The sequence below is a fragment of the Tamandua tetradactyla genome, chromosome 6 (genome assembly GCF_023851605.1).
Source record: "Tamandua tetradactyla isolate mTamTet1 chromosome 6, mTamTet1.pri, whole genome shotgun sequence".
NCBI classification, from domain to species: Eukaryota; Metazoa; Chordata; class Mammalia; order Pilosa; family Myrmecophagidae; genus Tamandua; species Tamandua tetradactyla.
In genome coordinates, this window is record NC_135332.1 from 20,059,045 (window position 1) to 20,131,133 (window position 72,089).

General features: G+C 44.6%; 1 protein-coding gene and 4 pseudogenes across 1 annotated transcript in view; 3 read left to right on the forward strand and 2 right to left on the reverse strand.

Annotated features, from left to right (window-relative positions):
- The first annotated feature begins 16,659 nt into the window (after positions 1-16,659).
- LOC143686580 (importin subunit alpha-3-like) lies at positions 16,660-22,803 on the forward strand (annotated as a pseudogene).
- Positions 22,803-24,888, forward strand: LOC143687240 (nuclear pore complex protein Nup153 pseudogene; annotated as a pseudogene).
- LOC143686581 (nuclear pore complex protein Nup153 pseudogene) lies at positions 24,654-27,347 on the forward strand (annotated as a pseudogene).
- A 16,702-nt stretch (positions 27,348-44,049) lies between these two features.
- On the reverse strand, positions 44,050-44,980 carry LOC143686583 (olfactory receptor 2L8-like; annotated as a pseudogene).
- A 9,775-nt stretch (positions 44,981-54,755) lies between these two features.
- LOC143686584 (cadherin-15-like) overlaps positions 54,756-72,089 on the reverse strand; it is a 21,697-nt gene continuing 4,363 nt past the window's right edge. Inside the window, 26 exon segments of the mRNA XM_077163257.1 lie at positions 54,756-55,003; positions 55,348-55,421; positions 55,519-55,532; positions 56,045-56,291; positions 57,247-57,434; positions 57,730-57,853; positions 58,074-58,298; positions 58,634-58,706; positions 59,300-59,414; positions 59,527-59,625; positions 61,894-62,058; positions 62,221-62,357; positions 62,412-62,576; positions 62,579-62,650; positions 62,732-62,856; positions 62,858-62,969; positions 63,020-63,162; positions 63,511-63,544; positions 63,547-63,625; positions 63,628-63,765; positions 64,452-64,637; positions 65,008-65,136; positions 66,044-66,204; positions 68,561-68,705; positions 69,607-69,762; positions 70,398-70,544. Of these exon segments, the coding sequence (XP_077019372.1) occupies positions 54,756-55,003; positions 55,348-55,421; positions 55,519-55,532; positions 56,045-56,291; positions 57,247-57,434; positions 57,730-57,853; positions 58,074-58,298; positions 58,634-58,706; positions 59,300-59,414; positions 59,527-59,625; positions 61,894-62,058; positions 62,221-62,357; positions 62,412-62,576; positions 62,579-62,650; positions 62,732-62,856; positions 62,858-62,969; positions 63,020-63,162; positions 63,511-63,544; positions 63,547-63,625; positions 63,628-63,765; positions 64,452-64,637; positions 65,008-65,136; positions 66,044-66,204; positions 68,561-68,705; positions 69,607-69,762; positions 70,398-70,544 (3,501 nt within the window).

Sequence of the window (72,089 nt, forward strand, 5' to 3'; positions counted from 1 at the left end):
CATCATAACAGTAGCAGGAACTATGAATTTTTCCAATAGGCAATTTCAGGGTAAACACAATGTATTTGAAAAATAGCCTAGGGTACTGCAATATTAAAACAGTAGGCTACTATCGCTATACTATACCAGCTATTGATAATAAGATTACAGGCTCCCATCTCCCAGTATTCTCTCTTCTGTATCCCGGCACTTAATTTTGCTCCTGGGGAATCTGACTGCTTAAGAGAGGGAAGACCTGGGATGGTGTGAGTAACTCATAAGAACTCTTGTGACGTTATGAGTACCAGACAAACCATATACTCATATCACCTTAGAAAACAAATACTTAAAACAACGTTCTTAAAGTTAGAAAATCATGTCTTCACTTACGTATCTGAATCTAATCACAGTTTTATGCATACGGTTTGTGTATTGTATTGAAATACCAATTCTCTTCTACCAGGGCTTAGGAAAACATTAATCAAATTTCATTAATTCCTAATCCTATGGCTTACATCTGAAATACTGTATCTGGATTTGGGGGCTGCATTTTAAGAGGCACTTTGACAAACTAAAGTGTGTTTAAACGGTGACCAGGATTAATAATAGTAATAAAACATAATTTTAAAAACTTTTCCTTTATTGGGTGTGCTGTGCTAAGCATGTTACATGGATAATTAATTTTAGTCCTGATAATCTTTTACCTTTGAATAAATTGAGGACAGAAAGGTTGAATGCCTGAGGTTACGTAACAAGATGTAAAGCAAGAACCTGAGCTTTTAGCTACTTATTGTACTGCAAAGAATTTGGAAACCATATCACATGAGAAGTCATGGAAGAGCTTGAGTATTTGTTTTGGTGAAGAAAAAACACTGGACCAATGGGAACAAGTCACTGGATGGCAGATTATATTCCAATATGAGAGAGAAATATCTAATTAGTAGAGCAGCTGAACAATGGGGTTGGCTGCTCCCAGATTCCAAAGCTCCCATCCTTAGAATTAAGTATCCAAGCAAAAGTTGGAAGGCTCATTTTTTAGGAACAGATAAAAGATTTCAACTATAAAATATACTGAAAGTATGACATTAGCAAAATGGAACAAATGAACAAATTGCTATTTTCATTTCTACTTACTATTAGAGCAAAAAAATTAAAAGTCTCCAATTTCCTAATGATTTTTTTCTTAGAAGTTGACTCCAGGGTGAATGCCATATTTAGGCCCATCTTCAAAGAATGTGCCAACGGTCTTTTTTCTGATATTTAGTTGTTTTAGAACTATGTAATCCTTAGAGATGACATTCAGGCTCTAACCTCACAATATTATTCTTAGGATTGAATAAGTTAATGTATGAGAAGTGGCTTTGTAATGGTTGTATGCAATATAGATGTAAGGAATCAGCAAACAGAAACCAAATATATTTGAAGTCTCTGCATAGTGATATAGATCTGTCCTTAAATCTACTGAATCGACCTGACATCTGTTTGGAAAATACAGTCAAATAAATATAAGCAAGGTGTATATATATATGCACACACACACACTTTCTTTCATTGACTCAACCAATATGTCCACAATAACTGACTGGCACTTACTACGTGCCAGTAATGCATCATGTCTACAGAAATGGCTAAAAATATGGCCCCTACTCTTTAGGACAGATAGCATAAAAATAAATATTTACAATTCAGTAATTAATGCTAACTGATAAAGGTATAGTGCTAACAAAAGTTTGACCCTCAAAATTGAAATGAAATCAATATTAATGTCTTAGAGATGTAAGGCTGACTTTAACAGAGTCTTTTTCATGGTATACATAATTATCCTTAGTTATACTACTTTATGCTGAAATGGCTGGTATGAAATTCATATACTCTACAAAATCAGCCACACATCAAATCATTCATACATCATGAAACAATTAGCACACTGGTGAAAATCCTGAAACTGAGATCTTGTGCATTCTCATTTTTGCATTGCCTTATTTCCATCCATCTTATGATCCAAGAGCAGGAGAAAAATCTTTGCAAGTAAGGTTTTATAGCACAGAAACTCCATACTGAGCAATGCTCCTGATCACTTGTTTGACTGGGATAGGGTGTCATGTCAATGAGGTGAAAAGAAGCTATGATTCTTAGATTGTAACAGTCAAGCCCAACTCAGTGTACGAGGGAAGTTTGGAGGAAAGCAGAGGAGCAGCAGGAGGAGCATCCAAACTTCACCATGTTGAGCTTCTGTTCACCATCACAGAAGGTGGGAGATATATTTTAAATATTTGTCAAAGCACAATCTACAGTGCGTGGGCTACAACAGATTTATCATGCCAGGAGTTGTTCCAAGACTCAGATGCATAGGAAACAATAATGAGGAAAGGGACACACACGTCAATGTGAAAGCATCATTTGGTCTTCCTATTCCTTTTTAATATGAAAAAGTCTCAGAGTTAGTGTGGTTATCTTTGAAAATGAAGAAACATATGAATAAATTAATTAGTGGCAAAGAAGGAGGAAGGAAAGAAGAGAGCAGAATTCATATTTACTGATTTTTTCTGCTATTAATTTTATTTAATTATAAAGTATTTTCTGTTTGAAAAAAATAACCCAGACACATATTTTAAGTAAAGGTTAGATAATGCAATCTTAGAATCTTTTAAAACCATATTATAAAACTAGATGAACAATTTGGTACATTGAATGAAAATGTCATTTGCATAAACAGGACATATTAAGTTTTACATAGCATCATAACAGCTACAACTACCACAATGAAGTGTGGTTAGTGAAACTCAAGCATTCCTAAGTAGAATGTACACAAAATTTTACTGCTATGCCCTCTTTTTCCTCTAGTTAGATTGGGAGTGTAGTTTTCCAGACAAGCAAGAGTAGTATGGGGGGCATTTCATATAGTTTTAAGAGTTGCTAGCACAATCCAACCCACAGACCTGTCTCTTTAAATAGTTTGCAATGCAATGATTTCAAAGTAATAAGGTACTTCTTGAAGACTAAAAGTGATCTAGATGGAATGGAAATCAAGATAGTTGACAGGTATCCTATAGATTGAATTTGTCATCTGTGGCACATTAGCAAAGAAACTAAAAGGGTAAAATGAAAGAAATACACCATTCCCATTATTTCATGTAAAAACAATGGCTTCCTTAACTACAAATGTTAGCATATCAAGACATTATTTAAAGTATTTTTTCTTTTAATGTCTTTGATTTTGGTGTCAGGGTGATACTGGCCAAATGTGTGGGGAGTGTTTCCTCCTCATTTATTTTCTGGAAGAGACTGCATAAAATTGACATATCTTACATTTTTGGTAGAATTCATCAGTGAAACCATTTCAGCCTGTAGTTTTCTGGAATGTTTTTAACTACATATTCAATTTCTTCAATAAATAGAGGTCTATTCATTATTTCTTAAGTGAACTTTGGTAGTTTCTACCTTAAAATTAATTCGTCTGTTTCATCTAAGTTGTTAAATATATGACCTGTAGTTGGGATTTTCTCAATTACCATTTTGATATCTATGGGATCTGTAGTGATACTCCTCCCTTTCACTGCTGATACTATTCATTTGTATTTTCTCTATTTTAGTCCATCTAACAAGAGGCTTATTAATTTTATTGATCTTAAAGTGTTTTTAATAAACTCAAGATAGTTATGCTGGAAACTAACTTCTTATTCAACATTGGATAAGAGTGACTAATTTTTAAATAAGGATCAATTTTGCTTCTGGAATTTTTTTTATCGCTGTCATCATTTGTATCTGATTAGTTAACATTTTATTCTGTATAACATTTAAACACAGGAGTGGATTTCATGGAAAATTAAGTTGTTTTAGTTGGAATATAAGAAATTTCATTTCAGAATGCCTAAAATTTCATTTCCTATCTACTCTGGCCAGAACTATATGGATCTTCAATGCAACCTATGCCCAGAAACTTGCTCTCAAGTCTAATTGATGAGAAAATATTCTAAAACTTAGTGTTTCTCTAAATTAGAGTACTAGGACCTACACCAGAACTACCTGAATTATAGAACTACTCTTCTAATCTTACAAAGGAAAAGAAAGAAAAACTTGGTAATTTGGGGAGACCCAGATAATCAATATTACTAGTTTTTTTTTACATTACTTTATATTTCATTTTTCACTCACAACACTTGTGAAATCATGTCAGCCCCCACTTTACCAAATTTGTGATTAACATGCAAAGGAAAATCTAACAGGAATTAGAATAACCTCTTCCACACTGTAGTTAAAGACATGCCATTAATACCCAATGCCACTATTCTCCACTAACTAATACAGCATGTAATTTATAATAAAATGTTTTAAGTCTACTATTATATTTAAGTTGCATCAAATTAAGGTTAAGCATAAGTGGCATGCAAAGCCAAACTATAGGAGCAGAAAATTACATGAACAAGCAATGTGATAAAGGTTTTCTGAAATCCATTGATTAATCCATTAATTGCTTTTTTCAAATGCTTATGGGAACATAGTTTAATGACACTTAGAAAATCCTTAACTTAGGGTCAAGCCATTGGTTTATTTAAATATAGGTATAGCCTTGCCTGTATTTTGAGAATTCACATGGACATTCACCACCGATGAAATTGTGCCAATTAAACTGAATAGTTGTATGACTGACCTAACCAGAACCATTAAGGATTTCTAAACGTATTTCATTATGTTCTTAGCACAGTTGACCATATTAATGTTATCAATATCAAACTGCAGGCAAGATTACTTGAGAGCCAGGCAAAAAAATTGAGCATTGTACCTCACTCCCTCTACATTCACCTCATCTATTTTTCTTTTCAAAACAAACTCCTTGCACCAATGATGCTTTCCACTAGCTCTTAAGATCCCCTGTCATGTATTAGAATAAGCACCATTAAAGATGGTAATGGCACCTATGATACATATTCATTACTGATAGCACTATCAAAGCCAAACCTAAATAAAAATTTTCTTCTCAGAAAAAAACTTTCTGAAACATGCTGCTCAGTGGAAAGTATATTTCTTCTAGGCCAACATGGGAAATCTTTCCTTTTGCTTCTTTCCCCTCTCAAAAATGTTTACTTGAGGGAATCTGGAGCTTGAGAACACAACAATAAATAGCCCTACTACTCAATAAATATACTCTGTTAAATCTTATATACAAATATGATGATAAAGGTTTCAAAATGGAATCTTGTCCAATGCTATCTTGGCACTTACAGTTAATCCCATGATGACAAGGCCAGACTCAGTCATAGGAGTCATATTCCATGTTGCCAGGGAGATTTACACTCTTGGGAGTCATATCTCACATAGGAAGGAGGTGGTGAGTTTATTTGCAGAGTTGGCTGAAAGAGAAAGACCATATCTGAGCAACAAAAGAAGTTCTCTGGGGTTGACTATAAGGCGCAGTTATAAATAAGTTTAGCTTTGCCATTGCAGAGATAAGTTCCAGAAGGGCGTGCCTCAAGACTGAGGGCTTGGCGTATTGAATTGGAAGTCCCTAATGCTTGAGAGAATATCAGAAATCTCTCAGGTGGGGGATTTTAATAGTTCCACATTTTTACCCTGTCCCTCAAAAGGTCTTTGCAAATGCTTTTTAATTTTCTGCCCCCAATACTCTGGGATTTGTCGGGGCATTACATTAACCTATACAGAATAACAGAATCTCACTCTCCATTCTAGTTCCACATAATTAGGTTGTTTAAATAAAATGACCAGAGAGGTTAAATTGGATAGTGTGTTATGGAAAATTAAAATTTTGGACCAAATAAATGCTTTCATGGAGACTTTCCAATGCCTTCATATACCTACAAGCAGCAGTTCAGAACCTCTGGTCTCTGCTGATAGAAACCACAAGGAAGAGGATCCTGTAGTCATTTGTTAGTGGAAATTCTGGTCCATCACCTCACCTTCAGTTATAGCCTCCTTCTTCAAGTTTTGAGCTCAGATCATAAAACAGCAATCAACTCCAAGGCTTCTTGCCTTCATTTAAAAAGATAATTTCAATGTCAGTCATTTTGTTTTACACCACATGAGTATAAACTTCACCAAGGTTTGCAGTAAACTGGGAATCCCATATGTTTCTTATCCCCAGCACTCTATACCAGAGAATTGAAAGCCATTCCTTAACTATTCTTGGGCTCTCATTACACCTAAGTGGTGATTTTTTTCTTGGGCTTCATACTGGAGAACATGTTTACAGTCAGGAAAATGTAGCTCTCCCTGTCTATCCCCATCTGACAGCTCAGCATAAAACACTCATCCTGTTTTATGTGCTACCTTGAAGTGAACCCCTCCAGTTGTAGAGGGTGTCTTGTATTGATTCCTAGCTCTAATGCTTTATTGCAGAAGACCCTGGGCTTTGCTGCACTTAGGACTGTTTAGAAGCCTCTCAGTGGTGGGGGAAATCATTTAGTGCCATTCTAATTGCACACATTTTCCTTTCCAGCTGTTTGAACTGCCGTCTCTGGTAAATGACTCAGATATGATCTTTTGGCCACCAACTTTGTCCACTAAGAATGGCCAGCCATGGTAGAAGGCACATCTCCTGCAAGTTTAGGAATTCCCTATAAATTAGGAAGAAAAGCTGCCATTGCAAGAGCAGAATGGTAGCTATGTTTTCTTGTTTAATTAGAATACTGGGGATAAAGCACCATCAAGGTGCCATGATTTAACAAGGTTCAAATTCATCAATGTTTTGAAAGGTACAACATTCTAAACTGTGGAACAAATGAGAGCAAAGGGGACAGAATTCATTGCATAGATTTTGCATGGCTAGTCAGGGGCAGCACCAAGTCCTCACAGACACACAATGACTTAAATTTAGAGAGTAACCTAATCTCCACGTGAGACTGTAGGGGCTATAACAGATCATGTGTGTTGACAGATCATTTCTAAGTGTAAACATTTAAAATACATCACAATATTGTCCTCCTTTGAGAACTGCTTTATAGATTTGTTTGTTTACTGCACAAGGAGGCAAAAATGATATTTTTACATAGATCCAACCTGTCCAAGCCTCTTGGAAACCCTGCTCAGAAAAAAGGGCAACTTGGAGGTTAAGAGCATAGGAACAGGTGATGTCAGGGCAGGATCCAGATCTTCTGTAATTGGGGCCCAGCAATCTTGTCGGGGCCCACTCAGAGTCAAGGTCCATGGGTAGGCTGGACTATGGAAAGAGTCCAGGAGTGATCCAAGATGGCGTCTTAGTAAGGTACATGCGTCTTAGTTCCTCCGACTCCAAATCAACTAATAGGTGAACAGAAACAGTACAAAACAGCTCCCGGGGCTACAGCAGGGAATGGACACACAGCGTAACCAAGTCTGGGCTGGCTAGTCTGACTGCGAAACTCGGCTGCGGTGAGTGAGATCCCCGAGCGGCGGGCGATTTCCCGAGCAGCCACAGCTGCGACGGTCCGAGCTAATCCCTCCCTCCTTCCGGGGCTGGCTGAGAGACTCGGAGAGACAAGCTTCCCAGCCAAGGCGGCCGGCGCCACACTTTTGCGGGCGGCTTCGAGTCCGCGACTACAAGTCTCGGATCAGAGGGCTATCCAAAGTCTGGGCTGGCAAGTCTGATTGCGAGACTTGGCTGCGGCGAGACCCCCGAGCGGCCGCAGCTGCGGCGGTCCGAGGTAATCCCTCCCTCCTTCCTGGGCCGGCTGAGAGTATCGGAGAAGTAAGTTCCCCAAGCCGAGGCAGGCGGCGCCCTTCTTTTGCGGGCGGCTTCGAGTCTCGGCTTTAAGTCCGCGGCTACGAGTCCCGGATCAGAGGGCTATCCAAAGTCTGGGCTGGCTAGACTGACTGCGAGACTCGGCTGCAGTGAGACCCCCGAGCGGCGTGCAATTTCCCGATCAGCGGCAGCTGCGGTGGTCCGAGCTACTCCCTCACCCCTTTCCGGGCCGGCTGAGAGTATTGGAGAAGCAAGTTTCCCAAGCCGAGGCAGGTGGCACCCCTCTTTTGCGGGCGGCTTCGAGTCTCTGCTCCGAATCCGCGGATACGAGTCTCAGATAGGAGGGCTATCCAAGCCGCGGAAGCCCCCCCCCCCCACGGGAGGCTTCCTGGTCCGGTGGGGAATCCCCCAGGCCCGCTGCGGCCCGCAACCAGCCACAGGGTTCCCTCAAGCCGCGGCAGCTGATGCCCCCACCACGCGCGGCCCCTGAACCAACGGAGAGATTTGGATCCGAAATCCCCAGGCCACGGAGATCGGTGACTGGGGGAGACCCATTCCAAACACTTGAGACAAACGTGTGCCACGTGCGCCACGTACTGGGCAAGATAAGAAAAACAGATCCCAGAGATTTCACAGAAAAATCTTACAACCTTGCTGGGTCCAACACCCAGAGAAATCTGAATAAATGCCCAGACGCCAGCAGCAGAAGATAACTGTCCACGCTCAAAAGATTGAGAATATGGCCCAGTCAAAGGAACAAACCAATAGCTCAAATGAGACACAAGAGCTGAGACAACTAATCCTGAATATACGAACAGAAATGGAAAACCTCTTCAAAAATGAAATCGATAAATTGAGGGAGGACATGAAGAGGACATGGGCTGAACATAAAGAAGAAATAGAAAAACTGAAAAAACAAATCGCAGAACTTATGGAAGTGAAGCATAAAGTAGCAAACATAGAAAAAATAATGGATAGTTACAATGATAGATTTAAAGAGACAGAAGATAGAATTTAGTGATTTGGAGGATGGAACATCTGAATTCCAAAAAGAAACAGAAACTATAGGGAAAAGAATGGAGAAATTTGAACAGGGTATCAGGGAACTCAAGGACAATATGAACCGCACAAATATACATGTTGTGGGTGTCCCAGAAGGAGAAGAGAAGGGAAAAGGAGGAGAAAAACTCATGGAAGAAATTATCACTGAAAATTTCCCAACTCTTATGAAAGACCTAAAATTACAGATCCAAGAAGTGCAGCGCACCCCAAAGAGATTAGACCCAAATAGGCGTTCTCCAAGACACTTACTAGTTAGAATGTCAGAGGTCAATGAGAAAGAGAGGATCTTGAAAGCAGCAAGAGAAAAACAATCCATCACATACAAGGGAAACCCAATAAGACTATGTGTAGATTTCTCAGCAGAAACCATGGAAGCTAGAAGACAGTGGGATGATATATTTAAAATACTAAAAGAGAAAAACTGCCAACCAAGACTCCTATATCCAGCAAAATTATCCTTCAAAAATGAGGGAGAAATTAAAACATTCTCAGACAAAAAGTCACTGAAAGAATTCGTGACCAAGAGACCAGCTCTGCAAGAAATACTAAAGGGAGCATTAGAGTCAGATACAAAAAGACAGAAGAGAGAGATATGGAAAAGAGTGTAGAAAGAAGGAAAATCAGATATGATATATATAATACAAAAGGCAAAATGTTAGAGGAAAATATTATCCAAACAGTAATAACACTAAATGTCAATGGACTGAATTCCCCAATCAAAAGACATAGATTGGCAGAATGGATTAAAGAACAGGATCCTTCTATATGCTGTCTACAGGAAACACATCTTAGACCCAAAGATAAACATAGGTTGAAAGTGAAAGGTTGGGAAAAGATATTTCATGCAAATAACAACCAGAAAAGAGCAGGAGTGGCTATACTAATATCCAACAAATTAGACTTCAAATGTAAAGCAGTTAAAAGAGACAAAGAAGGACACTATATACTAATAAAAGGAACAATTAAACAAGAAGACATAACAATCATAAATATTTACGCACCGAACCAGAATGCCCCAAAATACGTGAGGAATACACTGCAAACACTGAAAAGGGAAATAGACTCATATACTATAATAGTTGGAGACTTCAACTCACCACTCTCATCAAGGGACAGAACATCTAGACAGAAGATCAACAAAGAAATAGAGAATCTGAATATTACTATAAATGAACTAGACTTAATAGACATTTATAGGACATTACATCCCACAACAGCAGGATACACCTTTTTCTCAAGTGCTCATGGATCATTCTCAAAAATAGACCATATGCTGGGTCACAAAGCAAGTCTTAACAAATTTAAAAAGATTGAAATCTTACACAACACTTTCTCGGACCATAAAGGAATGATGTTGGAAATCAATAATAGGCAGAGTGCCAGAAAATTCACAAATACGTGGAGGCTCAACAACACACTCCTAAACAACGAGTGGGTCAAAGAAGAAATTGCTAGAGAAATTAGCAAATACCTCGAGGCGAATGAAAATGAAAACACAACATATCAAAACTTATGGGACGCAGCAAAGGCAGTGCTAAGAGGGAAATTTATTGCTCTAAATGCCTATATCAGAAAAGAAGAAAAGGCAAAAATTCAGGAATTAACTATCCATTTGGAAGAACTGGAGAAAGAACAGCAAGCTAACCCCAAAGCAAGCAAAAGGAAAGAAATAACAAAGATTAGAGCACAAATAAATGAAATTGAAAACATGAAAACAATAGAGAAAATCAATAAGGCCAGAAGTTGGTTCTATGAGAAAATCAATAAGATTGATGGGCCCTTAGCAAGATTGACAAAAAGAAGAAGAGAGAGGATGCAAATAAATAAGATCAGAAATGGAAGAGGAGACATAACTACTGACCTCACAGAAATAAAGGAGGTAATAACAGGATACTATGAACAACTTTACGCTAATAAATACAACAATTTAGAGGAAATGGACGGGTTCCTGGAAAGACATGAACAACCAACTTTGACTCAAGAAGAGATAGATGATCTCAACAAACCAATCACAAGTAAAGAAATCGAAGCAGTCATTCAAAAGCTTCCTAAAAAGAAAAGTCCAGGACCAGACGGCTTCACATGTGAATTCTATCAAACATTCCAGAAAGAATTAGTACCAACTCTCCTCAAACTCTTCAAAAAAATCGAAGTGGAGGGAAAACTACCTAACTCATTCTATGAAGCCAACATTACCCTCATACCAAAATCAGGCAAAGATATTACAAGAAAAGAAAACTACAGGCCGATCTCTCGAATGAATATTGATGCAAAAATCCTCAATAAAATTCTAGCAAATCGTATCCAACAACACATTAAAAGAATTATTCATCATGACCAAGTAGGATTCATCCCAGGTATGCAAGGATGGTTCAACATAAGAAAATCAATTAATGTAATACACCATATCAACAAATTAAAGCAGAAAAATCACATGATCATCTCAATTGATGCAGAGAAGGCATTTGACAAGATTCAACATCCTTTCCTGTTGAAAACACTTCAAAGGATAGGAATACAAGGGAACTTCCTTAAAATGATAGAGGGAATATATGAAAAATCCACAGCTAATATCATCCTTAATGGGGAAAAATTGAAAACGTTCCCCCTAAGATCAGGAACAAGACAAGGATGTCCACTATCACCACTATTATTCAACATTGTGTTGGAGGTTCTAGCCAGAGCAATTAGACAAGAAAAAGAAATACAAGGCATCAAAATTGGAAAGGAAGAAGTAAAACTATCACTGTTTGCAGACGATATGATACTATACGTCGAAAACCCGGAAAAATCCACAACAAAACTACTAGAGCTAATAAATGAGTACAGCAAAGTAGCAGGTTACAAGATCAACATTCAGAAATCTGTAGCATTTCTATACACTAGCAATGAACAAGCGGAGGGGGAAATCAAGAAACGAATCCCATTTACAATTGCAACTAAAAGAATAAAATACCTAGGAATAAATTTAACTAAAGAGACAAAAGACCTATACAAAGAAAACTACAAAAAACTGCTAAAAGAAATCACAGAAGACCTAAACAGATGGAAGGGCATACCGTGTTCATGGATTGGAAGACTAAATATAGTTAAGATGTCAATCCTACCTAAATTGATTTACAGATTCAATGCAATACCAATCAAAATCCCAACAACTTATTTTTCAGAAATAGAAAAACCAATAAGCAAATTTATCTGGAAGGGCAGGGTGCCCCGAATTGCTAAAAACATCTTGAGGAAAAAAAACGAAGCTGGAGGTCTTGCGCTGCCAGACTTTAAGGCATATTATGAAGCCACAGTGGTCAAAACAGCATGGTATTGGCATAAAGATAGATATATCGACCAATGGAATCGAATAGAGTGCTCAGATATAGACCCTCTCATCTATGGTCATTTGATCTTTGATAAGGGAGTCAAGCCAACTCACCTGGAACAGAACAGTCTCTTCAATAAATGGTGCCTAGAGAACTGGATATCCATATGCAAAAGAATGAAAGAAGACCCATATCTCACACCCTATACAAAAGTTAACTCAAAATGGATCAAAGATCTAAACATTAGGTCTAAGACCATAGAACAGTTAGAGGAAAATGTAGGGAGATATCTTACGAATCTTACAATTGGAGGCGGTTTTATGGACCTTACACCTAAAGCAAGAGCACTGAAGAAGGAAATAAATAAATGGGAACTCCTCAAAATTAAACACTTTTGTGCATCAAAGAACTTCATCAAGAAAGTAGAAAGACAGCCTTCACAATGGGAATCAATATTTGGAAACGACATATCAGATAAAGGTCTAGTATCCAGAATTTATAATGAGATTGTTCAACTCAACAACAAAAAGATAGCCAACCCAATTACAAAATGGGAAAAAGACTTGAATAGACACCTCTCAGAGGAGGAAATACAAATGGCCAAAAGACACATGAAGAGATGCTCAATGTCCCTGGCCATTAGAGAAATGCAAATCAAAACCACAATGAGATATCATCTCACACCCACCAGAATGGCCATTATCAACAAAACAGAAAATGACAAGTGCTGGAGAGGATGCGGAGAAAGAGGCACACTTATCCACTGTTGGTGGGAATGTCAAATGGTGCAACCACTGTGGAAAGCAGTTTGGCGGTTCCTCAAAAAGCTGAATATAGAATTGCCATACGATCCAGCAATACCATTGCTGGGAATCTACTCAAAGGAATTAAGGGCAAAAACTCAAACAGACATTTGCACACCAATGTTTATAGCAGCGTTATTTACAATTGCAAAGAGATGGAAACAGCCAAAATGTCCATCAACAGAAGAGTGGCTAAACAAACTGTGGTATATACATACGATGGAATATTATGCAGCGTTAAGACAGGATAAACTTATGAAGCATGTAATAACATGGATGGACCTAGAAAACATTATGCTGAGTGAGTCTAGCCAAAAGCTAAAAGACAAATACTGTATGGTCCCAATGATGTGAATCGACACTCGAGAATAAACTTGGAATATGTCATTAGTAACAGAGTTCAGCAGGAGTTAGAAACAGGGTAAGATAATGGGTAATCGGAGCTGATGGAATACAGACGGTGCAATAGGACTAGATACAAAAACTCAAAAATGGACAGTACAATAATACCTAATTGTAAAGTAATCATGTTAAAATACTGAACGAAGCTGCATCCGAGCTATAGGTTTTTGTTTTGTTTTGTTTTGTTTGTTTTGTTCTTATTATTATTACTTTTATTTTTTTCTTTATATTAACATTCTATATCTTTTTCTGTTATACTGCTAGTTCTTCTAAACCGATGCAAATGTACTAAGAAACGATGATCATGCATCTATGTGATGATGTTAAGAATTACTGATTGCATATGTAGAATGGTATGATGTCTAAAAAAAAAAAAATGGTCCGCACAATACTGCCTAATTGTAATGTAATTATCTTGGAACGCTGAATGAAGCTGCATCTGATCTATAGTTTTTTTTTGTTTGTTTTGTTTTTTTTTTTCTCTTATATATTTTTGTACTTTTTATTTTTATTTGTGTTTTCTCTCTGTGTTATCACTTTATTTCTTTTTCTGTTGTAGTGCTATTTCTTTCTCTAAATCGATGCATATGTACTGAGAAATGATGACCATACACCTATGTGATGATATTAAGAATTACTGATTGCATATGTAGAATGGATTGATTTCTATTGTTGTGTTAATTTTTTTAATTAATAAAAAAATTAAAAAAAAAAAAAAAAAAAGAAAGAGTCCAGGAGTAAGCACACAAACCTTCTCCATCAGGGGCTCTATGGGAACAGTCTGGGGACAGAGCAGAGCCTCAAGAGGGAGAAGGTTGTGCTATGGCAGTGGCAACCAGTGGAAAATCTTGTCAGGCAAAGAGATGAGGTTGTCCAGTCCCAGAAAAACTATGAGCTCTAGAGACTCCTCACTCCAACTGCTTCTGCACAAGGCAGTGTTGCTCCACTGCTTCCATGCTGCCCATTCTGATGCCTGAGAGAGTCAGTAGAGACCACATGGGAAGGGCTACATGTGTATCTATTTTTCTTTTCTTTGTCTTCTTCTTAACTCATCCAAAAAATGTCAGGTGCAGGGACACAGTGAACTTTAGGTCCACCCACTTGTTCCCCAACTCATGTGGGCTCACAAGAGTGCCCATTCCAACATGGGCACCCACTAAAGTACTTCCAGCATATACCTCTGTGAACATAAACCATAAAGGTAAATAGTGTTTACCACTTTGAAGTTGGTACTTTTGAGGAAGTAGAAACACTCTGGGGCAGGGGAAACTCCAGAGGGAAAGGTCTTACAAGAGGACCTCCCCTTTTCTATATCTCCTTGGTGCATCATTTGAAGGGACTTGATGCTGGATTTAGGCCCCACTGAGCTCTGGTTGCCCACCTGGGAATAGACTCATGCCAAGGTCATTTCCCCCCACCAAGTTAAATACTTTGTATCCTGATTTTTGCATCTCTCATCCATATCCCTGGGTGACTGACTCTGGGCATTTCATGGTTGGCTGCAAGACACAGTTCAGCCTCCTGAGGCACTCTGGATCCAGCCTGTGTGAAGAGGAGGAGACCCTGCCCCTCCTGTGGGGTCTCTGGCCTTTGCAATGCTGCACTGCATAGATCTTCTGGACATGAAGGAAGCTGGGCAGGACCCTGAGGAGAAAACGGCAGTGCATCTGGATAAGAGCATTTCTGAGAAATAAGTTGTTATAAAAACCTATGGGTATGAAATGGCTCCCTGAGAACAGCTGGTGATGCTTTTAGTCACAGGATATGGAAAATGTGTTATTGTGGAAAAACAGTAGCTCCATTCACCACTCACCATCACTGTGCCATGCACAATCATGTTCATATTGCAGCTGAACAGTATTTTTCCCTTTACGTGCAATATCCATCTCATACATCCTCTGATGCCACTGTGGAGCATGTTATTACAGCCTGAGATCAGTTGCAATTATGCAATTAGTTACACCACATAATGGTCCATAATCCAGCTGGAGATTAATGTCTATGCTACTGAAAGACAGTCTTTCCTGATTAGCTTCCTCTGCTGATGCAGAGAGGTACTTTTCTACTGACATCACAACACCTCTCCTAAGACTAACAAACAAATCAATCTTTCCTTCTCGATGAAATCCAGGATTTTGACACATTATTTGTGTAGAACAGAGTTAAATAAGTACATAACGTAATAAGCTCCGGGGGGAGATTTTTGCGTAATGGTTGTTCTGTTATGCTTTCTTTCATTCCATGGTATTTGAGAACAGGACTAAAGAACTAGTTTTGAAAGATGCTGCAGCAGAAACCGAGAAGCACTATAGGAAACTTAATTTAGCATGAGATTATTTCTTGTTACTTCAACCAAAATAAGACTTTGTGGTGATTTTAGTTAAAACAAGCAGGACCAGGTACCTTGCACAATTGTGAATGAGTTTGGTGTAAGAGTTCAATAAACAGATATTTCCCATAGTCTTTAGCAGTATCCTCCGCTCTGATGGCCACGAGGCATCTGCCAGCTATATTTACTCCCTCTACTGATCTTTTAATTTGAAATCGCTATGCTCTATTTTCTCCTATTACAAAGCCAGGCATTAAAAGAAATAAATTAACTTAGGCAGAGGTGGCATTTTTTGCCATGACTAAGTCCTCTACTGTTTCCATTCCAGAGCATGGGAAAGGCAAGTAGATGAGATAAAGAAATAACATTTGGGAGCAGAGTGGCATTTCTGATTGCTGTGCTGGCAGTGCTGGGTGCAGAGTGACTTGCAATCACACACACAGTGTTGCACTAACTCTGGCAGGAGTATGTTGTTTGACATTCCTGGAGTTCCTCACTGTAAAATGAGGAAGAATAATATATTGTGGGTTGTTATAAGATTCAAATGAGTTATAAATGCAAACCTTTTGTAGTATTGCAATTATTTCCACTATTATTCACTGGTAGAGGAAAACTAAAGCACTTCCCCCAAAATTCTGATGATCATCAACACAGGTTACTAAACTCATAATTTTGACATGAGCATTTTAGCTTCTCTATCCTGAAATTGTGCCTCTATAGTGAGTTAGATTCTGGCAGACGAAATCCAAGAAGAAACAACCAAGTTTTTCTCTACCCAGGGAAATTAACAAGCTTTTGTGTGCCTTGACTTTGAAACAAAGCACCCAAATGTTCTTCTGTCCTGGAAAATATCCAAAGGAATCTGTCCACCAATTTTCAACTAATTATTTGGGTGCTTCTCCCATTACTATTGCTATGACATATTCTTCTTTGTAAATTAGTCAAATATGGTTGTCATACCTTATTAAAATCAATTTATATGTTTTCACCTTAGAGTAACTAGTAGCTGTCTCAAGAATCTAGCATAATCTTTGCCGGAGCAGCAGGCACTGGGGTGAGGGCAGGGAGTGTGCGAGGGGAGAGGAGAAGAAGGCCATGGCTGAGGCAGGTGAGAGAGGAAGAAGTGGCGCTGCAGGCACATCAGCTCAGGCGGTGGCCCAGTTGCTGGGAGTGTTGCTGCAGCTCCGACGTTGGGGCAGATCCCGCGGGGCCCTGGCAGGGGAAGGAGTCACAGGCCCAGCCAGGGAGGACAATGAGAAACTGGCCAACCAATGGCCTAAGAATTTCAAGAACAAAGGCCTTGACTTGGAGACTATGAGATGACAATGAAATGAAATTGTAGCTGAGTTAAGGAAGAATAAAAGAGATGAACACAGAAGGAATGCACCACATGAAGATATCTGTGAAGACTCTGATATATATTATAGATTATAGAGTGCAAAATACCTTTCTGGAAGCTATTCAAAATGCTTTGAGTGATAACCAAGGAATTCAGCTAATTGCAGTTCAAGCTGCTAGGAAACTTTTTATCCAGTGACAGAAATCCACCAGTTGATGACTTAATAAAATCTGGAAATTGCCTATTTGTCCATTGACTTGAAAGAGATGACAGTCCTTCTTTACAGTTTGAAGCCACATGGACTCTGACAAACATTGCATCTGGAACCTTAGAACAATCTCAATCTAATGCTCTGCCACTTCTTCTCAGGCTTCTCCATTCACCCCAAAAAAATGTCTGTGGGCAAACAGTGTGGGCACTGGGAATATTATAGGTGATGGACCCCAGTGTAGAGATCATGTCATAAGTCTTGAAGTTGTGAAACCTTTACTTTCTTTTATAAGTCCATCTATTCCTGTTACATTCTTAAGAAATGTTACTTGTGTTATGGTCAACTTATGTCACCACAAAAACCCACCACCCCCAGTGGAAACTATTCAAGAGATTCTTCCAGCCCCTTTGTGTTTTAATTCATCACACAGATGTAAATATATTGGTAGATGCTATCTGAGCCCTCTCTTACCTTACTGATGCTGACAATGAAGAGATACAGATGGTAATAGACTCTGGAGTAGTTCCTTATTTGGTTCCTCTATTCAGCCACCAGGAAGTAAAAGTTCAGACTGCTGCTGTTAGAGCTGTTGGCAATATTGTTACTGGAACTGATGAGCAAACACAAGTAGTTTTGAACTGTGATGCGCTTTCACACTTTTCTGCACTTCTGACACATCCCCATGAAAAATTAATAAAGAAGTAGTGTGGTCCCTCTCAAACATCACTGCCCAAAATCAGCAACAGGTTCACACAGTAATTGATGCCAACCTCATACCAATGATAGTACACCTTTTGGATAAGGAGGATTTGGGCACTCAGAGAGAAAAAAGTTTACTTGGGCCATAAGTGACAATTAGTGGAAGGAAAGATCAAGTGGCCTACTTCATCCAACAAAATGTTATCCCATCTTTTTGCAATTTGCTGACTGTAAAAGATGCACAGGGTGGTGGCTCAGTGGCAGAATTCTCACCTGCCAAGCCAGAGACCCAGGTTTGTTTCCTGGTGCCTGCCCATGTAAGAAAAAAATAAAAAAGATGCACAATTGTAAAAGTATTACTTGATGGACTAAGTAATACATTAAAAATAGCTGAAAATGAGGCAGAAATGATAGCCCATCTTATAGAGGACCGTGGAGGAATGGAGAAGATTGAATAGCTTCAAAGTCATGAAAATGAAGACATCTACAAATGGGCCTATGAGATCATTGATCAGTTTTTCTCTTTGGATGATGTTCTAGTTTGCTAGCAGCTGGAATGCAACACACCAGAGATGGATTGGCTTTTAATAAAAGGGGATTTATTTTGATAGTTCTTCAGAGGAAAGGCAGCTAACTTTCATGTGAGATTTTTTCTTACATGGGAAAGCTCAGGATAATCTCTGCTGGCCTTCTCTCCAGGCCTCTGGGTTCCAATGACTTTCCCCAGGGGTGATTCCTTTCTGCATCTCCAAGGGCCTCAGCTGAGGTGCAGTGCTGAGATGAGGTATTTTGAGCTGCTTGGGCTGTGCTACATTGAGCTCTCTCATTTAGGCACCAGACAATTAACTCAAATGCCATTCATTGCAGCAGGCACACCTCCTAGCCAACTGCAGATGTAAAGAGCAACAGATGAGGTTCATGTACCATTGGCTCATGACCACAGCAACAGAACTAAGCACCTTCACCTAGCCAAGTTGACAAATGAATCTAACTACCAAGGTTGGTATTGATGAAGATCCTAGCCTTGTTCCAGAGGCAATACAAGGTGGAAAGGTGGAATATTTGGTTTCAATTCATCTGCCAATGTACCAACAGAAGGGTTCGTTTTAGAAACATGTTGTGGAAATTAGCTACAATGCAGCACTGATATATATACACATATATATTAAAAGCTTGGCTCATGTGATCTGCTACTGTATTAAATCTGGGACAAAAATGTGAAGATTTTCTTTAGAATCACAGGAAATGCCCAAATGAAGTCAAGATGGTGAGTGGGTGCAAGTGAGAATGAGTGGCAAAATGTAACAAAAACTTCACATGAACGCTTATTTAGGTTGTTCAAAGTAAAAAGGGCTACAGGTCACAGATCTTCAGTGCCTGAGAAGGAACATTGACTTACTCTGTATCAATTGTGGGAAAGTGCAGTAATGTTATCTTCAAGCCTTGTAAGCATAAAAGAGAATAGGATGCCTGTTCTAGTTTGCTAGTTGCTGGAATGCAATATACCAGAAAGGGAATGGCTTTTAAAAAGGGGAATCTAATAAGTTGCTAGTTTACAGTTCTAAGGCCGAGAAAATGTTCCAATTAAAACAAGTCTATAGAAATGTCCAATCAAAGGCATCCAGGGAAAGATACCTTGGTTCAAGAAGGCCGATGAAGTTCAGGGTTTCTCTCTCAAGTGAGAAGGCTCATGGTGAGCACAGTCAGAGTTTCTCTCTCATCTGGAAAGGCACATGGTGAACATGGTCAGGGTTATTCTCTCAGCTGGAAGGGCACATGGTGAACACGGCATCATCTGCTAGTTTTTTCCCCTGGCTTCCTGTTTCATGAAACTCCCTGGGGGACATTTTCCTTCTTCATCTCCAAAGGCTGCTGGCTGGTGGACTCTGCTTCTCCTGGCTTTGTCATTCTGCTCTGCTCTCTCTGAATCTCCATTCTCCAAAACGTTTCCTCTTTTATAGGACTTCAGAAACTTATCAAGACCCACCCAAATGGGTGGAGACACGCCTCTACCTAGTCCAGCTTAACATCCACTCTGGATTAAATCACATCTCCAGGGAGATGATCTAATTACAGCTTCAAAGATACAACATTGAATAGGGATTAGAAGAAATGGCTGCCTTTACAAAATGGGATTAGGATTAAAACATGGATTTTCTAGGGGACATACATGCTTTCAAACCAGCACAATGCCCATATAAATCAAAGGAAAATGAGCCCAGGCCTTGCTATGAAGCAGTGCGTGAATGGACAGTGTTGAATTATTGTCTGGCACAGTCATGGAGAGCCAGGTTCATCTTTCAAATCTAGGGCTCTCCACTCATGAAGCAGACTCCTAGTGCTGGAGTGACAGTGTACGTGAGTGTGGTTTTGGTGCTGTATATGAACACATGCAAGCTTGACTCACCTTCAGGGGGTTGAAAACAAACCTAGTAAATCATGAAATTGAGATCATAAGTGTTACTGTACATTGGACATGAAAACAAAGACAGGTTTAGCAGCAGACATGGTTGACTCTGTGAACTGTGTTTTCTATCCCCTCTCTTGCCTCACCTCCATTTTTAAATTTTTGTCTTTATTTACTTTACCTAGTATGACTTTTTAGTTGTTTCTCAAGTCAGAAAACTTTTCAGGAAGGTTTCCCTGTGCATTTGCACCAGATGAATATTTGATGCTATGAAAAGCTTTCCATATCATCAAAACTAATTTGTGTAGATTTTTGCAGGAGAAAAAATCATAAGTTTCCCTCAAAATAGACTGTGTTGCAGTACACAAGTACCATAATAGAATAAAGCAGTAAAATGTGCTTAAAAAGCACCCTTCTCATTTTCCGAGATAACATAAAGATCTTTGCATGAGGTAAATCTACAGCATAGTTCAGTTTTAGATTTTGTGGAGTCCTGTAAAGAAGAAGAAACAAAAAGTTTCAGTTGTGATAGAATACCATGCTGTGTTTAAATGTTACTTGTTTTCAAATTTTGTTTTCTATGGAAACTTCTAAAATGGAATTTGGTGCATATGTGCTGCTGGATAAAGACCCATGATGAGTAGATGTATAAATCAAGGAATGGTTTGAACACCTTTAATAATATGCCTATTCTGTTCAATTATTTTAGAGTCTTTTTATCTTATATGTAGGCAGCCATAAACAATCTATTTTGAGACACTTTAGGGAGAAAACATATTATTTTTAAAACTTTCATAAAAGGTATGCAAGTGTTTTTTATAAATTGGAATAATACCTCAATTTTGAGATTATGCACACTAAATTAAATGTGACAAATTAATTTGTACAAAAAGAAGAACTCTTTATAAGGTGGCTCATTGTAGGAAACCCTGTGCCTTCCCCTTTGAGCATAAGTGTTGCATGAACAACAGTTTGCTATACAAAACATACCAGATTAGCCACCATTAGCATCTATGTCTACTTCATATTCAAAAATCAACTGGTAATTATGAAACACTGTAGAAAGGGCAAAAATTATTTTGTTATCATAACTCTTTGTTGAACTAGAGTATTTTGGCAGCATTCCTTGTCATCAGAAACATGGTTAAAGTTTAGAACTAGAAGCAGCAGAAAACTAGCCTTAAAATTTATCCAAGTATTGTGCAGACTAGGCTGTCTTGGGGAAATAAACATTAAAATTTAAAGAAAAAAAAGAATCCAGCATGACTTATTGCTACCCAAATTATAGTGACCTTGTAGGTCAATAAAAGTTGAAACAAAATAGAGTTCCTGGCAAGTCTGCATGGAAAGTATGGGATCACCAAACAGTAATGTCAAGTCATTCACAATATGCAGGGGAGAGACTTCTAGTTTCCTAAATGTAGCTTAGTATTATCAGGAAGTCTCTAATATGTTGTTTGATATGAATATCTCTCATATTGTTAGTTTCCATTTGCAATTATTAATTGTTTTTCTAACTTGAACTTATTAAACAAGTCTGGATTTTGATTACCAGGAAGTAAAAAATGACTCCCAAATAAGAAAATCACTTCCATACCTGTTTTAACATACAATGTCCTACTTTAAGGAAAGAGACATAATTTCTTTTTAAGAGAATGCTCTGTGCTAAAGAATACGCAATCATGTGTGGGACCGAGGTATCTACATGTAAAATTCTACTTATTACACTATTGATTAGAAGTGGGCAGTAAAGAAATTTGAAGGGTTCTGTTTTTATGTAAATAGAAGGGAAACCAAATATTCTTGAAAAAGTTGAAAAGACAATTAACATAGAAAAGATTGGAAAAGTGACTAAAGGTCATATACCCCTAATAAGACATAAGACACGATGACTTGAAAAAAAAAAGTTGTGTTCACAATATGCTGTAGTATATGAAGTAGTCAATAGAATTATGCTTAAAATAGAGTGTGCATACTTTAATTAAAAACAACGGAAAAGGGCGGGCCATGGTGGCTCAGCAGGGAGAGATCACACCTACCATGCCTGACACCCACTTCAATTCCCAGTGCCTGCCAATGCAAAAAATAAAACAAAATAGGCACAACAGCACTAATACGCGGAGGGGGAGCAATGCTGTGCTCAAAGGGGAAGAGAGGGGAGGGGAGAGGAGGGCAGGTGGCACTGGGGGCCCTCAGGTGCAGTAGCGACCACCGGAGCTACGCTAAAAGAATCCACAAGGGCCGTGGGTCCAGCTGGGCCTCAGCAGCGCGTGGGGCCTCCCACGTGTTCTCTGCGGGGCAGCTCCATGGAGACGTGATGTCACAGACACGGGTTCCGCGGGGAGCTAAGGGACAGGAGGCAGCTTCTTGGTCTTTCCGGAGTCAAGAGCTCCCCTCTCCCACTGCGCACTGTTAATCTACTCCTCCTCTCAGCCTTGCGGTGCCCAGGGTGCCTGTACCCCTATCTGGTGGACATCAGGACCAGGCCCTGGCGGGGGACTGCCCCGAGGTCCCACCTCCGCCTCTCCTGGCCCCTTACCTGCACCTTCACCCGCCCCGTCTTGGCCGGAGGAGCAGCGGTAGAGCCTGGCCATGGCCTCCAGAGCCAGAGGACTAGGAAGGGGCGGCGGCAAGATCCGGACACGGCATGGCCGCCAGGGGCCTTCCCGGCCTTACACGCGGGAGCGACAGCAGCATCCAGGCATCCTCAGCAGGCTCACAGACTCCATTAAGAATATTGTGCCAGGATGGCTGCAGAGATACTTCGACAGGAGTGAAGATGTACGCACGTGCTCAGCAGACACAGGGGAGGTACCACATGGGCTGGAAAATAGAGAAGATGAACGTCTCACACAGGCCACTGAGGAGAGCGCTAATATTAGTGATGAAAGGGGCACTCCTGCACCAACAGTTGATAATACAGAAGAACCCTCAACAGGTAGTTCTGCTTTAGATTACACAGATGTGTCAACAAGGCCTTCTCTTCAGGAGAGCCATCTGAACGTCTCCATGTTGGAATCCCCTGCCTTACAGCATCAGCCCTCCACATCATCAGCATTGCCAACTGGCTGTTCTGGATTTTCCCTTGTAAAGGAAATCGAATATTCTACTTCTCAAAATGATAACAGCTCAACAACAGCAGTTTTCTTTCCAAGAGCTTCTGATAAAGATAAAGCTGCTCTGAAGAATGCTTCAGTCCCACCTCTGTGGTCCACAGAGGCTGAGCGTTCTCGTTCACTTCCACAGGTCACTGCCGCCAGTACAAGAAAACAAGCATTCAGGCTGTCAGCCTTTGGAACACGAACACTTTCCTCTTCACTTGGGAATTCTTCGATCCTTAAAACAAATCGGCTTGGATATTCTCCTTTTTATCCTGCAAAAACAACATATGGTGGGGCAGCAGCTCCTGGAAGACAGTCTAAACTACGAGGTACACCGTTTCGGCCAACAGTTATAATGCAGGTGAAAGCTAAACACCTCAGTGCAAGATCTTATGGTGTGACTAGTTTAGCAGCTCGGCGAATACTACAGTCCTTAGAGAAGATGTCAAACCCTCTGCTGGATGCAAAAAGAATTCCTTTTGGTCTTTCTTCTGTGAATTATCGTGATAGAGGTGATAGAGATTCCACAAACTTTCAGGCTAAAAGGGTTAAGATGGACTCTCAGTAACCCCCTGTTCAGAGACTCGTGACCCCAAAGCCGGTTCCCATAGCAACAAATCGAACTGTTCATTTTAAACCATCTCTGACCCCATTTCCTGAATTGAGAAAGATTAATCAAAGAATAGTTAGCAAGTACCATACTCAATGTGAAAAATGTGTGACAACAGGACAAAACAGAGGACAAGAAATTGGAATTCCATATGCAAATTTCAGTCTGCCTGCAGCGAATGGCTTATCTTCTGGATTAGGGAATGGAGGTGGCAAAATAAGACGAGAGAGAACACACTGCACTGCTATTAAACTGCCAGTGGAACAGGAAATGGAAGTACCGATATTACCAATAATCTCTCCACCAATCACCAATTCTGCACAGTCTGTTTGCAGTTTTTATTCCTGTGTGATTACACCTTACTCTCTATCACCCATCGGTCCTTCACCGAATCATTAACAATAAGGTACAAATGATTTCTCCAAGCGGCAGTGACAGTCCTGTGTATATATTTTCACCTCCCATTATAAAATTTACTGAGGCAGATGAACTACCTCCATCATCTACTGAATTTACAGATAATATGCCTGTTGCAAAAGAAGAACTTTCTGACACCAATTGTACTTCAGACCCAATGATAAGGGCTTCAGCTCAAGATAATCACTGCAGTGAATAGTACAAGCTGTGAGAAGAAACCAGATGAAGATCACGAGGATGAATTTACAGATAATATGCCTGTTGCAAAAGAAGAACTTTCTGACACCAATTGTACTTCAGACCCAATGATAAGGGCTTCAGCTCAAGATATCACTGCAGTGAATAGTACAAGCTGTGAGAAGAAACCAGATGAAGATCACGAGGATGAATTTACAGAAAATATGCCTGTTGCAAAAGAAGAACTTTCTGACACCAATTGTACTTCAGACCCAATGATAAGGGCTTCAGCTCAAGATATCACTGCAGTGAATAGTACACTCTGTGAAAAGAAACCAGATGAAGATCACGAGAACCCTTCAGATGTGCAAAATCTCTAAAAGAAGAAAGTATCCTAGATTTTCTGAGAAGCCGTGGCTACATATCACCAAACGTAGATTCTTTTGCTGCTCAGCCTGCTATGACAAAACAGCTATTTTATACAAGACCAGCAATAAGTAGCTTTACTCCTAGTGAAATTGGACTTACAGAAAGTTTAAAAGCACATCAACCGTGGCAGTGTGATATATGTCTACTCCAGAACAAAGTTACAGATGCAAAGTGCAAGGGCTGTCAAGTTGCAAGGTTGCCAGAAGTGCCGTAATTGGCACACCAAATATAAATGGCAAACCAACTGTCTCTGCATCATCGACAGGCTTTGGACACAAATTTATGCCAGCAATGGGAATTTGGGATTGTGATACCTGCTTAGTGAACAAGAAGCCTGAAGCAATAACATGTGAAGTTTGTGAAACACCCGAACCTGGAATTGGTGTTAGGCATGTGCTTACATTGACAGTGACTTCAGAAAGTGCTTTAAAGATGACTACTCCACCTGCTAGCTGCACTATGACCACTAGTACCTTAGAATTTGGAGATGAGTTCAAAAAACCTATAGACTATTGGGAGTGTCCAATAGGCTGTGTTTCTAATAATGGAGAAGAAAATAAATATGTGTCCTATATACCTGCAAAACCAGAGAATTCACTACCTGCTTCAGGTAGCAGCACTCTAGCTGTCTCTCTGTCATTTGGAAGGCATCTCAGATTGGAAAAGTTGAAGAAACATGAGGGAAGCTGGAACTGTGAAGTATGCCTAGTAAAGAGTCTGCCAAATGTGTAGTATGTGAATGTGCAAAGCCAGGCAGAAAATATGAGTTTAAAGGCTTTGGTACATCTTCCTCGTCTTCAAATCCAGCAGCCCCAACCTTCAGATTTGTAACCTCATCATCCTCTTCTGGGCCTTCTCAGACTTTAACCAACACTGGAAACTTTACATTTGGAGATAAAGGAGGCTCCATAATTGGTGTGGCATCAGATTCTGGTCCATGAATTCGATGAGTGGAGACTTTAAAATTTGAAAACCCACAGAAGATTTTAAGTTTGAAGTTTCATCTCATTCTAAATCTGGAGAAATGAGGAAAGAAAATTGACAGAGAGACAGCTAGAGTGCTGCTACTTGAAGCAGGTAGTGAATTCTCTGGTTTCGCCGGCATACAGGACACATATTTTCTTCTCCATTATTAGAAACACAGCCTATTGGACACTCCCAATAGTCTATAGGTCTTTTGAACTCATCTCCAAATTCTAAGGTACCAGTGGTCATAGTGCAGCCAGCAGGCGGAGTAGTCATCTTTAGAGCACTTTCTGAAGTCACTGGCAATGTAAGGACATGCCTAACACCAATTCCAGGTTTGGGTGTTTCACAAACTTCACATTTTGTTGCTTCAGGTTTCTTGTTCACTAAGCAGGTATCACAATCCCAAGTTCCCATTGCTGGCTTAAATTTGTGTCCAAGAATGATGATAACTTTAACTTTGGACTATCTTCTGGCTTAAGCAATCCAACTCCTGTAGCTCCATCAGCCTGTATTAGGTTCTGGAACAACTGCTAATACCTAATTTGGCTCTGAAACAACTTCTAATTGACAGAAGCACTATAAATTGCAACTTCCCTATCAGTAATCCATCAGGTGTTCACATTTGATGCAAATCCTGCCGTACCTGCAGCCCCGGTCCAGCCTTTTCCCTTCTGAAACTTCAGTTTCTGCTCACAAGAAAAAGACTTGTGAGGAAATGAGTCACAATGGATATATACACTATAGTTTATTAACAACAGCTGGTGCCCTGCATTCAGCTACTGGGTTGTACTATGTGCTGGACTTATCTGAAGTCAGATCTGCCTAAGGACACCTTTAATTTTGGGATTTTCCTCCTTGCTCTTGCTATATAGAAGCCACCCAAACCAAACCCAACCCTTATAAAAATAGCTTGAATGATGAATGGTTCTTCAGCAAAAATATTATATAATCCAGCAAATTATTCACTAATTTTACCTGGTCTGGCTGTACCCAGTTATGGTGTCAACACCCAAATGGTTTTGTATAGCACCTCTTTCTTGCACCATTGGTGTGGATTGACATGCATTTATGGAATTCTTTGAAGTTTTAATTATATTTGAGGAGATTTTTTATAGATTAGAGGATATTGAAATGAATGATTTCCATGCTGAGTTTGTGCTGGTGTTTGTGTGAAGTGAATGAGTTGGATGCATTGTGCACTAAACTTTTCTGATAGAGGAAGACTGATTAAAAGTTGGTGCATGCTAAGGACTTGTTAGAGCTATCTAGTTCTCAGCTTACCAATTATATGCTATTTCCACAATTCCATTCTTATGATTATCACCTACCTTACCTTTTTCATTATTTTATTATAAAATGTGTAAATAGTAATTTGTTTCAGTACTTTTTTGGTAGAAAATAAATCTGTGACCTTGAAATTTTAATTTTGTGTTAGAAATATTTTTGTTGTCTGTTTCATCTTGTCTCAGATTTTATTATTTAAATCTCATTATGCAAAGTTGTCTTAATCCATTTGGAAATCTTTGTAAAAATTGGGGATTGTTAAAGTGAATTTATTGGTTTTTCTGATCCTGTTTTGTTTGGACCAAAATCATTACTGCACAAGGTATTAAGTATATATTTTTGTATTTACTGAATGGAAATGGTGACTTTGATTTTTTGAATATTTTTACTGACTTATCTTCATACACATATGTCCATACATGGTATATAGTCAGTTCCTCACAGTATCATCACATATTTGTGTGTTCATCACCATGATCATTTTTAGAATATTTGCATCACTCTGGACAAAGAAAAAGAAAAGAGGAAACATTATGCACACCATACTCCTTAGCCCTTCCTCTCATTGATTGTTAGTATTTTAATCTGCCCAATATATATTACCCCTTATTCCCCTTATTGTTTGTTTACATTTTATCCATTTTTTTGTAACTCATCTCTCCATGTTCTGGATAAAAGAGCATCAGACTACAAAGGTTTTCGAAAAAAAAACACAGTCATATTGTAAAGGCTATATCACAAACAGTTGTCTTCAAGAAGAATGGCTACTGGAACACAGGTCAACAGTTACAGGTACATCCTCCAAGCCACTCCAATACATAATAAGCTAAAATGGGATATTTGTATAATGCATAGGAATAACCTCCAAGATAACCTATTGACTGTGCTAGAAATATCTCTGCCACTGAAACGTTATTGTGTCCCATTTCTCTCTTCTTCCTTATGGTCAAGAAGGCTTTCTCAATTCCATGATGCTGGGTCCCTAAGAATCTCAGGAGTTCTGTCCCACAATGGCAGGGAGATTTACACACATGGGCGTCATGCTCCATAAAGGAACTTGGGACTTTGGATACTTACAAAGTTTAATGTAAAAGCCATGTCTAATACAATATAGGTAACACGTTAATACATGGGATGAATGCCATCAATAAAAAATAATGAAATAAAAAATGTATTGTAAAAACTGCTAACCACCATGTGACTCTTCAGCAATACCGGCTAATGCCTTATCTACTAAATTCATGCCATACTCTATACATTTCGTTGTAATATGAACAATGTTCACAGCCTCTTCACCAGGAATAGATTCCACTGCAAGAAACCACTTTATTTGTTCCTCCATAACAAGCAACTCTTTATTTGTAAAAGTTATATCATCAAAGTACTACAAGTCACATCTTTGGGCTCCACAACTAATTCTCATTCTCTTGTTATTTCCACCATACCTCCAGTTACTTCCTCAACTGAATTCTTGAAATTCTCCAAGTCATGAATGAGGGATGGAACCAACTTTTTCCAAACCATGGTTAATGCTGATATTTTGACAACCTCTCAGGAATTGTGAATGTTCTTAATGGCATCTAAACTGCTGAATACTTTACCAAGATTAGTTGGAAGTATCGCCATCAGTTAATGCCTTACAAAATATATTTCTTTAGTAATAAGACTTAAAGTTGAAATCACTTTTTGATCCACGGGCTGCAGAATGGATGTTGTGGTAGCAGGTAGGTAAATGACTTTAATCTCATTGTACAACTCCATCTGGGCTCTTGGGTAAAAAGGTGCACTGTCAATGAGCAGTAATATTTCAAAAGGATTCTTTTAGTGAGCAGTAGTTTTCAACACTGGGCTAAAATTATTCAGTAAACCATGCTTAATAATGATGTACTGTCATTCAAGGTGTTTTTTTTTTTGTCATCTAAGCTTTTTAAATACCATTTAAAGAATATAAACAGAGTAGATTTAGCATAGTTCTCAAGGGCCCCAGATACTTTCTCAAATATTAGGGACTCCCAAGTTAATAACCCATGCACTTGATCTTGAGACTTCCTTTTGTGAGGCTTGTTTCTGTAGTGGAGAAGTTAAGCCTATATTATACCTAAGAGTTACTTTCAGGAAACCTCTTCTGTTGCTTGGATGTGGCCTCTCTCACTAAGCACAACTCTGCAAGGAAAACACTTACCCGGCCCCCTACATGGGACATGACATCCAGGGGTAAAATTCTCACTGGTACCATTGAGCATGACTCCCAGGGTGAGCCTGGCCCTGGCACAATGGGATTGACAATGCCTTCCTGTTCAAAAAGAAAGGTAACAAAATAAGGTATTGCCTTCCTGACCAAAAGGTACAAGAGAAATGTAACAAAATATAATCCCAGTGCCTAAGAGAGTTCAGGCAGTGTTGAGAGGCTATTCTTGAGGCTAGTCCTATGTGACTTTCAGCAAGATATTGCTAATTACCATGGTTTCCCAAACCCACCCCAAGCCTTTCAGTTGGTCCTAAAGAATACTTAGGGCTCTGAGATTCTAGAAAAGTTCCACGCACTAAGATTACTTTCCAAAACCACCAGGTGGTTCCTAGGCCAGACAAACACTGAATCACACAGGGCCCAACCTCCCCAGGAACATCAACTAGCTCCAGCCCCCTATCCTATATGGTAAACGTCCCTTTCTAACTTTTTCATGTTAGAAAGGGAAGAACACACATATCCTTAATGATTGGGAGAAAGACCAAAGGAGAAGGAAGAGTTAAAGCAGAGAATAGGATTTAACAAATGACTACGACTACTGAATCATTATATTGATATTGCTTTTTCTGTCTCCAGTGTCTTGGGGCTAGAAGGAAAAATCTGAAATTGTAGAACTGTAACCAACACAAAACACTGAAATCTGTTCTAGAACTCATTGTTAAAATGTACTGTGATATTTCTTGCTTTTTTGTGTATGTGTTATATTTCACAATTAAAAACATTAAAGAAATTTACTCAGATTGAAAGGACCCACTAACTGTGCAGCCTAACAAATAATGAACAAGAAAGAAAAAAAGCACATTTACACCAAGACGTAAGATTGTGAAATTTCGGGTGGTGAATTTCAGCAAGATCTAGCTGAGGATTCAGATAGACTTCCTGACCAAAAAGTGAAAGAGAAGTGAAACAAAATACAGTGTAAGTAGCTGAGAGACTTCAAAACATTTTCCAGTCAATATCGCTCTTTATCCCATAGTCTAATTTAACTCAGTCCTAACCAGATCACCTTGATTTATATCTCTAATGGATGTCTAATCTCTTTTTCAGCATTTTTAGTAGTTTCTGTTTGAGGAAATGCTGGCTTTCAAAACTGCAGAACTCTAGCTCTGAGTCTCTTGTTTCACACAGATACCCACAATTCCAGGGAATACCCAGGTTATACAGAAAGAGCTCAGCGTCTCAGAATTTAGAAATAAATTACAACTCGGGAATAGATGTAACTGCAATAAGAGCTTACAATCTAGGAACTTTTACAATCAGCCTTCCCATGATAACCTATGCTCTTGAATTCAATTCTCAAGGCTTGCACATTATAGTTAGTCCCTATTGGTAAGGCATTATAATATCTGTTTTTACATTTCTTGTTATTTCACTCAGCATATTCTCCTCAAACTTCATTCACCTAGTTGCATCCCTCACAAATTCATTGTTCTTGCAGTAACCTTTTATTGCATTGTCTATATACACCGCAGTTAGCCTTTCTATTCATCAGTCACTGTACCTCCTCCATCCATTATGAATCCTAAATACTACCACTATAAACACCAGTATGCAAATCTCCTTTTGCGTCTCTTTTCAGTTTTTCCAAGTACATACCTAATAATGGGGTTGCAGAAGAGAAACCAACATGTTCCACACCGAAGGGAAGGCAGGGAGCAGTGTGAGGCAGGGGGCAAGTAGAGGGCATGAGGTGGAGGTTTGTTGGGGTCACCTCATTCTGAGATATTTTGAATGAGATGAGACAAGAGCAGGCTGTGATCCCGAGTTACATCCCCAGGTGCTGCTGTGGCTCAACCAGCCTGGCTGTGCATTGGGAATAGCTCCATAAGAGTTTAAGAGAAGAGAGAACAAAGAGGCCACCTCAACGTTCACATAAGTGAGGGTGACTTGGGCTTCATGTGGGAGGAAGAGAGCTTCTGTGGGGTCTCTCTGGGGGACCAAGGAGATGCTGGTGGTTGGGGGGTAGACTGTGAGCAAGTGAAGCCTTGGGGAAGACTCCAGTGTCTGAAGACTTTGGCTGCAAAGGCATAGCAGCTTCTGCCTTGGGCTAGTGCTTGGTCCGCTGTGCTTCCATGTTTGGAGGGGACTCAAACAGCCCTGTAGAGGAGCTCTTGGGAAGGGACTGAGGGCACTGATGCCCACAGAGGAGTCAGTCCCCCAAAAGTGTGCTCCTTACTATAGTGAAGGCTTGAGAGGACCCCAACACAGAGGCTAAACCAGGATCCCCTGGCCACACACCCCTGTGCCCACAGCAGATATCATGGGAGATGGGGAGTGGTTTATGTTGTGAGATTTTAGTAGCTGGAACACCTGAAGGCAGGCATTATCACAGCACTTAGGACCTCTCCCAGGGTAGTCACTCCTGGAGGCAGGTGCTATCACAGGGGTCATGGCCTTCCCTGGGGTGGCAGTATCTTGTAGCTGCTCAGACTCAGGGTTGAGGCACATATCTCTATCAGGCATATATATCCTTAAAGCCCATCCTGTGGTTTCCCTACGATCAGGTTAACACCTGTCTTTCTCTGTGAGAAGTCCACTCTGGGTTTCCAGGTCCAGGCACCACATTTGCCCACCCCCACATAAAGCACTATGTAGGAGCATCTGCCACTACACCTCCTCCACCCATCATGGGAAAGCTTCCCTTACCATTCAGGACTCCAATATGGGGCGTGCTGGGGGCAGAGTTACACCCTCCCTGGCCACACATGCCTTCCCTCAGTGGTGCCACTGGGACCTGCAGGAGCACAAATGCGTGCACATCTCCTGCTACACATATCCAAAATAATTTAACAAAGATAATTTCTATAAATCTGACATCATCATTATATGTTAATGGCCTTGCACAGGTACTTGTTAGGACTGGAAATTAATAATCACATTTGATGCATCACTGACATCTCAGCACTTGAGTTTTCCATTTATAAATGATGTTACTGCTTAAAAAATTCAAAGTTACATGGTAAATGCCATTAAATTTCAGCACCTGTCATGAGTTCTGGTAAATAACATCACTCAATGTTGGGTTTCCTCAATTTCTCTGCATAGCTGTGCTGATGGCATATTTAAGCTCTCCATGAGTGCATCATTAGAATCTGATCCCTCAAATTTTGTTCAAAACAAGTAATCTATATTTTCTAGTGCTGGCAGAAGTGGCTTGGTGCCATGAAGCATCATACATTTGGAATGATATAGAAACTAATCTTCAGACCATCTCACAACAGTCTCCGCACCTGCTTTAACTATTGCCTATTATACAACAGTCCACTCTCTCTCTCTGACAAAGCCAGTCTCAAAAATAACTCAAACAGCTTAAATTGCTGAGTTTGCAGAGGGAGTTGGAGAGGCAGAGAGGGCACCTTTCATATCTGTGCCAGAATAACCATTCGATCAGATCAGATTTTGGAATCCTGGTCATTTTTGTATGAGTTCATAATATATCAATATTTATACCTCCTTTCATGACATACGGTGCTCTAGACACTAGGGGTAGCTCCTTTCAGGTGAGCACATATCCCACAGCATGTATGGCTAGGTTGAGATGTGACACGTGAGCTGGCTCTGTGCAGAGGGCCCCAACAGGTCTCCTGAGAAAGGGAAGTCATGACTTCTGGGGTTTCTGGACAACTTACCTCTTGACTCGCTGCCTGGCAATGCTCCAGGCTGTCTGCTGTTGTTGACCTCATTATCTTCTCCCTCCAGGGAGGTTCACCTTCTTCTCCTGCTGGGCTGCCAGGTAGCGTCTGCATTCCCTCTTAAGGGCTGATGGCAGCTGACCCATTTTTATCTCTCAGGATTTTCAGAACCCCATTGCATCACAGCCACCTGCTTGTGGATACCACAGTCCATCTGTGTCTTATTCCTGCTCTCCACAGCATTGACCCCAAGTTCTACCCCATGATCTGACTACATAGCACTGCCAGCAGCCCTCTCATTTTGAGGGTTTCCTGTTAGGGCTCTTCTGGGAACCTCTTGCCTTGGTTTACCTGACAGTCCCATAATCACTCAGTGAACCCAGAACCAGACTGCTCAGCTGCCTGCTTTCCTCATGATTGGACAACACTCAGCACTTCCCCATTTTTAAACTTCCCTCTTAATTTTCCCTTGGCCCCCTCTTATACCACAATTCCTTCTGCAATGCCCACTGTAGGTCAGAATGCTATGTCCGTTGTAGGGTGGGCACTGAGACATGCTCTGTTCTGCCTTCTGTGGCATACCCTGTGTGCCAGTTTGAAAGCATGTATGTACCCTAAAAAAAGCCATGATTTAATCCTAATTCCATTTTGTAAAGGCAGCCACTTCTTCTAATCTCTATTCAGTATTGTATGTGTGAAACTTTAATTCAATCATCTCCTGGAGATGTGACTCAATCAAGAGTGGTTGTTAAACTGGATTAGGTGGAGCTGTGTGTCTCCAACCATTCCAGGTGGGTCTTCATTTCTTTACTGGAATCCTATAAAACAGCAAACACTTTGGAGAAGGAGGATATTATGAGAGAGCAGCACAACACAGCCACTAGAAGCAGAGAGTCCACCAGCCTTCGTCACCTTTGGAGATGAAGAAGGAAAACCTCTCCTGGGGAACTTCATGAAACAGGAGCGAAAGCTAGCAGATGATGTTATGTTCACCATGTGCCTTTCCAGATGAAAAAGAAACCCTGACTGTGCTCACCATGTGCCTTCTAGCTTGAGAGAGAAACCCTGAACTTCACTGGCTTTCTTGAACCAAGGTATCTTCCCCTTAGATTGAACATTTCTATAGACTTGTTTTAATTAGGACATTTTTTTCAGCCTTAGAACTGTAAACTAGCAACTTTTTGAATTCCCATTTTTTAAATCAATTCCGTTTCTGGTATATTGCATTCTGGCAGTTAGCAAATTAGAACCCTTCTGTGAGCAGTGCTACATGCAGCATGTGCCAAGGATGCTCAGAGGACAGGAGCCACCTGCACCTGTCAAGATCTCCAGCAGAGAACCTAGCTGCTGCTCCTGCCTTTTGAACATGTTCTGGCATTGAGAAGCTGTCTGCTTGATATAGGGATAGAAATTCTTTCTCACTTCTGAAATACTCTGTCCTGGCATTTAAGGTGTCCTAATGATTTTACGACCTTTGCAAACTGCTGATGGCAAACTTCTCTTTTGATTACAGATGCAATCAGCTCTATTTGCAATCAACTGTGTATAGATGCACATCCAAAATATTCTCATATACATAATCAGACAAGTGCATGCTTGACCAAATAAATGGACAGCATAATCTAGCCAAGTTGACACAAAAATTTAACCTATGTGAAATTTTTATATGTGTAATCCTATGCTTAACTTTCTGAGGAAGAAATAAACTCTTTTACACATTGTCTTCACCACTTTACACTCCCACCAACTATGTACAAATGTTCCATTTTCTCCACATTCTCACCAGCACTTTTTATTTTCTGTTTTCCTTTTGATAATAGCCACACTAGTGCATGTGAAGTGCTATCTCACTGTTGTATTGGCTTGAATTTCATTAATAGTTAATGATGTTGAACATCTTTTCATGTATTTGTTAGCCATTTATATAACTTTAGAAAAAGGGCTATTTGAGAACATCGACTGATTTTTAATTCAGTTGTTTGTCATTTTTGTTCAGTTGAGATACTTTTAATGTATTTTTGATGTTAAAACCTTATCAAATATTGTTTCCATCTATTTTCTCCCATTCTATGCACTGCCCTTTCACTTTCTTGATAATGTCTTTTGATATACATGAGGATTTCATTTTGATAAAATACGTTTTATCTTTTTTTTTATTTTCTTACTCATGTTTTCTGTATTATAGCCATGGTCATGAAGGCTTAATCCTATGATTTCTGCATCAAGCCTTTTATACTAGAAAATTTTAAATTCTTTTAGTGTTCCACCACATTACAGGGGAAAAACACAGAAAGTGCTCAATGCATGCTATATAACTTAAGTTATCCCAAAGGTTGTAACATTAGCCAATAAGAATGTTGATAGGTGACCTTTATTTAAGAGTTCAAACAAAAACAAAACCATCATGCAAGGGGAAATCATAATTAACAAATGAACATTCCCAAAAAGGGAGAAAATTTTATCTTTGAAGTTTTGAAGTCTGAGATGTCCAGTTCATCCCCTTCATTTTTCAGAGGGATTTGATAAATGCTTGGCTTTCTGGAAATGATTGTCTACAATGCCAAAAATTACCAGCTAAACTAACATTTCACTTCTATAAGGCATAGAATGGATTCAAATTAATAGTTGACTTCTGGGTTTTGAAACATCTACTGTGCAGCCTGCTAGAATTCTAAATAGAAGAATTCTTTAGTGTTCATGAAGATTTCCTTTTTAATGTAATTCTTTGATATATTTGCACACATACACTCCATCATAAATATACAACCAATGGTTTACAATATCTTCACATTGTTGTGCATTCATCACCATGATCAGTTTTAGAGCATTTGTGTTACTCCAGAAAAAGAAGCAAAAATGAAAAGTTCCGTACCCCAATCTCCCCATCTTATTACCCATAATATTGCACTCTACTCAGTTTAAGATTTAAAGATGGTTTAGCATTTTCAGAGATAGATTTTTAGCTCAGTGAAAAAGAATAGACCATCCAGAAGTAAGTCCAAGTCCATCCAAACATGGGCAGCTGACATTTTTTGCTATGCATTTATACAATTATTATCAAATAGCATGTCTACTTGACTACAGTTCAAAATTTCATAGTATTTCTTTCTAGCTATTCTAATACACTATAAACTAAAATGAAATATCCATGTAATGAGTTAGTAGTCATAATCATTTGTTAAATCTTAATTTCTCAGTTACACCACCTCCCTCTCAATTGATAATTCCATTTTTCTTCAGGGATATCTGAGCAGTGACCGTTTTAACTTCTTCATGTTGGAAAGAGTTGACTTTATGGGCTAGAGGAGTGAAATTGGTTGATATTCTCGGAAAGGCTGGTACCTCTGGGATTCAGGGATTTGGGGGACATAGGCACAATTTGGAGGCCTTATTTTCTGAGAAAAATGACTTAGTAAGAAAAACTTTTATAGAGTCTTAGAGCCCAGGGCGCCTTTAGGTTTGGAGAAATGCTGAGTTGGGACTTGATATACTGTGACAATTTGAATATCTGGGTGAAACTTGCATAAAAGTAACCTGCAGAATGTCCCATTGACTCTATTTGAAATCTCTCAGCCTCTTATCTTTACTTTATTCCATTTCTTTTCCTCTTTTGGTCAAGAAGCCATTCTCAATTCCATGATGTCAAGGCCAGACACAGCCATAGGAATCATATTCCATGTTGTCAGGGAGAGTTACATTCCTGGGAGTCGTACCTCACATAGGAGGAAGGTGGTGAGTTTATTTGCAGAGTTGTCTTAGAGGGAAAGTTCAGTTCTGAGTAGCAAAAGAAATTACCTTGGGTTGATTATAAGGCTCAGTTATAAATAGGCTTAGCTTTGCCATTGCAGAGATAAGTTTTAAAAGGGCATATCTTAAGGCTAAGGGCTTGGCTTATTGAATTGGGAGTCCCTAATGCTTGAGAGAATATCAGGAATTCCTCAGGTAGGAAGTTTAATAGTTCCACATTTTTACCCAGTCCATGAAAAGGTTTTTGCAAATACTATTTTTTTCTTATTTTCTGCTCCAAATGCTCTGGTATATATCGGGGTATTACATTAATCTATACAGTATAACAAGCTCTCATTTCCTATTCTAGTTCCTTGTAATTAGGTTGTTTAGATAAAATGACCAGAGAGGTTAAATTGAAAAGTGTGCTACAGAAAATTTAAATGGCCTTCATTCACCTACAGGCAACAGTACAGGAACCTGTGGTCTATCCTGATGGAAACCTCAGAGAAAAGGATACTCTAGACATTCTGTAGTGGAAATTCTGGTCCATCGCCTCATGTTCAGATTCCATTGCAGCGTACTCCTTCAAGTTTTAAGCTCAGCTCTTAAAACAGCAACTGTCTCCAAGGAGTCCTTTCTTCATTTTAAAAGATGATGTCGGGCGGGCCGCGGTGGCTCAGCGGGCAAAGTGCTTGCCTGCCATGCCGGAGGACCTCGGTTCGATTCCCGGCCCCAGCCCATGTAAAAAACAAACAAACAAACAAAATACAATAAAACAAGAAAATGTTTAAAGATGTTTCCCTTTCTTCCTTCCTTCCTTCCTTCTCTCTGTCTTTCCTTCCCTTCCTCCCTCTTTCTTTAAAAAAAAAAAAAAAAGATGATGTCAATGTCAGTCACTTTGTTTCATACCACATGAGTGTAAACTTCACCAACATTTGCAGTAACGTTGGTATCACTTATATTTCTAATCTCTAGCACTCTATACCTGAGAACTGAGAGCCGTTCCTTAAATATTCTCAGGATTTCAGCACACCCAAGTGCTGATTTTTCCTTGGGCTTCACACTGGAACACATGTGTACAGCCAGGAAAATGTACCTCTTCTTGTCTCTCCCCATCTGACATCTCAGTATGAAGCACTCATCCTGTTGTATGTGCTTCCTTGGAGTGAACCTTCCTCCTATGATAGAGGGTGCTCTGCCTTAATTAAACTATAAACTTTGCAGATATAATGCTTTATTGCAGTAGAACCTGAGCATTGCTGTACTTTTCTGGGACTGTTCTGAAGTTTCTCAGTGGTGGGGCAAGTCATTAAGCGGCATCATTCTAATTGCACATATTTTCCTTTCCAGCTGTTTGAACTTTCTTCTCTAGTAAATGGCTCAAATATGATCTCTTTGGCCACTAACTTTGTTCCTTAGGAATGGCCAACCATGGTGGGATATGCATTCTCCTGCTAGATTAGGGATTCTCTGTGAATTAGGAAGATTTGCCATTGTGAGACCACAATGATATCTCTGTTTTCTTGTTTAATTTAGACTATGGGGAATAAAGAATCATCAAAGGTGCCATGATTTAACAAGTTGCCAATACTTCAATGTTTTGAAATGTACAACATTCTAAATTATGGAACAAATAAAAGCAAAGTAGACAGAGTTCATTGTACTGATTTTGCATGGCTAGTCAGGGGCAGAACCTTGTCCTCACAAACACACAATGGCTCAGATTTAGAGAGTGACATAATCTCCACGTAAGACTGGAGGTACTAAAATGTGTGTGTTGATACATTATTTCTAAAGTGTACACATTTAAAACACACCACAGTATTGTCTTCTTTTGGATATTGCTTTATTGATTTGTTTGTTTACTGTATCAGGTGGCAAAAAAGATATATTTTTATGCAGCCTCAACCTGTCCAACCCTCTTGGAAACCCAACATAAGCCATAAAGTTCAATAGTGCTTACCACTTTGAAGCTGGTACCTTTGGGGAAGGAGACACACTCTGGGGCAGGGGAAATTCCAGAGGGAAAGTCATAAGGAACACAGTTCCTCACAAGAGGACCTCCCCTTTCCTGTATCTCTTTGATGCATTATTTGACAGTACCTGATGCTGAATTTAGATCTCTCTGAGCTCTGGATGTCCACCTGGGAACTGACTCATGGCAGAGTCATCTTCCCCCCAAGTTAAATTCTTTATATCCTGATATTTGTGTCTCTCATCTATATACCTGATTGACTGACACTGGGTATTTCAGTGTTGGCTGCAAGATACAGTTCAGCCTCCTGAAGCACTCTGGATGCAGCCAGCATGAAGAGGAGGAGACCTCACCCCTCTTGTGGAGTGTCTGGCCTCTGCAATTCTGCATTGCATAGATCTTTTGGATGTGAAAGACTACAGGCAGGTGCCAGGTACATGATTTGTGGGCAGGATGGATTCCTATGCTGCCTCTGCCTTCCACCATCCTCTAAAACTGAGGAACCCTTGACTTTGTCAGGAGAGCCTGACCTGCTGAAGGTTTTGAAAGTGACTTAGCCTAGACTGTCAGTGAGTGAATTTCTATGCAAAACAGTCTAAATCATTGCATGCATGTGTTTGTGTGCATTGAAAGATAAATACTTGTGGAAGTAACCTTTGTAATGAAGGATTGTTTCCCCCCTTTTGCATTCTTTCATGTTAAAAATAAACTGCTGATTTTGGGGAGCAGCTATTAGTGACAGAATACTGGACCAGTCATCCTAGGTCTGGCTTGGTTTCCTCTCACCTATGTGGCCTGGGAATGTTACTCATCTATAAAGCTTAGGTTTCTTCATTGTAAAGTGGGAATTAACATGCTTGATTTTTTTATGGGGTTTTATTTCATTTTGAGTATTCATTATCAAAATAATATAAATTCCCCCAGAGGCAGGCCACCACCTGCCTTGTCAACCAAGGTAACCCCACTGCTCATAACACTGCCTGACATGTCATAGGCCCTCAAGATCCAGCAGCTGAAAGAACAGTGCGTTATAAAGGTAAATCAAAACACTTAGAATAATAGATAATAAAAATACATCTATACCTAAAAAATAACAAATATAGTATTCAGCTAGCTTTAAATACTTCCTGAAGCTGTGGTGGATACCTGCATGAATACTGCTATATGAAAACTATAAATAAACTCTCTGTGATATTTTGACTGACTTTCCAGTAGAGGGCCTTCTGAGCTGCAAAGTATATGACAGAATTAATCATGAAAGTAGTCTCCATATTTTAAATGAAGAGAGGGTTTACATGATTTAGGTATTAAACAGAAATATATGCTATAGTTAGATGACAGTTGGTAAAGGTTTTTATTCAGATTATTCACCACACTTTAATTTCCTAATAATTACTAGAAATGGTATTTTCCCTTTTGAGTATCAAACCACCCAAGAAGCTTTCTGTTTTTCAGAGCAGTCTGAGATTCTTCACAGCACTTTACTTCAGGAGGGAATGTATTCATATCAGACGCCAGCCTGCTAAAAGATCTCGAGTTTCTCCAGGAAGAATCAGGGACATGACTGGGCCTGTTGCAACATTGCTATTGTTTCAACCTGGCCTGGGCAAAGGTGGTAGGAGACAGCGTTTCACCTCTACACTGGAAAAGGTGCTGCCAGCCATTATTTCAAACCTGTAAGGATAGGGCATAAGTGAAGGAGAATTAAAACTGCAGAACTTCTTCAAGGTTTTGGAGACAATTAGTTGAAGGACTGCATTGCTGGACAGGCCAGGATTGCTCCCCTTTGTGGACTCATTGGAAAAGATTGTGACACCCTACCTGATCACCCTTTCAGGGAAGTTTTGGGGTCAACTTGCACCTCTTTTGTGGGTCTCCAACCCTGCTTCGGCTGGGGTGACAGTCCTCCCAGAATTTACCCTCCAGGTGGAAGCAGTTAGAAACATGAAAGAAGTTTAAAAATTTGCAGAGCAGAGAATCTAGGACAAAGTCCTGCTGGCTTCAAACACCAGGGAGAGGGAGATCCATCTGATGTAAAGAAGAGCAGACAAACCAAATCCTGTCAACTGGGGAACCCCAAATAGTTAACAAGGAAAAGTGTAGAACCAAAAAGACAGAGAAAACCTGCACAGGGCATCTCTAGTTAATCCAGGAGAGATAATCTGGATATTATGCTATGAAATCATGAAGGATAAAAGTGAAATACTAGAAGAAAATGAATCAGAAAATAAAACTAATAGAAAAAGCTCATACTAATTATATTAATAATATTCATTTTTTAGGCATGAGTATATATTTTGGATAAAATTATTCCAAATTTGAAAACTCACCAAAAATAATACTCAGATGAATTAAATTTCAGCTTTTGTAGCACTCATGCTGAACCAAAAAATAAATGTCCTGGGTAGAAGACACACAGTGGGTTGTAAATAAGTTTGGAAGATGGGATAAAGGGAAAGTATGTGAAGGTGCTATATGAGGAGGGATTAGGTAGAAGACCCACAGTGGTCAGAGCCACAGGATGGTATCTGAGATTTAGGAATCAAGCATTAGGGGGAAAAAATCTATTGCATGAAAATATATTGACAAAATAAAAAAAATTAGTAAAAATTATTTGAAGTTGTTTCCTCTGGGAAGTGTATTCTGTAGTGAGGAGTAGTGGGCTGTGGGACCATCATTTTACCTTGTGGGATGTTGATGTTCATGATTATTTGAATAAAAATAAAGTGATTTAAAAATTATGACAAAGTTAAGAATTCAAGTGTACTTAAATTATTCTATTTTGAACTACCATGAAAATTGTAAGAAACCAGTGTAACATCAATTGATACTCCGTTGTTTGTGGTCTCTGACGACCTGGGAAGGAAAACTTGGGATATCAAATAACTTCTTAAATGTAATTTGTATTCTACCTCAGAACAGCATATTATACTGATTTCATGTTATATACATTATATTAGTAGTTTAAATTTATCCAAGGTAGAAAGTAAAATTGATGTAATTGTAATTGCAAGTGAAATTGCCATTGCAATTACTCCATTCATTGGAATTTTACATAGGGTTGTCTATACAATGTTCACATAAGGAGTTAAGATAGTTGCAAGATAAGGAAATAGATGCACAGACCTGTTATGGCTGTCATGTCTCATGACTGTCAATGCAGCATTTTTTTTGATTATCCATGTTCAATTTTTTTTTATGGACTAATACCTTGTCACGTGATATCATTTAAAGAAGAGGTGAATCTGCCAGGGAAGCAGCTTCAGCAACTAAATATCTGTTTTAAGGTTTAAGGAGAAGAGGATTTTTTCTCATGCAAAATAAATCCCATTATGTTAATTTACCCATGTCTTCATCAATTCCCATATCCTCAACTGATGTGTATTTTAGAATGAATTGAGAGTCTGTATTGAATAGAATTCATTTCTCCATGAATTAATATACAGAGTCAATGCAGTCTCACTCAAAACACCAACATGTTTTGGCAGACCATTTGGAAACTGAGTCTAATAATTATACGGAAGCATAATCTGCAAGACTTCCCAAGTTATGCTTTGAGGAGCAAATATTTTACAGGTAGATTAGTTAGTCATTAAGCAAGATCTAGGCACAAGAAGAAGAAAGGACTAAACCATTGATGGCTAAAGGTCCAGGAAGTAATATGGACTAATAAAATGATTACAATAATGTTGGGTAATGTTCTTCATTACTAAAAATATTGGCATAATTGACAGCAGAGAGGCAGAATACAGAACACATAAGTCCAAGAAAATTTCCGTATGAAAATGATGATCTTTGCCTTGAGAAATGTAAGAAATGATAAACTGTTCAACCAAGGAAACTTATGTGAGAATAGTGGGTAATGTATTTTAGAAACAGGCAATTGCATAACTGAAATTGAAATTGTGAAAGTTTGAACAGGTTATCATTTGTTCAGAAACTTGCATTTAATTTTGCATGTAGAGAAAAAAAATGCAGGTATGGTGTGCTGGGATTTGCTCCTGGAGATGTAGATAATGGAGATAATTATGTACTACATTAAGAAAAGTGACATCATGAAAATTAATTTTAATTTTATTACTTCAGAAGCAAATACAGGTCAATCTGCATTTAAAGAGAAAAAAGATCACCATGGAATCATGCTTGGAGTGTACAATCGGTGTAACACAGTCATGACCAGATTCCACCAAGACTCCATCAAAGAAAATTTGAAAGATGAGGGGCACTTGCAATGGAAAAGGGAGGGTGAGAACATTCAGACTTCCCCAAATGTTGCTGCCATTGTGTTCATTATGGAAATGAAGAGATGGGGTTTCTACTCAGCTCTTGGTCACACTGGATCATCAGAGCCCAGGGGCACCAATGCTTGCCAAGTAGATTTACAAATCCCTTCATGACAAATGGTCTATTTCTTCTTCTTTCATTCATAGTCTCTGTCAAATTTGGGTCCTAATATGTCTTTGAAGATTAAAAGAAAATGGAAATGAAATGATTTCTATTTTTTTCCATATCCCATATCCCTTTCTTAAGCATTGTGCCTGAAATTAGCATCTTATATGTTCCTGTATCTCACTCATTAAAACAATGTAAGTAGATAATTAAAGGGCCACCTGAAGTGGCTCCACTTCTTCTATTGCCTAGTTGGCTCCTCCACAGCCCTAAATTTTGAGTCCAAAGTAGATCTGTTAATAAATCAGTTCCCCAACATTCACCCAGATAAATCCTGGTCCCCTTTCAGGACATAAATTTGTCACATTTCCTCTATATTGGTGTAAGTAATTCTAAATCCTTGATGAGCTCTCTGATTAATCACTATATATATGTATCAGCCCACCCAAAATTTAGGAAGAAAGCTATATATAAACTTCTTAAAGGCACATAACAACAGAAATAAATAAAGTATTCTTTCATTTTCAAATACACACTGTCTTCCCTAAAACAGTTATTCTCCATTATACTAATGTAATGATATTGAGAGGTACACTGAACATAATAGAGTTGTTATGCTGAGTGGTAACTCCAAGTTATGCAGTTTCCATTTTCATTTCAACATATTAATAAATATGTTCTTTATATTGATGGGAAAAGTCAGTACAAAGCAAACACAAAGTATGACATAAGAACAGAAAAATTTTTAGTTTCATTTTTAATCATTTATATGTTTTCCCTGTCTTTAAACCTGTAATAGAATTTTTCTTGATTTTAAACATGACAGAATGGTCATGCACCTGCATCTTGGAGACTAATAAATAAATTGTCTAACCATTGACAGAACACATTTGCTGAGTCACTTGTCTCAGGGCCCCAAAAACCTCCTTGTTTCTCAAGCTGTAAATAACAGGGTTGAGCATGGGGGTGAGGATGATGTAGAAGACAAGAACCTTGTCCTCTGTTGGAGAATGGAGGGATCTTGGGTGCAGATAAGTGTAAGTAAAGACTGCATTGTAGAAAGTCACCACAGTGAGGTGGATACTACGTGTTGAATATACCTTCTTCTTCCCTTCCAGTGACTGCAAACAGTGAATAGCCAGGAGAATCTGGCCATAGGAACATGTGATGCCAGTGAAAGGAGGCACAAGGAAGAAGGCAGTGCTCACAAACACTGTGTACTCATAGACCCAAGTATCCATGCAAGCCAGAGTCAGCATGGCTGGTTCATCACAGAAGAAATGATTTATGTCCTTGAACCAACAATAAGGGATGTGAAGTGCATATGCAGTGTGGGCACAGGCATTGACAGAGCCCATTATCCAAGATCCTGTGGTCATCAGCACACACATAGCTTTGCTCATATGAATGGAATAGTGGAGTAGTACACAAGTTGCCACATAACAGTCATAGGCCATAGATGTCATGAGCAGAGCTTCAGCACCAGCTAAAGTCAAGAAGAAACTCTGAAGCCCACACCCAGTGAAGGAGATAGACTTGTTTTCAAACAGATAACCAGAAGCCATCTTCGGGACAATGGTGGAAATGTAATTTAGGTCAACCAGGAAGAGCTGACTAGTTAAGAAATACATGAGAATGCAGACATGGGAATCCAAGAGGATGAGGAGGATCACAGAGGAGTTGCCAATCATAGCCATTAGGAAAATTAGAATAAGAGAGAAGAGGAATAGGCCAATTCATCATTGGTGGAAACAACCTCAATAAGATGAAATCAGTTCTTGTATGATTATAATTCTCCATGGAATATTCATTGGATTATCTTAATGGAAGAGACAATATATACAAGGAAAATAAAGAATAGTGAACTGCTTAGTTAAATTTAAAAAAATAGATTCTATGTTTAGTCCAACCACAGAATTTCTAAGAACATACACAGCTCCCTAACTGAATCATTAAATTTTCCTATTTTGAACAAGAAACCACACCCCTTTACACAAAGATGCAAGTTAAAAGTACAAGTATTTACCTTCAAAATATTTTGTAACCAAGAAGCAATAAAATAAAATATCCATTACCAATTAAGAATGTATAGATGATTTTCTGTCTGTCATTCAAAGATTGAGAAGTTCAAACATTGTACTTAAATACAGTATGTACAAATTGGAAATCAGTTCCAATGAATAAATGACTGATTCATTGTATGACATATTCGGAATTTGAGTAGCCACACAGAACTGCAACTTATTTCTCATGTTGAGAAGCAAGACCTATTTCTTGAAATCACTATGCCAAACATGACAACCTAAAATTCATTTACCAGTATTTGGCTTTGGATCATAAATGTGTGACTATTTGTTGCCTACTCTTATCAAGTGCAAATTCTACTCTTAATTTTTGATTCCTCCATTAATCGTCCTTTTAACTTCCCAACTCAATTGCTTGCTTTTTCATAGGAGAGACTTGTCAATAGATCCTCTGTAAGGCACATGCATTTTAGTCCCCATGATACTGTTCAAGCTTCCCCAACTATGAGGGGTAAAATATTTTAAATAATTTAAGGTCTCATCTCCCACTTACTTCTTTGTGTGTGTGTGTGTGTGTGTGTATTACATACATATAAAGTTTGTAACAGTCAAAGGTAAAAGTGATAGTTTGATTACACATATTTATTATTTATTACTACTTTTTAGTGTGAAAACACAGCTAAAATCATGGAAATGGAAGGAAATATGTTGTTGTTATCTCAAGAGAAGGGAAAGAAGAAGAAATTTTTGATGAGGGATTTCCATACATCTTGCTAATAGCATTTGAGTGGAGGAAGGTTTATTCAATTAATGGAAAAGAAACTGTCATATCAAAGAAATCATGAAGGTGGTTAAATTGTTTTTTGGAAGAAAGTCTTAGAGTACTTCAATTGTTCCATAAAACTTCCCTGTTTGCTTGGGACTAATGGAGTTCCTAGGATGTTGAGATTTCAAAATTGTTAAAATCCCAAGCAAACTGGGCTGAGCCAAACACTGTATTACTGAAATATTATTCTAAGTACAGTTGTGAGAAGTCTTTTGAGGGAGCTTCCACCATGAAGGTGAGAAATTTTAATAAACTCACATAGTAAAAATTGACTGAGAATACAAACAGAAAGTATGGGAAAAATACTTTTTAAAAATGAAAAGTAATGTCTTGTGAGACGCAAAAGAAATAGTAAATCCGCAGAATAAATATCATTTACTGCTTTTAAAGCAGTACCATGGAACAAGAAAGTGCCCTTGAAAATTAGAATATACAGCTGATATAAATTATTGATTCAGTGATTTGATTCAGTGACTTAAAAGACATTACATATAACTGTCTATGAAAGTAAAATAAAATATAGAGAATGAGGAAAAAATGAAAAATTAGAAAATCAAGAAACCAATGCAGAAGTACAAACAGATGATCCTAGCAGTTCCCAAAATGTATAGAAAAAATAAGGAGATGAAATTGTTAATATTTCTCTGAACGGAAAAAATAAGCCAACATTGAAACAAAATGCAAATAATCCAACAATGTGATTGACAGCTATGTTATTGCATGATTTTTTCCTTGGAAATTCCAAATGCTTTCTTGAGAGCATTGTCTTGATAATTCTAAATATCAGGTATAAACTGCATATTATGAAGTAAAAATAAAAATTAGCCTATATTTAAAATAATAGCTATCAAGTTTCATCATGATTAGCCATGACATGGTACTTTTACATATAAACAATCAATTCTAGAAGACAGAGCAAAGAAGTAAAAGTCCCACAATCCAAGCGGAACATAACTGTACGGAGAGAATGTATTGAGGAAGTGATATATTGGTTGTGATTCTGAGGGAGAACTCATCCACAATAACCTATGGTCAAGGATTTTGGAATCTGCATCAATCATATTTGGAAACATAAAACTAAGCATTGAGGAGGCAGTTAAATTAAAAAGCATTTGATGCTTCTGTGTATGTGGGTATGGGTGTTACTGTGACCATTATTCTACATTGTGGAAGTTTAATTCCATCTGTTTGTCTTTACTTGAATAAAATATTAGAATTGATTTTAAAAATAAACTTGTTTAGAAAAGAAACATTCAAATACACAGCTAAATTGAAAGATAAATGATATGTCATGAGTCATCAGTGTTTATTCAATTAATTATTGATTATTGTGTAGTCTCTGATAAATTCCAATAACTAATTGAGGAAAATGAAAAGTTTTACTTGAAATGTCACTTGAAATTCAGTGTACAGTATAGAATATTAAACTGAGATAAAATATATAACTTATATCAGTATGAATTATTGATACTATTGCCAAAGTGATGTTTGAAATTACTTTTGCTATTGCTGCCTGTTTGAGTTTGCTAGGGCTGCTATAACAAAGTACCAGAGACTAGTTGTATTAAACAACAGAAATGTTTTTGTCTCACAGTTATGAAGACTAGATATCCAAAACTAAGTTGTTGGCCTGACCTTGCATCTCTTAAGGGGATAATCCATTCCATACCACTCTCCAGGCTTCTGGTAGAGGAGCTGTGAAAATTTCCTCTACTTATAAGGTCACCAGTATTAGTGAATTAAGAGCCCATCCTTAGTCCAGTTTGACTTTAACTTAATAGCATCTTCAAAGCCACTGCTGCCAAATGAGATCACATTCATTGGACCACAGGGTAGGATCTTTTTAGAAATACAGTTTAATCTATAAAACTGCCCATCATTTTTTTTAACCTAAAATGGGCTTTCCATGGCAGAATCTCTAAAATGTTTAATGTTTTTGCTAATATTTTAGTTAATAAAAAGTCAGAGAATGTGGTAAAAGACTTTCAAGAAGATCAAAGAAATATTAAATGTTTTATCAACCTTAAAGTTGATCCTGGTATGGTAACTTTTCAATTTTACAATTTACACTCATCTTAAATTCTTAATATTATGTGATATGATTTCATTAAAATTTAAGATCTTCCTAATAAAGATTCATTCATATCCACTGATTGTTTTAATTTTTAAAGTGAAGAAAAATGTGTATGCACATTTCTGTTAGATTATTTTTGCTCCTTTTCTTCTGCTTCCAACCACTGTTAATAACTTAATAACTATTTATATCATGTTTACAATATGTTCATATGTATTTCTTTCAATCACCCTAAAAATTCTGATAGCAGACATCTTCCTTTCCATCGTTACAAAGTAGATGGACAAAGAACAAGACTTGGCATATGCCATTTCTAAACAGGGAGTGGGAAAGATGGGCTCTTATTGCCCAACTCCACCTGACATCCACAGCAGGTGTGTGTCATGCCTGAGAACAAGTTTTGAGGATGTCTACATTTGAGAAAAGTAAAGCTGGAATTCATGGAATTTAAGAGACTTTGCCTAAACCATCAGCTACTAAGATAGTCACCCATTATGAGAGAGAATGCATCAGAAATAAGGATGGCTCATTTTTATCCACACTAAAGTTCTTCAAAGTAACTTTCAATATGAATTCTCTATTTTTTCTTTTTAATGCTATTTTATAGAGATATATTCACCTACTATGCTATCCATGCAAAGTATACAACCAATGAATTCCTTGTTGATGCAAAGTACTACATGGTGGAAAATGTGTGTGAACAGTTATTTAATGACCTAATAAAATCATTTTAGTATTTTAAGTTGCACATGTTAGCACCTTGTCCTTAGAGTCATGCTTCCATATGTTTTCTAGTTTTACCATATTCTCACTTGTTCTGTGCAACAATTCACAAATTCCCAGTTTCAAATGAATGGGAGAGTAGAATCCTTATATCATCACTCACATATTATTGTTTCCTTGTGGTCTCTTAATGGAGTCCAAGTCAGGTGTTGCTTTCAATATAAAAATATCCCTTTATAGAAAGATAAGAACCCATTATCTCTGAAAACCATGTTGCATAAACATATAATCTGTCAAGAGGAAAAAAAATCTCTAATTGCTGCTCAAGTTTGGATGTGTTAACATTTCTGTAACTACTTTCTTAGCATAGACTCATTTCTGTCATTCCCCCTTTTGATGTTTTGAGGTAAGACTTGAGAAAATTTGCCCCAATTTTAGCATTCATGTTTTACTATTGCTAGAGATAGTTCACATTTATTTTCATTGTCATGTAGTTGAAACTGAACTGCAAAGTTTCAAAATCATTTATTTGAGATCAAACAGTGACCTGGTATCAGAACAGTGGCTAAATTTATATTTTCTGGTTTCCATCCAGAGTTCTACCCAAACCATTCTGAAACTCCACTTCCCTTTCTTTTGACTATGACCTCTTAGACTGGAAAAATTCTTACCAGTAAATGACAAATTTTCCAGGGCAATTGCTTTGGTGGTTTAGTATTTTTAACCACCTCAGGTATATGTGCTGAAGGTTCTACTTTTCTTAAGCTTCTGGGAATGTAATCCTCTATGAGATCCCTCATTCCACCAAAACTTTCCTCAGACAATTACAAGATAAGAATGAAAAAGAAGAATTTAAAAAATCGCGTTTTGAGTGCTTTAAACATTAAAAAAGTGGTTTTTGAAATTTATTATTTTATTTATTACTTAAAAATTATATTTCCAATTAAGTAAAATAATTCTATTTTCAATTCTAACCAGGATGCCCTGGTTAGAGTTTGTACTTATGAATATATTTCCATAATATTTTCCATGTTAACATAATAATTTATATATTATATGAACACAAAGAGCAACATATAATTCTCTCTATATACATATATATATGTATAGAGAAAGAGAGAGAGAGAGACAGAAACAGAGACAGAGAGATATATATTACTAGAATATATTCTTTGAATGTGTTCCAGTATGGGAGATGGCTTGATATTGTACATTTCACAAGTAAACTGTACAGCATTTGGCTTCAAACCTCAGATCACATTTTAGCACTGCCACTTATTGGGAATTTGACTTAAGTCTAGTGAATTTAACCATCTGACCTAGTATTCTACAAATCGAAAAGGTATTATAAATGAAAAGAGGTAATTCTTAGTGAGTACATAATACATTTTATGTATGTTATCAGTTAATGTGCTAGTTCTCATATTGGGCATAATTTTGTCTCCCAGGTGTCATTTGACAATGCCTTGAGTTGTAACTCTGGTTGACATAGCTGAGGAGTTCTTTGAATTGTTCACCTCGACTACAGTATCATTTCTTACCGTATAGTCAACGACATTTTGAAGATAAGTTAACATTGACTGAAACATAAATAATCACATGAAGTGGTTGCATGCAAACACTTAGAATATGAAATACATTTCAAACATTCTCTATCTCAGAGATTCAGCTCTATCTCAGAGATTCTATAACCTGCTCAAGCCACATATAAACCACCTACTATATGCTTTTCTCAAAAAAACCCTTTTTCCTCAAGTACTAGAATTCTATTTTCTACATTATCCAATGTGTTAAATCTTATATATCTTTTAATCCTTTCAAATATACAACCGCAATTCATTTCTTTTGTCAGTCAGGGTAAAGAAAGTATTCTATCATATGTGCTTATATCTATTTCAAATCTATTTATATTTTGGCATAGATCACTCACTATTATCAAGTTTCAAATATCCATTTTTCATTTATGTGGCAACAGTAGTTCATACATAACATCAACCACTGAAGTATATTTGACTTCATAACTTTTGATTTTCACTCCAGAGTAGATTACTTGTGACTTGAAAAGTTCTTCCCAGAAAGGAAGAGAACTAATGGCTTAGGCACAAACAGAACTTTGTCTTAAAAAGTGCCTAATAGTCAGTTGGTCCTTGATTTTTATTTTTTAAAGAAATGTACATGGAAATTTTATACCCTTTAGCAAAATAAATATTTAATTTGACATATCTTTGTTAAAGACATTTGGGATTTTTCAGTCGCTTATATTAGTTCTATAGAAAGACCAATTGTTCCTTACTTGTATCAAAGTTCTTCAACGTCAGTTGTATGTTTCTTTCCCATAAAACTGAAACTTAGAATCAGCCTGTTTCATTTCATGGTAGCTCCAAATGATTCACCTGAGCAGACTTTGACAAAGGCTTCTTACATAAAAGCACATCCTCACTGTCAGTACCGGTGTTGATATCATAGGTATGTCTTTGGAGACAAATCTGCACCATTTACTGTACACTTCCTTATTCGCATGTTTATTTAATAATCTTTTTTGTTCACTTGGCAATGCCCCAATGAGACTGGAATGATGGAAGACGAATCAGTGCATAAGGTTGGATGACCATAGGCCAGGCCCAGGTTTGGAGGAGGGTATGTATTGGGGGGATTAGAAAGGTTTTTACAACATTTTCAGATGTTTTCACAGGCTGGGAACCGTCAATTCAATGGGAAAAAAGACAAATATTTTTTTCATTTCACTCCAAAAAATATTATTGCACTGAAATTTTCTATATTTGTATACTCATATTCAATAAATGTATAGAAAAAGTGTGTCTTATCATAGTAGTACTTTTTAACTCATTTGCCAGCAACTGAATTGGCAAACACAGCTGGAAATCAAAATAAGATGGAAAGAGTATACTTTTAAAATATGCAAATATATTTGCATGTATTTACTTTGTTAAATCAATTTATTTTAAAATATATTAAATGCTATTGATTTGGCTGAAATGTTTAATGGTTCATGAACTTTTGATAACTTTTTCCTTTAATTTTTTGGTAAAATGTATTATACATTTAAAGTTTTCCATTATGCTAGGAAAGACCAGATAAAATAATGTGTATTAAAAGGCAGTTGAAGTATTACTAACTATAGTCTATGATATTTTTAAAACATGCACTAATGCACTATTATGCACTATTCTAGATAATACCTAATTTTTCAAATATTTTAAATTAATAGTAATGTGTATTTACTGTAAACATTTTCAAAGTGAAAATGATTCAAAATTACTGGCATAAAGAATTATCTAAAATTAATGAAAGTACATTGAATTTGCAAAACAATGCTACATCAAAGAATGGTCTTTTGTGAAGGTTAAACACATGGTTTAGTAAATAAACAGTAAATCCTTGATAATTCAGAACACAGTGTTTCTTTATTAGTGAATAAAAAAAATTTATAATGAAAGGGAGGCAAAAGCCCTTATTGATATGGGAAAGGAATTAGTACAATTTTCTACAGGAAAGTAAGATATTTTAGATCTTGAGTTCCAACTACCCCTTGGGGTGACAAATGTAGGTGTAGGGTATGGGAATGGAAACTGTAGATGTATTTGGTGAATTTCCACACCTTGGAAGCTCTTCTTGGGGTCTCAGAGCAGGATCAATCTCAGGGGACCCACAATAACAAGTACACAGGTAGATTACCAGAGAGAAGTCTGCTCAGGATGGATGGCTGTGTGTTGAGTCAATCACTTTGGATAGCTTTAGAAATCAGGGTACATCAATCTTACTCATGAGGTAAGGCAATACACTGATGCACAGGAATTCCTTGACCTAATTGTTCCTCAGACTGTAAATTAGGGGATTCAGTGCAGAGATAATATACAAAACCAACACAGTATTATCATGCTTAGTTGACTTGTAGAGTTAGGGTCTCATGTAAATAAAAATAGCAGCTCCATAAAAGAATCCTGCCACAGCCAGATAAAATGGGAATTTTGGGCAAAAACCTTGCAGGCTTCTGTGGATTGCATGTGGAGAACAACAGCTAGAATGAGTATTTAGGAAGTCAGAATTAAGGAGTTTGGGACCAGAGGCATTAACACACAGCAAATATACATGGCATACTCAAAGATAAATGTGTCAGCACAAGCCAAGTGCAACAGTGTTGAAGCTCACAGAAGAAATGATCATTCTCATGTGATTTGCAAAATGAGAAGGTTAGGGTAATGGCAGCCTGCATAAGCCCATCGGTTGCTCCCAGAAACCAAGACCACAAAATCATGCTCAGGCATAATTTCCAGCTCATAAGGACAAAGTATTGCAGTGGGTGACATAGCAGTTGAAGGACATGGCTGTCAGGAGGAAGGACTGCCCACCATCTGGCATGAGGAAGAGGATGATTTGTTATCCACATCCAGCAGAGATGTACTTATTTTCAGTTAAAAAGTCAGCTGCCATTTAGGCCACAATGGTGCAAACCAGCATCATGTCCGTGAGGGAGAGTTGGCTCAGTAGGAATTACATCAACATGCGAAGGCTGGGTTCATTGTGGATCAGCAGAGTCATGAGGGCAAACCCCAGAAGGCAACTGAAGACAACTGGCACAATATTGTGAATGTAATTAATGTCACTGAGTTGTACAAATGAAAGTCATTAAAACAGGACCCTTGTGCTAAATACGTATTATCAAATTAAGATATTTTAAAAATTACAAAGGGGAGAAGGGGGCCAAGATGGCGGCTTAGTAAGGTACGTGCGTCTTAGTTCCTCCTCCAGAGCAACTACTAGTTGACCAGAAACAGTGCAGAACAGCTCCCGGGGCCACGGCAGGGAACGGACACACAGCGTACCCCAGTCTGGACTGGCTAGACTGACTGCGAGACTCTGCTGCGGTGAGATCCCCAAGCGGCGCGTGCTTCCCCGGGCCGCGGTGGCTGGCGGCCGGAGCTCCTCCCTCCCTCCTTCCCGGGCTGGCTAAGAGTCTCAGAGAGGCAAGTTTCCCAAGCCGCGGCGGCCGGCGCCCCTCTTTTGCGGGCGGCTTTCCGGACCGGCTACGAGTCTCGGATCAGCGGCCTCCCCAAGCCACGGCGGCCAGCAACCGGCACCCCTCCCCCACGGGCGGCTTCCTGGTCTCGTGGTGAGTTCCCCAGGCCGCGGCGGCCGGCGACCAGCACCCTTCCCCCATAGGCGGCTGCCTGGAGGGTGAGGAGGGAGTTTCCGACAGTGGCAGGGACTGGGTCCAACCAAACACCAATAGTGGCATTAATAAAGGAGCCACAACATCTTTTGCTGGTGGGACCCGCAGACAGACAACCGCCACCTACTGGGCAGGAGAAAAAAAAAACAGAGTCCAGAGACTTCACAGGAAAATCTTTCAACCTGCTGGGTCTCACACTCAGGGAAATCTGATTAAATGTCCAGACGCCACCAAAAAATAACAAATCACACCAGGAAAATTGAAGATATGGCCCAGTTAAAGGAACAAACCAATAGTTCAAATGAGATACAGGAGCTGAGACAACAAATTCTGAATATATGAACAGAAATGGAAAACGTCTTCAAAAACCAAATCAATAAATTGAGGGAGGACATGAAGAAGGCAAGGGATGAACAAAAAGAAGAAATGGAAAGTCTGAAAAAACAAATCACAGAACTTATGGGAATGAAAGATACAGTACAAGAGATGAAAAAACATTTCTATAGATTTGTTTTAACTGGGACATTTTCTTGACCTTAGAATTGTAAACTAGCAACTTATTAAATTCCCCCTTTAAAAAGCCATTCCATTTCTGGTGTGTTGCATTCCGGCATCTAGCAAACTAGAACAGTGAGGAAGGCCGCATCTTCTCTGAAGGACACTTCCATATCCCAGGGTTTGTGGATGAGCAGCTGTGATGTCAGAGCCGCAGAGGAGCCAGCCCAGGAGTGCAGGCATCACTCTCTCAAACCACATATGCGTCCTGTGCTCCCTGCAACGTCCCTGGCCAGAGCCCAGGTCCACTTCTGCACCTGAGGCGGCTGTGGGGTCAGAGGCTTGGGCTGGCCCTCCAGGCCACGCTCCAGGGCAGGGGGACAGGATGGGCTCAGAGGCCCCAGGAGCCTCCAGGAGAAGATAAAAGGGTTCCTGCCTAATGGGAGAAACCTGCAGCCTGGGGGCACATCATGCCTGCTCCGAAGCGAGGCTGCGGGTGCAAGGCTCCACTTAAAAACAGGACGCCCTTAAGAAGATGCTGGTGTGCTGCTGAGGGAGCAGGTGTCCTGGGGTCTTCAATGGCCTGTGCTGTCTCTCCATGCTGGCCAGACACCCCAGAGGCCCCGGGCCTGACTCAGGCCACCTCTCAGCCTGGATCATGGAAGGGCCAAACAACAGGTCAGCTCAGGGACCACCCGGGGGCCCTCCTGCTGCAGTTGGCAGGTTAGCCTTCGTCCCCACCATGGCCTCCCCCCACCCCTGCTGCCTCTGCAGTGTGCACGGCTGTCAGTCAGCTGCTTCCCAACAGAGGCACAGGTTCCAGCCTGACCTTACTGCAAGGCCAGTGCCCATTCTCCGTGCCCTCCTTGTACCCCAATTCCTTGCCCAAGCAGCGACGAGGAGCAGATCTGCTGAGGGAATGAGCAGGCAGGTCACATGGGTCTGCAGATGCAGCTGCCAAGGGAGGGTGGTTTATAATGGGGCTGGCTCTGCCTCCCTTCACACCCTTTTGGAGGTTCCTGGGGGACAGAGAGGGGGCAGTTGGGGGAGCAGGGCTGGGACAGGAAGGGTGGGTCTCCCCACACAGCTGCTCCCTACTTTGCCCACACACCACCTGTGACAGATTCCACACATGGTTTGCTTTATTAAGGAACATCCCAGCTCCCACTGCTTTCAGATGGGACTCTGCCTTCAGACAGTGGCCAGACCCCAGGCAGCCAGCTGGGGCCCAAGGGGGTCACGACCAGTTCTCCCAGCAGCAGCTCTTCATGCCTGCAGGGGGACCCAGCATGTGAATAGGGACCCCATTTCTTTCTACCCACCCGAGCAGTGTGTACAAGACTCACCGGCGTGGTGTGGGGAACCCCAAGTGCAGGAGGGTCCACCCAGGGAAGGCTGGGGCTCACTCCCCGACCTTAGAGCTGATAATGCTGCTGTTGAAACACCAATCACCTATTTTCATTTTGTTGTTTTGTGATAAGCAATGACCAAAATTATGAAAAGGGAGGGTTTCAAATATTCAAACACACACCTTCACATGCTGGCTGGACAGTGGGCTGTGGGAGTCCAAACAGGGAGGCCGCTCTGGCAGCTGAACCCCTGTGAAGATGGTGGGTGCAGAGAGCAGCCTGCCTAACCCGAGTGCCACAGCAGGGGCCTCCTGTGGCTGGACACAGTCACCAGGACCAGGCTGCAGAGGCACCAGGCCTGGGAATGGGGGCAGTGGGCTGACCGACACGTGCCAGGGAGGCAGGTTTCTCGTGGAGCCCTCAGCTGTTCTTCGGGGGACAGTGATGTGCAGTGTGCGGTGAGAGCGGTGTCACCTGAAGGCCCTTTGCTAACCAAGTGTGAGGTCAGCAGTGGTTACTCTGGTAGGTAAACTGGTAATAGTGTCTCTGATCAGGGTGGTCATCAGGATATGAGAGGTTAAAGCTGGGCCAGAAGTGGTGAGATGGCAGGGAGGTAGCGTCCCTGTCGAGTGGGGTGGGTCTGAAAGCCCTGGAGAGCCCCTGCATGCATCTTCCACCCTCTCTGCTCCTGAGTTTGAACTTATAATCTTCTCTGAGCGTCCTGCACCTTTTCCTTTTTCACTGCACCGATCGTGCTCAGAGGCTGTGGATCTCCCGTCCTTGAGGACATGAGCAGTGGTGCTGTGACCACCGTGTCCTGCTGGCCCGTGCCCTGCTCTGCCTTGTCCTCATCTCCACTTCCTGTTGGGAGTGTTTTTCCAGTTCTGGTGACCCCAAGAGTGTCAACATGGGGGATCAATTTAGACCACTGGGGACATCCCAGGTCAGCTTCCTGTGGGAGGCTAAGCCCCTGGAGAGGTCACAGTCTTCAGCCTGGAGGGCAGAGGTCAGTGGGCTGGAGCCAAAGGGGAGGGGGTAGAGAGGTGGGCCTGGTGCCCATGATCTCTCCGGACACATCCAGGCACCTCTGACTTGTCCTTTCTGGAGAAGAAACAGGGAAGCAGTGGTCTAGGACCACGGGGCCACAGGGTGGACACAGGAACTAAAAGTTTCTCAATAGCCTGCCTAGGCCTCTCCTGCCCCTCAGCCCAGGCCTTGGGGCTCTGCCCATCTGTGAGTGGGGTGTGGGGGGGGGGTTGGCATTCCTGGCATTGGCTCTGGAGTCAGTACCGCCTGTCCATGCACTTTCCAACTTCGTTTTTCACAAGCCTGTTCCTGCTCTCCTGTCTCTTTTCCTCCAGCATGCAGGTTTATGTCCCTTTACAGAGCCATGTCAGCAGGAGTAGAGGGGCTCCAAAAGCAGCTGATGGCAGCCTGGCCCCACAGGGCTTGCTCGAGGCCCCACACCAGCCCGCTGTGCTCCGAGGCAGGGGTCCCCGGCAGCAGAGGCGTGAGTGCATGTGGGCTGTGCCATGGGGTGGTGCCGTGGCCCACGCAGACCTGCGGCAATGCCTACCCAGTGAGGCGGGTGCCAATGAGAGATGGCTGCCCTCCACAGCCCTGGGAGCACAGCTGCTGTGGTCCTGCACCCCCTTCTCTGCTCCTGCTGGCAAGTGCGCAGGGAGGGTCAGCACAGGCGGAGGCAGGGAGCCAGGGAAGGAGGCCCATCATGGACGGCTGTTCTGGGTCCATCCCAGGAGAGAGGGGGCAGCCAGCTGCTGGTGCCTGGAGCCTGTGCCTGGGGCGAGCAGGCCCTGCCCTCCAGTGATCACCATCCTCTGTCAGAGCTCTCTCCCCGCTCCCCCACCTGAGGGGCCGCCTGCTGGAAACACCAGTTTTCTGCTCCTGGAGCTGAGGTGCACCTCAGGGAGAGCACCATGTGCCTGGCCATGCAGGGACCCTCGTGGGCCCCCTCGGCATTGCCTGCGGGCCTTAGAGCCGGTATAGTGGGGAGCCCCTGCATGGGGAAATGTGGCTGGGCAGGGCTTTGGGGTCTGAGTCATCTGCTCAGCCTCCTGGACCTGAGCTGCTGCCCAAGGCACCCCTGAAGTGTGGCACTCGCGTCTTCGCCTGCCCAGAGGCCACTGATCAGAACCCAGGGCTTGCGAGACCTCTCAGGTTGAGCCTCGCCCTCCCAGTGCTAGACCTCACGACACAGCTGTCCTGCCCGCCAGCCCGTGCAGGTCAGCACCCACAGTAGCCGTGGCCGAGGGTGTCACCGGCAGGAGCTGGGTCCAGTCTTCTCCTGAGGTGCCGAGAGGCCTCGCTGGACCCACTGTGTGGGGCGAGTGGACCTGTACCGCGTGGGGGGGAGGTCGTGAGATACCTGGAAGTTTCTCACTGTCCAGTTTCTGCCGGTTGAGGGGGTTGGTGGCCCTAGAGCAGCGCGTGGGCCTCCGAGTGCATGGCCAACAGCTCCCCCAGGTTGGCCTCCCAGCCGCTGATGCATGCAAGGGAGGGTGACGGTCAGGGCGGTGCCCTCCCAGGACTGGCACAGCCAGGAGAAAACAGCCCCCTGAAAGGGTTGGACAACGTGTGCCACAGGGTTGCTGTAACGACAGCTTTAATAAACATTAAGGAACAGTCCCAGCCTTTAGCGCATCAACCGTCCCTGTCCCACAGAAGGCGTGATGTCGAATTGCCGCTTTCCTTCCGCCTTCCGGCTGGGCCCGGAAACTCAGAGGCCCCGGGAGGCTGCACACTGTGCTCACGGGTGCACCTCTGTGCGGCCCCAGGGCCCGTCTGGGCTGCCCTGAAATCCGCCCCCAAAGCACCCTGAGAATCCTGGCACATCGGCAGGGGGTGGGAAATTCCTCAAATCAAGGTTCCTAGGCTATTTTCAGATTTTCCTAGAAACCAGCATAAGGAATTCTGTTCTTCAGGCAAAAGCCACATTTACCTAAGCTTGCACAGCAAGGCTGAGCTGGCAGGCTCAGAGGCTCCTAGGACTCCCTGAAGTGTGCTCGTGCCGGGGCAGGGACCATTCGGTGGGTCTGGGCTGCCTGCTGTGAATGGGTGCGTGGCTGGGGGTGGTCTGGGGGCCCCGCCTGCACTTGGGGCTGGTCTCTGCTGCTTCGCAGTCCCCACTCACCCACACTTCCAGAGTCTCTGCTGCAAGTTACACCCCTACCCGCGCCCACACTCCCCAGAGCCACCCGCCCCTCCACTGAAGTCCCTTGTTGAAAAAGGAAAGGTGTAGTGGTAGCACCTCCAACATCAGGAAGTGAGCCTGGAGATTTTCCCCTGGTCTATCCGTGTTTCTCGGTGAGTGGCGTATGCTGAGGGCTGGGGAGGGGAAGGCCAAGAGGCAGGGGCCGTGCTGGGCAGGTCGGGCGGGTGAGGGGTCTCCTCTGCAAGCGAGGCAGAGGCACACTCACCCCCAGGGTGGCTCAGGCAGTGTCCAGGCAGCTCATGGGATGTGCCACCGGTGCTACTCAAGGCTGGTCGTGGAGGTAGGCTTGGGGTATTGCTCAGCATGCCAGGAACCCTGGCCTTAGGGCCACAGGGCCCCAGAGGAGGGAGGGGGCACAGCAAGCAGTCTGATGAAAGACCGGACAAAGGGCAAGGTGGCTGCCGTGGCCGGGAGGCGGGGCTGAGGCCTGACATGGATGTGTGACGGGAGGGGTATTGTGGAAGGGTCTCCAGAGGGCTGAACAGGCAGCAGCCAGGCTGGGGCAGCCTGGCCCAGGGACAGGAAGGTGCCCTGTAGAGGCAGGGACCGGCTCAGGGGGAAGTGGAAGTGCTGTGTGTGCAGAGGTAGGGGTCTCCACAGGAGCCAAAAGGGAAAGGAGAGGAAGGAGGGCTGCGGGAGCCTGCCAGGGCCCATCCTGGCCGTCTGCACTGCCGCCCTTGCACTGTCCTGCCCTGCCTGGCTCCCACGCTCACAGCACCCACCTCCCCCTAAGCAGCAGATTCTGCCCATCTGAGCCCTATCTCGCTTGGCACTCGTGGCCCAATAGTCTGATGAATGAACACACGAATGTAAGAAGGAACAGGCCACAGGCTCAGCCCGTGGGTCAAGTTCAAACCTGGTCCCTCTGAGCTGGGGGTCTGCCCCTGCTGTGGTCTGGGTGGGTGCAGCTGCCCTGGGGAAGAAGCAGTGGTGGCAGTGCCCGCCTGTGCACTGGCAGCTGGGTTCATGACTCGAAGTCCCTGTGCATGCCTCCTCGGGTATCACGGGGCTGGTCCTACTGCGTGGAAACCGGGGCCCCAGGCACCCCCACCAAAAGCTAGACTGCAGGTTAGTGTCTAATCGCCATAAGATGCGAAGCTTTCTGAATCGTGGAGGCATTAGAACAAAGCAGGGAGCAGCACAGTGCGGCCATTCTTAGAGCCAGCGCGAGTGGAGTGCGTGCTGACTTGGCTCTGTCTGCAGCCCAGCACGACAGCTCCCAGAGACAGTTTCAAGGGGTCAGGGACAGCCACCCCCTCCTGCGAGGCCAGACCCCTAATGCTCAGTGTCCCTTAACTCCTGGTAGGAACTCTGGGTGGCTCCCTGTGGCAGCCAACACTGAGGGGTGAGGCCAGGTGGAGACCCCTTTCTGCTCAACTGGCTGTCCTCCCAGCCTCTCCTTCCTGGGGGTCAGAAGGAGCCGCCCCAGCCCCTGAGGGCTCCCATGGGGAGCAGAGTGGACACGCGCACCAGCCATTCGATACAATGTGCCCCTCTGCGGCCCTCCTGTGCAGTGCCTGTGTCTCTGTGAGCTCACTGGAGGAGCCCCAAGTGGTCATATCAAGCCAGGCTCCCCAGCAGGGCATGGCTGTGCCCAGAGGCAGCGTGATGCCTGGTCAGGTCAGCAGCCACATCAAGGCTACCGAAGACCCATCTCCCAGCCCATCCTTCCAGCATGGAAGGGCCCACGAGGGCTTGGAAAAAATGCTGGGCCCATCTCCTGGCCCACCTCACAGCCCTTGGTGCCAAGTCGTGCCAGGCACAGCTGGGCAGAGAAAACACCGAGGCCTGCAAGGGCGTGCTCGTCTAGCCACCCACAGGGTCAGGACAGCCCTGGGCAGTCTGCACCCCAAGTGGTTGTGACCTGGCACATCATGGCCCTCTGTCCTCCTGTCCTCTTGTCTGCCCCCTGCTAAGTCTAATGACCCACGTCCCAGCATGTGGCCCTTGCTTGGTGTCCTGCTTCCTCGAGGAGGCACAAGGACCCAGGGCAGAGCCTGGCATGAGAGGCCGAGGGCAGTGGGGCTCACTTGTTTGGTCAGTCAGGATGCTGCATCCCTTGGGGCTGTGACCACAGACACTGCCCCTGAAGCAGGGTGTGCACCCCGAGGGCTGCCTGCATCCTACGGCCCCTCTCCTATCAGCCCTGGACCAGGGGCCTCTGGGGACCCCCAGGCCCATGCCTGAGGAAGCATCTGTCCTTTCTCCTCCATGTCCTTCCCTTTCTTGTTTGCTTTTCTGACTGAGAATCTACTCAGAGGACCCCGGGTGTGAGTGTACACTCCTTGGGAGGAGGAGGACTGAGGGGACAGGCCAGGGGGTTGAGTAGGACTTGGGGGCAGCCTGCTGAGGGAGGGGGAAGGGCAGCCCCAGTAGCGCTGTCTTCACCACAGCCCAGCGTCCAGCCGTGACGCTGCCCCTGGTGGGTGAGTGTTGAGACCCCGTGCCTCTGGCCATCTCCAGAAGCAGGTGCCTGAGCACAGGGCATGTCACCATAGGCTCTGAACCAGGCTTTTGCGCCCCTCTCTCTCTCCAGAAGTTATTCTTCAGTAAAGCTGGTGAAAGAAACGGGATCCTCAACAAAGGCTGGTGTAGAACCCTAAGTCTTCCAGCTGCCTAGGGCAGTGCAGAAGATGCCAGAACCACTCTGCAGAGGCCCCAGAGACAGAGGTGGCCCCCCAGGCTGCGCCGGTGCCCCAAACATGCACCCTCAGCTGCCTGTGTCCACCAGAGCCCTGGCTGGGTGCTCAGTAGCTGTCAGCTGGGGGTCTGGGGTGGCGGGCTCCCAGGAGCACCTACCTCACAGATGAAGTCAGCGATATTGGCGGGGCTGCCGGGTGGCTGTGGGGGGGGGGGGGGGCTGTGGCTGAACGGGGCGTCACAGAGCAGGAGCGGCAGCCCCAGAGGGACACCTGGGGCCCTCATCCCTGTCGGCTGGCGCAGCTGGTTTATGTCATAGGCGTCCTGCATGGAGCGAGTGGAGCAAACCCTGGACCACAGGCCGGGGCCCCATGCTGAGTCTCTGGGCAGCCCGAATGGGCTCCAGGAAAGGACTGGCCCGGAGCTCCTGGCCAGCTCGAGGCAGCCCTTCTTCAGACTCAGCACCCACGCCACCCTGCCCCTCACCTGGTCTTCCTCCCTGCCTCCCTGCTCATGGTAGTCCAGGACATTGTCCCGTGGGTCATCCCATGGCCCGTTCAGAAGGGTCTTCTTCAGAGGCTGCCGGCGGAACCTCCCAAGGAGGGCAGCCTGGAGAAGGAGCACTGGGCGGGGAGGAGGCGGGAGGCTGGGGCTGGTGGAAGGGGGTCGGGGGTCACGCAGCAGCAGGGCGGCGCTGGCCCCCGCGAGGAGCAGGGCCCCGAGGCTGAGGCCGGCGCCCGCGGCCCAGCGCGCGGTGTTGGCGGGCAGGCCGGCGCCGTCCTGGGCGCAGCGGCACACGGTCACGTTCAGGGGCTGCTTGTGCTGCAGGGGCGGCTGTCCGAGTCCCGGAGCAGCAGGCTGAGGCGGGGCAGCCCTTCGGCGACCCGGAGCCGCGGCCGCAGCCGCGCGTGGCTCACTGCGGGGGCGGGGGGCGCCGTCAGCGGACCGTGCGCCCCACGCTGCCCCCTCGGACGGGCCCCCGGATCCCGGGCCTCACCGTTAACCTGAGTGACGCTCCAGTTGCGGGCGAGCTCGGGGACCCCGGGGCTCAGCTGGAAGTGGAAGGGGGCCGCGTGCGGGGGCAGGTCCTCGTCCGTGGCCCCGAGCAGGAGGCCGGGACCGGCTGGGGTCGCTGTACAGGCTGCCGGCCGGCGGGCTCAGCATGGGCGCGTGGTCGTTCACCTCCAGGATGTCGATGGACAGGGTGCCGGTGGCCTGCGCGGCGGGGGCACAGGCTGGGCTCGGCATGTCCCCACCCTGAGGGGGTGCCCGGGCGGCCACTCACCGTCATCGCTGGCCAGGATGATGGCCTGGTACCAGCCGCTCTTGAGGAAGGACGAGGCAGGGCTGAGCACGCGCCGCGTCTGGATCCGGCCCTTGTCTCGGGCCACCTGCAGCCAGTCCTCGGGGTTGTAGTCCTTGGAGTAGCTGGGGGCGGGTGGGGCGGCCCTGAGTCTCCCCCCACCCCGGGGTCCTCTGCAACCCCCCAGGCTGGCCCCCTTCGGCCCTCAGCTGGCGCTGGTACCCCTGGGGAGGTGGGGTGGGGGGCGGCCAGGACCCCCATGTGGGTGCCCACGCAGCTCAGGTAGTCTGGCTGATGGGAACTGACTGGCGAAGGCGGCCCCTGTGGACGGAGCCCATCCTGCTCCGGGGTTCCACGGCACTCCACATGCCCCCCACCGCCCAGGCACCTGGGTCTCGGGCCTGGCCAGGAAGGAGGGGTGAGGCCGTCTGCGACCCCCACGGGCTCGCCCCAACAAACGCAGGTGCCCCCACCTGAGCCTCTGCAGGTGTTGGGTGTCAGGGTCTGGGCAGAGAAGATGGCCACGTGGGTCCCCAGGGCCGCCCCCTCAGCCAGGCTGGTCTGAAGTGGGTTCTCCAGGAACTGGGGGGGGCCTCATTGGCGCCCTGCACCTGCACGCTGACCACAGCCTGGCCCCACCTGGCTTTCGGGGCGGCCACACGCAGTGGGGCCTCGTTCTGCACTGCCACGTGGAGCTGGTGGAGCGCGCAGCTCTCACGGTCCAGGGGCTGTGGGAGGAGCAGAGCTGATGGCGTCTGCCTGGCACACGGGCACCCACCCCACCCCGGGGCAGGCCCAAGGTGGCCAAGGCCCAGGGTGACAGCTCCCGGACTTGTGCTGAGAGCCCTGAACTCTCTCCTTCCCCTTCTAAGCTTGAAAAATAAAAAGTGTGCACAAAGGTAAAAATAATAGAACAGGTAGTCACCGCCCCAACCAAGTCTGCTGGGTGTCACAAGGTCAGCTCCGTGGGCAGGCGGCTGCACAGGTGCCCTGCGGCTCTGAGCAGTCATCAGCTCGCAGGGAGAGCCCAGCCCGTGCCCCAGCCGCGCCTGGCCCCCGCCATCGCCAGGCCCATTCCCCACAGCATGTCCCTTTATGTGTGTGTACTTATGTGTCCATGTGTGTCTGTGCATGTGTGTGTACACACGCACACACAGCCATCCCTAGCTGTACCTCGGGCCGAGCCCTGCTTGCAGAGGTGTGCCGCATGGCCTACCCATGTCGATTCCACCTGGCAACACACGCAGAACGGTGGGAGGAGCAGGTCCTGGGGCTGCACCTTCTCCCCCCTCCTGAGGTCACGCCCAGAATCTGCACCCCTGAGTCCTTTCCTCGGGTCATTGCTGGCAACTCAGAAATGGGGGTCCCTGCCGCCCCCTGCCCTCCACACCACACACGATGGGGTGCCCCCCACCTTTGCCACAGACAGGATGCCTGCATTGGTCCCGGGGTCTGTGCGGATGGTGAAGTGGCCATTGAGCTCACCCTCCAGGATGGAGAAGCTGGCCACCCAGTTGGGGGAGCCTGGCAGGTCCGCATCCTGCACATCGAGCTGGCCCACGTCCACGCCACTCACAGCCTCTACTGCCTCCAAGAAAAACTGAGGAAGGCACCCCGGTTACCTGCAGGATTACAGAGTGGGGTCCTCCTACAGCCTGGTGCCAGGGGTCACTCACCTCGGTCCGGACCCCCTTCTCCCAGCTCCCCTCTGCACCCCCACACTGTGGGGAAGATGCCCTAACTGCTTCCTCACCTTCTCCATGCCCCCGGGCAGCCCCATGAGCCCCTGTGTTCGCAGATGCTGGGGAGCCCCCGGCTCCTGGGGATCAGTGTACCCAACCCCACAGCAGGGGCCTGCGGAAGACCAGCCCCTGCTCCCGGCCCCCAGGCTCTCAGGTACCCCTCCAGTCTCTTGACTTTGGCCCCACACTGGGACTCTGCACCTCCCGCGGGGCAGCCCTGGGGGTCGCCTCATCCCTGGTGAACTCAGGAACACGGTCATTGATGTCTTCGAGGGTGATGAGGGCAGAGGTCGTGGCAGTGAGGCCATCCCCAGACATGTCAGCCACCTGCAGGGTCAGGTTGTACACAGCGACCACCTGGGGGATGGGCGGTGGCATGAGACGGTGCTGGGGGCCCTTCAGGACGGGGGGGTCAGTCCCTCCAGGGCAGCCCTGCAAGCATCTTGAGGCCCCCAAGTCGAATCATCCCGCCCTGTGTCCAGGCAGGGGCCAGACAATGACACGCTGTCAGCTGCCGACTGGGAGCCCAGGGGCCGGGCTGGGTAGAATCGTGAACATGGGCCGTGGGCCGGGCCAGGCCAGCACTGGCACACTGGTCCCTGCCCCTGGGGACCATGATTTTGTGGCAGAGGCCAAAAGAAATGGACAAGGCCCACACAGACAGCAAGTGACCAGACAGAGCTCCATGCCAGGCAGCTGTGGGTAAACTGAGGCTGGGCAGGTCTCAGGAGGGTTTCCCAAGAGGAATCTTCAGGCAGCAGGGGCAGTAGGCGTCCCAATAGGAGGTGGAGATGCAGAAAGGATAGACAAACGGACGGGCAGACAGAAATTAGTCACTCCAGAGTGTGCCACGCAGGGAGGGAGGGGCCCTGTCATGTGCTCAGCAGGCGGATGGGAAGACACACTCCCCTAGGCCTTGGGCTCTTCCCCTGATCACTGTCCCCACTGAGGGCAGCACATGGCCGGACCAGACTCTGACTGGGCTGGGCATCAGTCCACAGCCAGTGGCCGGGCATTCGCAGCATTTTTGGGGGGGGTGGACAGTGTCCCCCCAAAAAGACAGGTCCACGTCCTCACCCCAGGTGCCGTGGGGGTGGCCTTGTTTGGAAAGAGGGTCTTTGCAGATGTCATCCAGTTAAGACGAGACTGAACTGGGACTGGGGGCCCTGGGGGGGGAATCTGGACAGAGGGACACACGGGAGAGATGCCTGGAGGGCCGCGTCCACAGGCGGGCAGACTGCGTGGCCGGTCATGGGGGGCTCACCTCGCGGTCCAGCCCCACTTGCACGGTGCGGATCTCGCCTGTGAGCTCGTTGATGCTGTAGAGCTCGGGGCCCCCCTGCGACATGATGGAGTACCGCAGCGCCGCGTTGTCCGTTTTGGGGTTGTCGGTGTCCATTGCCTCCACCCGGGTCACGAAGGTGCCTGAGAAGAGCAGGGGGTGCGTGGGGGCAGGAGGCGCTGGGGCCAGGCTCAGGGGGTCATGGGGCTCGGGGGCCTGTACTGCTGGCAGCGGCCGGCGCTGGGTGTCAGGTGCACCCCTGGCCTCCGGGCACTTTTCCCCAATCTGCACCGGCCTTGGCCTGGCTCGGGACACGTGGGTGAGGCTGGTGTCTCCTTCCACCTGCGTGGCCCCAAGCCCTTCACAAAGGGGTCCCCTGGGAGATGGCTGAGGGGCTGAGAACAGGCCCCCAGGCCCCCAGCTCCCACACCAGCTGCATGGCATGTGCCGCCCAAGACCCGGGCAGCTCCGGGCCAGCTCGCAGGAGAGGCGCAGGGCCGCCACCACACCCTGCCCACCCACCTGAGGTGTGAGACACTAAACCAGCAGGGGGGCAGGAAGCACGCCGCAGCTGGGGGCGTAGGGTGCTCCTCCCGGTGCAGCGGCCTCCTTGCCCGGGATGCGGGGGTGGGGGTGCTGGGGGCACAGGGGTGGGGGGCGGCCCCAAGCACGCGCGAGAGGAGCAGCCCCGCCAGCGCCAGCCGGTCGGACCCGGTGCACACGGGTGCTGCCGGCAGGGTCCAGGGGTCCAGGGGTAGGGGCCGCGGGGGTGGGGGAGCCGGAGCATGGGGTGGGGACCCCCGAGCCGCGCAGACCCCAGCCGGGGGCCCTGGGCCAGGCGCTCCCACCTGGGCTGGCGGCCCGCGCCGGTCGGGCAGACACGGTTCCCCGTGGCCGTGCCGCTGCTTGGCGGCGGGAGAAGAGAAGCGAGCCGGGGACAGAGGGACACGGAGACGAATCGCAACAGCTCGAGGCCCGTCAGTCAACAGAGCCCGCGCTGGGGGGCGGGGACGGGGGCAGGGCCAGGGGGACGGGGGCAGGGCCAGGGCCAGGGGGACGGGGCCAGGGGACGGGGCCAGGAGACGGGGCAGGGGGCCAGGGATTGGGGGCCGGGGCCGGGAAACAGACCAGATTAAAGGAAACAGAAGAGGCCGCACGCTGCAGGCAGTGCAGGAGGCGGAACCGCTTTTGCTAACAATAGGTGCGTGGGGCCGCCGGGCGTTCTGCAGAGGGCGGCAGATGGAGGGTTAGGGTTAGGGTTGGGGTTAGGGTTAGGGTTAGGGTTGGGGTTGGGGTTGGGGTGGGGTTGGGGTTGGGGTTGGGGTTAGGGTTGGGGTTAGGGTTAGGGTTAGGGTTTAGGGTGGGGGTTGGATTAGGGTTAGGGTTGGGGTTGGGGTGGGGTTGGGGTTGGGGTTAGGGTTGGGGTTAGGGTTAGGGTTAGGGTTTAGGGTGGGGGTTGGATTAGGGTTAGGGTTGGGGTTGGGCTAGGGTTAGGGTTCCGGTTAGGGTTAGGGTTAGGCGCATGTGCTGACGGTAAACCCCTGACTTTCACCATCCTGCGTGGCTGGGATAGTAGGAAATAGAAAGGCAGCTCACAGCATCACCGGGAGTTCAGGGGAAAAGAGAGATGGGGATGGAGGGAAGGAAAGGGTGGGGGTAGGAAACAAGAAAAATGGTTAAAGCAAACGTGAGGAACGTTAAGGAAATGCCTGTGAAGTGCACATAGGAATTCTCTGTAATATTTTGTAACTCTGAAATTATGTCTAAATAAATAACTGTTTTCTTTTAAAAAGTTAAACAAAAAGATAAAGAACTGCCATTTTGTCTGGAAACAACAAACAGAAGAAAAGATGAGATGGCATAAGCACAAATAGCAAAGGGGGTTTCCAGCCTTCCACTGCCCGGAGCATGTCGGGAGCGGCCCTGCCTGGACCGGGAGGCGGGAAGGAGCAGCCCTGGGCGGACTCGGGGCTCTCTGCCAGGGGGGCTGTGACCTGTCTGCAGTCCAGATGCCCTGTTACAAAGCAACCCGAGTGCTGTGTCCACCAACCCTCTCCTTGTATTTCAGGTTTGAAATGTATGTCGACCTGGAAAGTGGCCTGACTTGTGGAAGTTCTCTTGGTCCTGATGACCCTACTTAGGGTTAGAGTCTTTGAAGAACCTCTGAAATTCCCACCCAAGGGAGATCCTGAACCTCTGACCCACCCAGAGCCCCTTAGCAGAGGGCACCCTCTCCCTGGTGGGGGGTCTCAAGGCTCCAGTCTCACCTGGGACAGCATTCCCCCCTTCTCACTTGGATGCCTCCCACTTCTCACCTGGGGCAGGGCCTTTCCCTTCTCACCTGGGCACCTCCCCCCTACCCTGGGCACCTCCCCCCGTCTCACCTGGGCACCTCTCCCTTCTCACCTGGGGTGGCACCTCTCCCTTCTCACCCGGGGTGCTTCCCCCTTCACACCTGGGCACCTCCCCCTTCTCACCTGGGCACCTCCCCCTTCTCACCTGGGCCCGCACCCTCTAGCATGTGGCCAGTGAACACCTCTTCCTGGAAGACGGGCCAGTTGTTGTTCTGATCCACAATGACAATCTCCGGGTCCGTGGGATCCTCCAGAGTGGATCCTCCCAGGTCCAGGGCAAAGGCCCTTAGCTGGTCAGGCAGGAAGCAAGGGCTGGCATGGGGTCCCAAGTTTGGGTGGCCCCATCAGGATCATGCAAAAGGGCAGCAAGGGCAAGCTTTGCCTCCAGTGGGGCACTGCCAGCTTAGGTGTGAAACAGCATTGCATGGGGGCCTGTGTCCCAGCACGTGGCCACTTCCTCTGAAGAAGAGCCTGCTTTCTCTTAGCAAGGAAACTGTCTGCTTCCCTGCTTGCCTTGGCCACCAGGAAGCTCACTCAGTGCTGGACTGAAGTGATTCACTCATGTCCTGCCTCTCTCCCTTTCTCTACATGGTTTTGGTTCCACTTGAAGTTTATTTTAAATTCCCCTGCATACGTGAACATTTAAATTAAACTGCTTTCTATTCTTTTGGAGAATGGGCATGAGAGAATATCCAGGAAAAAGAAAACACTCCCATGTTCTCTGTGTAATATCAGGAGCTCTCTCAAAGCCTGAAGGAAGATTGAGGGCACATAAAAGGGTCTTATGCCTCCCAGAGAAGCGCAGGGGGCAGTCCCCTCTCCCCAGCCCGGGGCAGGCCACTGTCTGCAGGACGGTGTGGTGGTTCTGCCCCCCAGCAGGCACCCCTCCTGGCCTCCACCCTCTGGAGCTCACCTTGGTCCCCAGAATCCCGAGCCCCCAGGGGCAGATCTTGTGAGCACCTCCCTGGGGCCAGTCCCACCCCTGAGAATCAAAGGGCAGTTGCTTGTGGCTCTACCCAACTCCCAGGTATCCCTGGGGCGCCGTTTCCTGGGGCCTGAGCTGGTCCCTGCCAGGGGCCATGCCACAGGAGCAGCAGTCCTGAAAGCCATGGGCTTGGCGGGTCCCAGGTCTCGGCCCCTTCAGGATAAGGCAGGACCTGGGATGGGACCCGGGCTCCCCGTGTGGCCCACCTTGAAGCAGTTGGTCTTCTCGCAGTCCAGCATGGCATTGAGGAAGAACTTCCCAGAGAACTTGTCGATGGAGAAGGCACCCCAGGGCTCCTCGTCCATGCCGGGGCCCTGGATGCTGTAGATGACACTGTCGAGCTGCTGCTTGTTGGACTTGATCTGCGCGGGGAGATGGGCAAGGGGAGGGTTGGGGGCCCCTCCGTGCTGAGGGCAGGGGAGATGCAGGCACCCCAGGCCTAGAGGTGGGGGTGCCTCAACCCCAATCCAGAGTGGTGCTGGCACAGGGGGGTCCTGAAGCCTCCCCCAAGACACAGCCTGGGCGGACGTGGGCCCTGGTCTCTAGGGCCTCACCCGAATATGTGGGTCCATGGGGGAGCGTGTGTGGGGGTGGGGACAGTGTGCATGGGGAGCGTGTGCACGGGGAGGGGGAGTGTGTGCAAAGGGGAGTGTGTGCAGAGGGGGGTGTATGCAGGGGGAGCATGTGCACAGGGAATGGGGAGCATGTACGGAGGGGGAGTGTGTCACAGGAGCGTGCCCACGGGGAAACACCCTTGGGGCAGAGGGATTGCAGGGGCGCATGGCCCTGGTTGTGGGGAGGTCTGAGCCCTGCTTTCAGCCCAGAACAAGAAAGCCCTGGGGGAGGTGGGGGGAGCTGGGCCCAGGGGTCCCAGAAGACATTTGGGAACAGGAGTGGGGGGGGGGGTGGACAGAGCCTCCATGCAGACCTGTGAGGGACGAAGAGGACACCTCAGCTCCTGCCCTGCACGTCCCGCCCTGTGCCCCCTGCCCCTCACCTGCACCAGGGTGTAAGGGATGCGCTTGTAGTTTTCAGACACGCTGATGGAGAGGATGACCCAGGCTCTCCACACACGCCGGGGCACCCGGTGCCAGGGGTACAGGGTGCTGGGACCCTCAGGGACTCCCCAAGACAGGCCCAGGCCCTGCAATGAGAAACCAGGGCACAGTCGCACCTGGCTGGCGCTGGGCGGGGGCACCAGTTCCTCTCGCCTCTGCCATAGCCCCGGAAGACCCTCTGGCCACCCCTCCCAGGGACCCCAGTCCGGGGCTGCCCCAGGTGCTGACTGTGCTTTCCAGGACTCAGGGTTGGGGTTCTGAGCCCTTGGCGCCTGAGCCCAGCTCTGTGTCTAGGGGCGCGGGGCTCAGTCGGGAGGGGAACTGGGGAGTCTTAGGGGGCTGTGCAGCACAGAGGCGACTGAGCCAGGCTGGGGGTCACTGATGAGTGGACGCCACTGTTGCACCCTGCCAAGGTGGGCCCACGGTGGTGAATAGGCCAGGTCCCCAACATTCCCTTGCCAGCTCCCAGCACGCCGGCCCACCCGGGACCCCACATGGCAGGGTGGTGGGGTGGGTCCATGGGCCCTTCAGAGGGATGGGGCAGCAGCAGGGGCTGTGCATACCTGGGGCCTGTGGGGTGGACCCAGAAGCTTCCCTGGTGCTGTCTGTGGGGTGGGAGTGGCAAGAGTCCTGCAAGCAGGAGCCTGGACCTGGGGGAGGCCGTCAGCACCCAGGCCTTCACTGGGCATGTACAGGCCCGGGTCCCCGCTGTGGGCACCCCTCCCCATGGACCCTTCCCCATGTCCCCCTCCCATGGCCCTCTCCCTGTGACCCCTCCCCACGGGGCCCCTCCCACCTGTGCCATTTTCCTCAAGCTGTGGATGGCTGTGGGATTCTCACCCCAACACTTCAATTCCAGGAAATGGGGCCCCTTGGGGCGCACTCCCTCCCTCTCTGGACCAGGGGCCCTGCTGCCCCAGCCGGCTGGCAGTGCAGAGGGACGGAGGGAGGACGGCCGAGATGGGGTTGCTGCGCCCCGTTCTGTTCCAGAGCCGGGGAGACCTGGGACCCAGAGCACAGTGGGCAGGCGGAGAGACGCCCGGGGCGGAGGGGGGAGGGCAGCCCGGGCCTGGGAGTGGGGTGGGAGGGGGGCAGCCCCTGCAGCTGCTTCAAGGCACTCCACCCAACTGCTCCCCAACTGCGCACAGCTCTCTGCTGGGACCCAGAACGCCCCCCTCCCGTGGGGAGACGGAGACCCCCAGGGACCGCCGGGCAAGGCAGTGGCGGCACGGGCACTGGCCCCGCGAAACACCCTGCTTTCCTGGGACCATCCTGAGCTCCCCTCCGTCCAAGGCGCACGGTCTACGAAGTTGCAGGAACCCCAGACGCGCGCCCCTGGGGAAGTATGAGGCAGGCGTCCGCGGGCCCCTGGGACAGGCCGCCACCAGCCTGGCGGGCGGGTTGGTGGCCTGCGTGGCGGCTTGAGCTGCCCGAGGACACGCTGCCCACCAGCCAGCACTGCCCCAGGCTCCAGGACTGCCCACCGCCCAGCACCCGCAGCAGCTCCGGGGTCGTGAAAGGCACGATCACGGCGGGGGGGGTGGTCAGGTTCCCGCGTGGGTGTGGTGCAAGGCCACCTGCTCGGCTTCTTGGTTCTGCCCCGTGAGCCCCCATGCCCTGGGCACTGCACG